This window comes from Rattus norvegicus, chromosome 5 (genome assembly GCF_036323735.1).
Source record: "Rattus norvegicus strain BN/NHsdMcwi chromosome 5, GRCr8, whole genome shotgun sequence".
In the NCBI taxonomy this organism is placed as follows: domain Eukaryota; kingdom Metazoa; phylum Chordata; class Mammalia; order Rodentia; family Muridae; genus Rattus; species Rattus norvegicus.
This window is the reverse complement of record NC_086023.1, coordinates 117188854-117260942: the sequence shown is the minus strand read 5'-3', so window position 1 is coordinate 117260942 and position 72089 is coordinate 117188854.

The window sequence follows — 72089 nt, the reverse complement described above, 5'->3', positions numbered from 1 at the left end:
GAGAGAAACTTGAAGCAATCCCACTAAAATCAGGGACTAAACAAGGCTGCCCACTCTCTCCCTACTTATTCAATATAGTTCTTGAAGTTCTAGCCAGAGCAATCAGACAACAAAAGGAGATCAAGGGGACACAGATCAGAAAAGAAGAGGTCAAAATATCACTATTTGCAGATGATATGATAGTATATTTAAGTGATCCCAAAAGTTCCACCAGAGAACTACTAAAGCTGATAAACAACTTCAGCAAAGTGGCTGTGTATAAAATTAACTCAAATAAATCAGTAGTCTTCCTCTACACAAAAGAGAAACAAGCTGAGAAAGAAATTAGGGAAACGAACCCTTCATAATAGACCCAAATAATATAAAGTACCTCGGTGTGACTTTAACCAAGCAAAGTAAAAGGTCTGTACAATAAGAACTTCTAGACTCTGAAGAAAGAAATTGAAGAAGACCTCAGAAGATGGAAAGATCTCCCATGCTGATGGATTGGCAGGATTAATATAGTAAAAATGGCCATTTTACCAAAAGCGATCTACAGATTCAATGCAATCCCCATCAAAATACCAATCCAATTCTTCAAAGAGTTAGACAGAACAATTTGCAAATTCATCTGGAATAACAAAAAACCCAGGATAGCTAAAACTATTCTCAACAATAAAAGGACTTCAGGGGGAATCACTATCCCTGAACTCAAGCAGTATTACAGAGCAATAGTGATAAAAACTGCATGGTATTGGTACAGAGACAGTCAGATAGACCAATGGAACAGAATTAAAGACCCAGAAATGAACCCACACACCTATGGTCACTTGATTTTTGACAAAGGAGCCAAAACCATTCAATGGAAAAAAGATAGCATTTTGAGCAAATGGTGCTGGTTCAACTGGAGGTCAGCAGGTAGAAGAATGCAGATCTATCCATGCTTATCACCCTGTACAAAGCTTAAGTCCAAGTGGATCAAGGACCTCCACATCAAACCAGATACACTCAAACTAATAGAAGAAAAGCTAGGGCAGCATCTTGAACACATGGGCACTGGAAAAAATTTCCTGAACAAAACACCAATGGCTTATGCTCTAAGATCAAGAATCGACAAATGGGATCTCATAAAACTGCAAAGCTTCTGTAAGGCAAAGGACACTGTGGTTAGGACAAAACAGCAACCAACAGATTGGGAAAAGATCTTTACCAATCCTACAACAGATAGAGGCCTTATATCCAAAATATACAAAGAACTCAAGAAGTTAGACTGCAGGGAGACAAATAACCCTATTAAAAAATGGGGTTCAGAGCTAAACAAAGAATTCACAGCTGAGGAATGCCGAATGGCCGAGAAACACCTAAAGAAATGTTCAACATCTTTAGTCATAAGGGAAATGCAAGTCAAAACAACCCTGAGATTTCACCTCACACCAGTGAGATTGACTAAGATCAAAAACTCAGGTGACAACAAATGCTGGAGAGGATGTGGAGAAAGAGGAACATTCCTCCATTGTTGGTGGGATTGCAGACTGGTAAAACCATTTTGGAAATCAATCTGGAGGTTCCTTAGAAAATTGGACATTGAACTACCTGAGGATCCAGCTATACCTCTCTTGGGCATATACCCACAAGATGCCCCAGCATATAAAAAAGACATGTGCTCCACTATGTTCATAGTAGCCTTATTTATAATAGCCAGAAGCTGGAAAGAACCCAGATGCCCTTCAACAGAGGAATGGATACAGAAAATGTGGTACATCTACACAATGGAATATTACTCAGCTATCAAAAACAATGCCTTTATGAAATTCATAGACAAATGGTTGGAAGTGGAAAATATCATCCTGAGTGAGGTAACCCAATCACAGAAAAACACACATGGTATGCACTCATTGATAAGTGGCTATTAGCCCAAATGCTTGAATTACCCTAGATGCATAGAAAACATGAAACTCAAGACAGATGATCAAAATGTGAATGCTTCACTCCTTCTTTAAAAGGGGAACAAGAATACCCTTGGGAGGGAATAGAGAGGCAAAGATTAAAACAGAGACAGAAGGAACACCCATTCAGAGCCTGCCCCACATGTGCCCCATACATATACAGCCACCCAATTAGACAAGATGGATGAAGCAAAGAATTGCAGGCCTACAGGAGCCAGGTGTAGATCTCTCCTGAGAGACACAGCCAGAATACAGCAAATACAGAGGCGAATGCCAGCAGCAAACCACTGAACTGAGAATAGGACCCCCGTTGAAGGAATCAGAGAAAGAACTGGAAGAGCTTGAAGGGGCTCGAGACTTCTTATGAACAGCAATGGCAAGCAACCAGAGCTTCCAGGGACTAAGCCACTACCTAAAGACTATACATGGACTGACCCTGGGCTCTGACCTCATAGGTAGCAATGAATCCTAATAAGATTATCAGTGGAAGGGGAAACCCTTGGTCCTGCTAAGACTGAACCCCCAGTGAACGTGATTGTTGGAGGGAGGGCAGCAATGGGGGGAGGGTGGGGAGGGGAACACCCAAAAAGAAGGGGAGGGGGAGGGATTAGGGGGATGTTTGCCTGGAAACCGGGAAAGGGAATAACATTCGAAATGTAAATAAGAAATACTCAAGTTAATAAAAAATAAATAAATAAAATCAATTTGCAAAAAAAAGAAGAAAAAAAGAAAAAAGAAAAAGGAGAGGGGGATGTGATGGGGGAAACTGGGAACAGAAAAAAAAAAGAATACAATTTGCTTTTTCCTTATCACCTCTTCCAAATTTATCTCTTGTATCCTAGGACTACCTGCTAAACAAGTTCCTGTCATGTGCCTGGCTCTGTTCTGTTCTGTTCTGTTCTGTTCTGTTCTGTTCTGTTCTGTTCTGTTCTGTTCTGTTCTGTTCTGTTCTGTTCTGTTTCTGTTTTCTGTTCTGCCAGGACCACAGATAAAGGGACTATTGAATTCCTTTCTGAAATATTATCTCTACTTATATATTCATCTGTCTATCTACAGACATATCTGTCTATCTATCTGTCTACCTATGTGTCTACCTATCTGTCTGTTTGTTGGCCTGAACTATCTATCTATCTAATCTATCTTCCTTACCTAACTATACTTTCTCTAGTTTATGTATGTATGTGTGTATATATGTGTTTGCTTCAGAAGCAGGAGAGAGAGAAAGAGAGAGAGAGAGAGAGAGAGAGAGAGAGACAGACAGACAGACAGACAGACAGACAGACAGACAGACAGACATGGAAAAGTTGCACCTAACTAGTAGATCTGATCACCTCCAGAAAATATTTTGCCAGAAATTTATAGTGAAATAAAGAACACACAGATATTACTTTTGTATCTGACATTTAAACAGCCTTGCCTAGTCATTTTAACAATGCTTTAATTCCTGACTTGTCCTATACTATGTAAGTCCCATTAGCAGCTTTACAAACTCCCTTCGAACTTTCTCACAGCTAAGCAATCATATCTCGATTGATGGAAAAATAAGCATACCTTGATTGATTGTGTAATTTTGAATTAATTATGTTACTTCACCGTTGAATGTTATTGAGGAAGATGCTTATTGACACTCTAATTGATGTATCACAACTTTGTAATATACATAAAAGCTTCCAATGTTTTCAATGTCTTTTCTCCCAAGGTGCACTTTATGCACTCAACACACATTTATGGAAGTATTAATGTGCAGAAGGTGCCCAGGGCATTGTTGTGGGGAGGTGGGAAATGCAGAGTATTTGATGCCACAGCTGAAGATGGGATGAAGGGCTCATAGAAAAGCACGGAGATAAATCTCCCTTTCTGTGTCTTCATGTGACCCATTTCAACCAAGAAAAAAACAAAACAAAACAAAACAAAAAAAACAAAAAACCAACAACCCAGCATTCTGGTAGAATTTAATGAGCACAGCTCAGGAAGAACCACCATCTCTTGAAATCTAACAACATCAAAGGGCAAGGGTATTTCTGGAGCCTGAGAGCAGAAATCACTGAGGAAAATGGGCCATGGAAGGTCAATGAGATAGAAGGTGGAGGGCATCAGAGGATGGATAGTGGACATGCCGACCTCTTCCTGCCTCTTCCTCTCTAGCCTCTGTAGATTACCAACTCAGTTGGCACCACTGTCTGTAGAGGTGACCCAGCATCCACCTCAGGGGAGAGTAAGGCATATACATACATACATACATACATACATACATACATACATACATACATACATATATATATATATATGGAGAAAGAGGGAGAGAGAGAGAGAGAGAGAGAGAGAGAGAGAGAGAGAGAGAGAGAGTTAGCTTACTGTACAGAAATCACGTATGAAGTCTGTTGGCTAGGAACATTTTTTTGAACATGCTGTGTATGTCCAGTTTGTATTTCAGGAGCAGGGTAGAAGTGAGTTGGGTCAGAAAAAAAAAGGAAAGCTGAATTTCTTCCAGATGGCGGGTCGCATGCAGATGCTTGGATGTAACCTGTTGCTGTTAAGGAGAGGAAATTGCGAGGTAGAGAAAGGATAAAAACTCAACTGTGTGACTGGGCTGAGGTGAGACTCCATTCAGTTAGAGAGTAAAATGCAGCCACATTCAGAAGTACTTACAGTAATGTTATTTGTGCCCAGATTAAACCAGCATATTAGTATTAAATCCTATATTTGTGCTATGGACCAGGTGTAGAGTCGGGGGCTGATGCTAGTGGTAGTAAGAGCAGACACAGACTTATTCCTGGCGTTTAGATTTTAAAGGCTGGTGAATACAAGAGATGCTTACTGTTTAAATCACAACAGTTGGTGAGTACTAGGTATGGTTAGGGCAGCTCAGGAGGGGTGGAGAGGCTATCATGGTACATTGCAAGGTGGTACTAATCTGACTTGGAGGTCAGCAAGTCACTTGCCAAGTATTATAGTAATAGGGCTGAAAAACGGGAAAGGATGGGGAATCATGTTTCAGGTTGAGAAAGAGGCAAGTGCAGACTCTGGATGAGAGGGACTTCCTAGTGGGACAGGATGTGGTAAAAAAGGAAATCTTTCAGTGGAGTTTTTCAAACAGTTTAATCAACTGTAGTTGAGGGGACTCATATATCACACCTCTCAGTAACCTTCCAACCCTAAAATTATATGATTTACAGCATTTAATTGCTTGCTGACGTTGGGTTCAGTCCAACAAGAGGCGCTTTGTGAGATAAAAGAACAGTACGGGCCAAGGTGCTTTTGGTGGCTAGAACACAGCAAGCTGAGTAACCCTACACGACAGTGTGTGATTAAGTTCTGCAGTGAGGGGTTTACATGACCAGAGGATTGGAGGCTGGGGAGAGAGAGAGTGGAATGTGGCTTCCTGTTGTCATATCTCTTGACCAGACAGCTCTATGTGAGTGGGCTGACTGAAAAGGAACATTCTTGGCAACCAGTGGGTGATCCATATTTCAGCTATCGTGCGGCTGTCAGGAAGGAGCAAGGACACTGGGGATATTGTCCCTGCTTTGTCCCAGGTGCTTTGTATGTATTGTCACTATCTGCAAACGGACTCGTGAAATAGTATTGCGACTTCCGTTTTACAGACAAAAAAACTAAACATTTAGTGATTTAAAGGAAAGAACTATGGTCACACAGGTACTCAAGAGCTGACCTGGGGTTAGAACCTGACTGTAAGCTCCTACCATAGTCCAAGGCTAAAAAGTTTGCCTTTGTGTGTGTGTATGTGTGTGTGTATGTATGTGTATGTGTATGAATGCACGTGTTTTATTCTCTATACTAGGCAATCTTTACTTTAGTATATTTTCCTAATGAAGGCAGGGGATGAAAGATTAGGTATGTAGGAGAGGAAAGTATGTTTAAAAAGAATATGATTATTAAAAATAATAATTGCATTTTATGATAATTCATTTAAAAACAATATGTGTGTTAATTACATAGAGTACTTTAGTTAAGACTCATCATAAACTGAACACTATAATGATTCCATTTTACAGGTTAAGAAACTGAATTAAGTATTGAATCTTAGAATTCAACTGGGGAGAAGAGCTAGATTAGATTACAAGTGAGTGTATAACACAGTCCAAGTTCTTTCTAGTCCTTCGAATCAGTTTCTGTGACCCTGTAAGTCAGCATGGCGTCTTGCATTGTGTCATGTATTTCTTAATGCCCACTAAATATTTGGTCTCAATATACAGATTTAACAAACAGTATTTGTGTTAGAGCAGTGGTGCTCAACCTTCCTAATGCTTTAACCCTTTAATACAGTTCCTCATGCTATGCTGACTCCCAACCACAAAATTATTTTTATGTTACTTCATAACTGTAGTTTTGTTACTTTTCTGAATCATTATGTAAATATCTGAGCTTTCTGATGGTCTTAGGCAATCCCTGTCAAAGGGTCCTTCGACACCCCCAAGGGGTTGAGACCGATAGGTTGAGAGCCACTGTATTAGATGTTGTAATTATCACAGAGAATAAGGAATTATTTTCCTCATTTTTTTCTCTAATTGTCAGTACTAAACTGTGACATTTAATTATCGCCACAATGTCTGTTGGATTTTGTTCAGTGGATAGTAAAAATTAAAGCCATCTTAAAGATCATCCAATGAAGTCAATGCTTCAAGTCTTAAAAGACTCTGTAGTCAAGACTCGAGACTGAGGTATCAGCTCTACGAAAACAGCAATAAACTGAAGAAGCCTCTACCATGATAAAAAGGAGGAATTTTACGAAGATAATAATGAACAAATATACATTCATATATGAATATAGTTCTTTTTTATAATAATCTATTTTTATAATCATTCTCCTATGGAAATAAAAGGCAACTGTTTAATGCAACATTATGTACACAGTGTATGAATAATGTATGCTATATGTATGTACAAGCACTACTGCATACATATGCACATGTGTATAGCACACACATACATTCATGTTCCTGAGATTCTGTGAAAGAAGAGCTGAGTCAATTTACATATGAAGTTCACTGATAGGAAGGCTCAGGCTAAGATAACTGGAAAGGATTTTTTTATTCGTCTTTAAATCACATATAATCCTGATATAACACCAAATGATAGTTTTAAAAATTCTCATGGAAAAATAAATGAGAATAACCAGATTCAGAGAAAGGGAAAGAACTTTTTAAAGGAAATATTAAAATATGTCCTGCGTCTTGAAAAAACAGCAAAACTTTGGCCTAAAAGTAAAACAAAAGACCCAGAGTAGAAAGCCCACCTGTAGAACTTACACATGCGTGGTAATTGATGCACCAGATAAACTGGCCAGCTTCGCAGCACTGTACACGTGTGTGAACTGGGAGATTTGGGGATAGACATTTTTTTACAGCAATTATCAAGTATCCATTTGGACAGTAATTTTGGATTCCTGTTCATACTGTACATCAAAATAAATTCGAAATGGATCAAATAGTAAAAGTGACATCCTAAGGCCAGCAAAATGACTTATCTGGTAAGGAGTCCTGAAGTCAAGCCTAATGATCTGAGTCCAAGTGTAAGACTTGCTTAGTGGTAGATGAGAAACGTCTGTATGCTTGCAAATGCCAGTGCAAGTGTGTGTGTGCCTGTGTGTGTGCATGTGTATGTGCGTGTGTGTGTGTATGTGTGTGTGTAAAAGAAGGAAACTTGAATGTCTATTATTATTTTGTTTTTCTTTTAAAAGGAAATATCCTGAGTGGCTAGGGGATTTGGGCAGAATATTAATTTTTTATTCTGTTAACTCTTCCAAGTTTAAACTATAGATAACACATAATTTATTTCAATTACTTAAAATTTATTAGTGAGGAACCCCTAAAATCTGCTTTATTTTCTGTGTGAGGATTGGGAAGTAGTTTCAGAGGTTAATTAACTTCTTGATGAACTTTGTAACCTGTCCGTGGAATTCTGTTACCACGGTGACAGAAATCAATTTTTAAAATCAGAGCTAGTACATATAGATATCTATAAAAGTCTGGACACTCGGTGATTATCTTGGCAAATGTTAGCTATTAATTTTTGTATTTTGTAAGAGAGAAAATTGAACTGACAGACAGAAACAGTCAATGAGACTGAAGATCTAATTTCAACTAGGGCTTATCAATGACCAGGCACTGCATGGGGCTTCCCAAGCAGGGGGTGATGGATTTGCTTGGTCTGTGGCACCGTCAGTGATTAATCAAGGTAATTTCATTGGTGGAGACCTATAGTGAGGAGGGTAATGGGCAGCAAAATGCAGTTGCTTGTCTTGTTAGGACCTGGGTCTCTTCACCTCTAGAGAGAAGGCTGCTCAGTTGGCAAAGATTTAGTTCTAAATCACACCTAGGCAGGCAGAGATGTAGGATGGGAAGAGTTGGGCATCTAGAGTCTGAGAACTAGTTTAGGTTCAGAGCATAGAGCAGCTGAGGAGTGAGCAGGCCTTCTCTCTCTTCTGCAGACCCTACGACGTAGCCCTGGGCTGGGTGTCCTCTACTCACACACAGTCAGAAAGCTCCAAGAACATGAAGTGTATTGTAAGCACACAATACTGTTGATGTGTGCAGTCGAGTACGTGGCGATCCCTCCATAACATTGAGTTGTTTCTTTACCTCTGCGCAAGTGGTAGTGGATTTGTGGCTGGCGAGGACAGTGTTAAATTTCCAAAGCAGCCCAAGGAGAGACTCACTTGTCAGGAGGGAGCCCAGGACTGATGGTAGGCACTTAACAGCATGTTCCAATTACAGCATTTAAATCTAATTGCATAGTCTGTTAATCTCTGTCAGTGCGGCATCATTTAATATCATCACGGCAGCCTCTAATATCATGAGCAATGTGAGCCGAGCTGAGACTGTTGAAAAAGTTCAGGCCCAGGTCTTCATATCCCCTTTAATTCTCCCTGTCAATTACACTGCAGTGGAGAGTTCAAATAAAGGTCTTCAGATCCGGATCTGAGCTACCTTTGAAGGGAGGCCTCCTGTAAATACACAGATTATACCAGGGCGCCCAATATCTTGCTCTGGGTATTTGTGACAGGTTACTTTGACTCGTCCCTTGGGTCTAACATACTACGGGCTTATTTCAAGCCGATATTGCAAATGCAATCTGTTCTGTAGTTTATAGGTCTGGAAATAATGTGGTATTATTTGCACATGTGTTTTTCCCCTTTATAATCCCTCTGGTTCACGGAAGTTTGATGGAGAAAAGATCAGGGCCTCACTGAGCCCCTTTCCTTGTACATGGTTGGAAAAAAATTGTCCTGACTTGTGGGAATCAAATCCACAGCCTTATAAACACTGGCCTAGTGCTCCATCACTGAGCTAAAATTGAGAGTGGATCCAAACGAAAGATCTGGCCACAGACTAAAGCACTAAAGCATAGTTCTTGAAAAAATGTGTCTATTGGTGCTTGGGGAACTTTAGTGGGAGGAGAAGAAGACAGTGTGAATGGTGTGAGTGGGAGATGCACAGTGTGCGATGTGAAGAGGTCATGAGGAAAGCCATGCCTCTTATACAAAGAGCTACGAAAGAAGCTCTCAAATAATTAAAAATACTTATAATTTCTACAGGCTATTTAAGTCCTATATAAGAGTTTATGAATGACTGGCTTATTTAGGTCTTGTTTAATTATTATGTTCTACCTATGAGACCATGGGCAAGATATTTACTCTTCCTGGAGAAGTTGTATATGAAAATAGTTGTCATTGTGTAATGACCTAACTTTATATCAGTACTTGGCACTCCTCTTGCCACATGGCTGATTTTCAAAGCATTGGAACCACTGACATTTAACAAAAGCCCTGGAACTCTGAACCCAAGTTAAGCTTTGCACTTCACAAGACTATTATCTCAGGCATTTTGCTCTAGTTGCAGAACGCTGACTACCGTAGGTTATTCACTTGAAATAAGTGAGGTTTGTGATTTCCTCCAACATGAAAGGGTCCAAGATGGAGTATAGGGGAGAAAGAGACAGAGAATACTTCACAGTATAGACAGCACGGGGCAGGACTGCATGCGGGGTGGCACAGAAGCAGATGGAATTTAGTGTCCAGCCATCCCCCACAGATGAATCTTGACGTGTTCCCCTTCCTTATTCCTGAGGAGAAAAATACATGCTGGTCAGTGGCACACTGTAGTCTGTGGAGCTAGCCAGGGGCTCCTCTAGGATCCTAGAAAACCTTTCCTACCCATTTCAAACCCATTAAAATATAACTTCAGCTATTATCTGTGTCAATATGAGTATCTATATACCATGACTGTAGGAAAACTGAAAAACATTATATTTATGTACATACTTAAAGCAACACTCATTCATTCATTCATTCATTCTGATGGCCGTTTTTGTTTCTTGATTTAGGGACGTTATTTGCACTTTAATGCATACAGGTCTTGGAGTTGAACTTCCATTTCTGAATGGGCTAAGGAGAGTGACAGTGTTGGGTGGGAAGATACAATTGATTTCATTTAGTCAGAGTAAAACAAGAAAGTGCTTAAGAGATGATTTTGCCGCTCACTAATTTCCTTTCAGAAACATTTCTAGAACTTCCGTAATCTGATTGTCTTGTGAGTGGGGAAAAAACAAAAGTTACAAACTCCCGTGCTGCTTCTTCTCTTCACTTTTCAAAGCGACAGTAACAGTAGCCACCCCTCCCCCTCCCCAGGGCCTATGGCTTCCCTAGCCAATGTGTTGTGTTTACACTCATAGACTAGTGTTGCTTCTCAGATAAGTGTCTTCTCCAGGTAATGGTTAATTCAGAGAATCACAAATGTCCAAAATGCCGGGAATAAGTGATTGTAAATGCTGGGCCACAGACACATCCACACCTGTATTCTACCCCTCACACCTCAAGAGTTATGACAGAAATGGGTGATGTGGAGCCCAGCATGGTCCTGGTGGGGACAGTGACGTGGTTCCTGCCTCTGGGACAGGGCCCAAGTGTGAACCTCCACAAGTTGCCCAGTGGTGATGGCTGCTGTGAGCACAAGACTTGTTTGCATAGTAATGTATGTACGCATTCTCTGGACCCATTAGCAGTGGAGGACTGTTTCCTTCCGAGGCATGTTCTCCCTGTTAATCTGGTAATGCTAATGACTCCATGATAATTAGAAACAGCACCAGTCCCCGGGTGTGACTATGTCTCAGCAAAATGGTAAACACTGGGACCTTCAGGTCAGTCCTTTGGACTACGGGAAAGAGCTCCAAATACATGAGTTTGAAATATATAATTTTTCAACTGTGCAAAAAATGAGGATGCAACATGAATTACATGGGGGGGGGGGCTTCATGAATCTAAAAGAACAAATACAGCTGTGCTGTGAGCCAACTTGTTAGAAAGCCACTAAGGAAGGAGATAAAGATATTTAGGGAGTGGTGATTACAGGAGATCTGACTCAGCTAAGACTTTTTTGTTTTTGTTTTTGTTTTCTTTCTTTCTTTCTTTCTTTCTTTCTTTCTTTCTTTCTTTCTTTTCTTTTCTTTTCTTTTTTCAATGCTAACAAAGGCCATGATCTTGGCTGGGGAGTTACTGGCTGTTTATAGTTGTTGCAGGGAAGGAGAAACATTTTTCTTTGGAGATTTGACAACTGGCAAATTGCACATTGCCCTTGTGGAAGAACCCACACTTATGCATAGATGGAGATACTAATTTAACTTAGTATTTTATAGGTTTATGTATAGTATGATATGGATTTTGGAGATGTGTTTGAAGACTTTGAGGGAGTTGGAAGGAGTGAGTAGGATTTTAATGTGATAAAAATGCATTGTATATATGTCTGACATTTTCAAAGAGTAAATAAAAGTTATCTTTCCTTTAAAAACTTAAATCAAATTGTCTTAGGGTGCCTGTTACTGCAGAGGTGGGATGTGACCTCTGAAATCATTGCTTAGTCAACAGGGATCAAAGATGTTTGGGGAAAGTGCTTTAAATGGTTTCAGGAGGTTGGCGAGCCTGGTGGTCTCTTCAGGATTGAACTACAGCTGCCTGGTATCTGCTTGCTGAGAGGACTGGACTGCAGTGACCAGTTCTTTCCTGGTGTCTGTCTGGAGGACTGGAATGCAGCTGCTAAGTCGTATTTGGTGTTTGCTATGGGGCTGAACTGCTGTCAAAGAAGATCGAGCTCACCCCTAAAGAAATATTGCTGAAAAGGTCCACCTCCCCCATATCCTAATAACTTTTCTCTTCCACTACCTGTGCTGGGTAGTAGGCTAGAGGAGAAGTTAAACTCCTATTAAAAGTAGTTTGCAAAAATCATAGGCCTGCAGGCTTCATGCCACTGAAGCAATGTTTTCCAGCTCCTTTAACATAATGATAGGCAAAAGAAGTGAGAGACTAAAGGTTTGATAGATGCTAGTATATCCACGAATGTCTCCTAGGACATAGAATGCTCTCCTACTCATTCTACTCCTAGCACAAGGCATGGGAGCGAGAGAAGCACCACATGGCTAAAGCTGACCAGCTACCTCCCCATTTGTTTTTGTTTTCCCCCTTAGAGCTACCCAGCAGTAGATGCAGGGATGGGAGGGTTGAATCCCAGAAATTTATCGAGAAGTTTTAATTGAAATGAATTTGAGACAAAAATATTTGAATTAATCCAGATATTGCCAAATGTGGTTGATATTGTTGAATGGATACCTGGTTATTTTAAGATTCCAGAGAATTGTCCCTTCCCTGTCACCCTCCACTCCTCTACTAGGACATCATGGCAGTGCTGATAACCCTGATACTTGAAATAGTTTTAGTTATCAGGAGAAAACAAACTGCCTCTGGCTGGAAGTGTTACTCAAACACAGTGCTTTTGTGTATGTTTGAAGCTCTGGTCCTGATCTAGTACATAAAACAAAAACTCCTTCACTCTGAGTCTGCTTGAGTTAGTGCATCTAGTTATAGGTAAGTCTGGAAAGTACTCAAGGAAAGTACTCATGATTTTATGATAGTTATTGTTTGTCCTTGGGTATTTGAATGTCCGTCCAGAATTTGTCAGAAACTTTCATATCTGCTAGGTGTCTTAGTTTGGGTTTTATTAATGTGAAAAGACAGTATGACTAGTGCAACACTTAGTAAACAAAGTTTAACTGGGGCTGGCTCCACTATCATCATGGTGGAAGGCATATAGGCAGACATGGTGCTCAGAGTTCTACATTTTGATTTGAAGGCAGCAGAAGGAAACTGTCTGTCACACTGGGTGTAGCTTGAGCATAGGAGACCTAAAAACCCACTCCCACTGTGGTGCACTTCCTCTCACAAATCATGCGTACCTACTCCAACAAGGCCACATCCTAACAGTGGCCCTCCCTGTTGGCTCAGCATTCAAACACATGAGTCTATGGGGGTCATTCCTGTTCAGTCTTCCACCCTAGGAGAAGGGGAGCAGGATGGCTTTGGGAGTGAGCACCTCACCATGGTTAGCTAGCGCAAAACAAACAGTGAGGTAGAGCTAAGAAGAGATTGTGGGTATGAAAACTCAGAGTGAGAAATTAAGCCAGTGGGGCTTAGGTAAGCCAGTCTAGGTAAGATGGAAATAGGAGATGAATAATAACTTCCTATTTTTGGAATATTAAGATTCCCATTATAGCTAGCAATAGAATGTGAACAAATGCAGATTTAACGGAGAGAAATGGTCATTAATAGCTTCAGAGAGCCATATCCAGTTACCTGCAGCTCTCAAGTGTGTGGGCACACAACACAGCTCATGGCAGGGCAGGCACAACGGGACACAGCAAAGCAAGGCCAGGAGCTTGTGCATGCCCACAACTCTGAGAGTAGCTGAAGATTCTTTAGGGAATCGAGCCTCAACCTGAGTCTCAAAGGACAGATAAGAATGAACCAGGCCAAGAAGGGTGAGAGGTACTTCTGGGTACAGGAGAACTCAGGATGGAGAGAGAAAAAAGGCCATACTGCTGGTTTGAAGGTGGAGAAAGGGACAGAGGGCCAAGAAATTTTGGCAGGCTCGACAGTCTGGAAAAGAAAAGAAAACAGATTCTCCCCTGGAGTGTTCAGAAGAAACATCTTGATTTTAGTTCAGTGAAACCAATATCTGACTTTTGACCTCCAGACAGCCAGATAACAAGCTCATGTTGTGTTAAGCCATCACGTCTATGAGTCATCGTATGGCTCAATCCAGCAATCATCGCAAACCCTAGTAAGGGCCATTAAAAGAAACAGTGCGCCCAGGGACAAGAACCTTACTGGGGGTCCCAGTGAGGCACTTAGAGTCATGGCCTGCCTGCCTGCTGCTTCGTCATGTCATTGTAGGCACGTCACTAACTACATCAACTCTGTTTTTAAAGTGTGGAGATTTTTATCTACTTCACGGGTTGTGTGGGGACTGGTGAAATTATGCTCGCATTATCCCAAGTACCCACTGAACAGTTTGTAACTGGCTGCTACACTTTCTCTTCAGACTATTGACTTTTACTTCTTACACTCTGATCCAGGTATTCCCGTTTCCCAGCAGTGAATGGAACTGCGTGTGTTAAGGATAAATGAACACGGTTTCTGTTGTGATTTTTATCGGCAAAAAGAATCTCCGGTGCAAAAATCTAGTCCCCAACGAACCTCCGAGATGCGGAACCGGTTTCATCTCCAAGTTCTCAACGTGGCGTAAAAAGAGCCATTGTATTTAACGCAGTCAAGTAAAGAGTTAAGAGTTTTCATCCTTTCTGTCTTCCCTCTACCCCACCCGACCCCCCTCCCGCCCTTTTGAGCACTCTGGCTGTTATTCTCCATGATTTGGAGTCGGCCTGTCTGTCCTCCTCTCAAGCAGGAGCAGCTGAACAGCTGTGAAAACAATGGCTCAGCAGAGGAGTGCTGTGATTAGTGTGGGGCTAGGGGCAGTCTGGGAGCCACCAGGCCCATTTCCCATGTCAGTGAGCAGCCCTGGAATCTGGGGATCACATGACCTGCTTGGCAGCCGCAGGCCGGCTCCCAGGCTCCTGCTCGGCTCCCACCTCTCATCCTGCTCTCAGGCAACCTCCAGAAACAGGTTTTTGTTTTCTTTCTCTTTTTCCCTCCAAGTCTTGAGGACTGCTGCATAAACACAGTGTTGCTAGGCAGCCTTAAAGCCTCCTTTTACTCTGCATCCTTGGAAAGGCAGGGCAGGCAAATTTGCCCCCGCTGTACTTAAAGTGAATTTCCTCCACTGGGCCCAGGTTTGCCTGCCAGTAGCTGAGCATCTGTCCTGTATATTTGATATGCTAGATTTGGGAAATGTATAGGCAGGGTTAGAGATTTCCCCACCCATTATATACCATTCACTCTGGGGCGCGGTGAGCACAAAATACCTAACTTAATTATAGCTTTTGTAAATCAAACCTTTGAAGACTGAAGATTTGGTCATTGCTCCACTCCATGAACTTCATGCATATTCTCACCCTCACCCATCTGGATGTCTATTTAAAATTATTTTGACGTCATAAACTTCTTCCCTGTCCTTGGGCACTCCACTCGAAGTTATGACCACTTTCAAATATTATTGTTTCAAGCGCGCGCGCGCGCGCGCGTACACACACACACACACACACACACACATATACAGACACACACAATATGCATACATGCACGCACCCCCCCAAACACACACCCTTATCCACACAAACGCACACAGCTGGGTCCATTCAGTGTTGGCCATGTGTCTATGTGTTATGGCTAACCACTCGGGATTTGATAACCTACCAGGGGGCTCATACCTGGAGAAAATGGATCCCCCTCTCTGGACAGCTGTTGTTTGCTTCATCTTCATCTAGCAGAGGATCTTGGGAATTTTCGACATCCATGATAGCAGTGGACTGGTGTGTTTATCATGCGGACCTTGTTTAGGCAATCATACTGTTGGTATTTCATGAGGACAACTTTCCTGCCATCTCTAGAAGATACTTCCTCACGGCAGGCATCCTGGCTCTTAAAATTTTGGGGCTCTTTTTTCTTTGGAGTCTCCTATTTTACATTGAGGTAGTAATGTATGAGGCACTAAAGAATGAAGTTCTCAAAGCAAAATAAAAAATTCATTCAATTACGAATGAAATAAAATATGTTCTATTTCTGAGCATTTGGTGCAGTTGAGGAATTATGAGATCATCCTTGGAACATGGCTTTATTTTTTAATATATTAATTATGTACAATAATGAGCTGTTAATGCAAGTGCATAATGTATTTCAATCATATTCACCCCAGCCCTTTATAACCTCTGTTGTCCCCCTCTCACCCTGTTAATCCCCTTTCTCTTCCCAAATACTCCTGTTTCATGTCCTCTAGTGTTTATTACCCATTGAGTTTCATTAGTGGTGTTTCTGGGAGTGTGGGTAGCTCACTAGTGGCTACACTGGAGGAACTCTTTCCCTCTTCCATCAACAATGAACTATGTGTGGATCTTGGAAGTGCAGGGAAGCTCCATGAATCCTTCTCCTCTCCATGGCAAGGTATCGAGGGGCCCAGTTCTGGGAAGATCTTGTGCTGGTAATCCTAAGTGCTGTGAGCTCTAGAGAACAGCTGTCATGACTAGAAGTCAGTGTTCCACACCGCTGCCCTGTCCACCTTTCTCCTGCTTTTACGGTCCGTGAGCCTTAGAGAAGATGAGACCAATGTTCCACTTATGGCCAGGCTTTCAATAGCTCTTCTCAGTTCTCTGCTCAGTCGGAAGTCCCTATAGTCACTGTTGACCACTGCAAAAGAGGCTTCTCTGACTCCTGTTGGCAGCAGTGCTAATCTACGGGCATGAACTACACTCTTCAGAATTTTATGGGCGTATTGTGTTCATTTAGCTAAACAACAGCACCAGCTTTCCAGTGTTTTATTTATTTTTTTATTGAAGTGCATTAACAAGGGTGAGAGAACAGCAGAGGGAGACAGAGGTGAGATGAGTGTGATTGACTTGAATATGAACATGTGGAGTACAATATCATGTCTTGATTGACAGATAAGTTATGGAAGAGCTAATCAAGGCAATGAACATACCCATAACATCACTCATTCGTTCTCCCTTTGTTTATTTGTGATAGTATCTGTGTAGCCCAGAATTAGGTGACCTTACGAGAGGAAAGTGGGTCATCAGGCTCATGAATTATAACTCGGGGCACATCACACCTGTAGGTAACATGGGCCTCATCCCTCACTGAGCAGAGGATCATGGGACAGTCCCTATATAGACTGTCCCTCAATCTTTTTGTTCACAGAGTTGAAAATGCTTACTGCAAGACTCTTACAGATATTATGAGAAGAAAATGACTGCTCCATGACCTTCAGGAGTCAGTTCCACAATCCCCATCTTCCTTGCCCTGTGAGATTCTTCATCTCTGGAAATGTTGTGTCACTAACCTTTGAAACAGAAGAATGACAATTCTGCATTTTAGGATACCTTAGCAGCCATTTTGCACTGCTGAATAGCTCAGATCATGATTCAGAAATATGAGCTCAATCAAAGCTTTGCTGATTAAATTCTGTATAATATTTTATTAATCACAGGCTGGTCTTTACCCCCCAAATAGCCACTGTGCAGTTTCTGAGTGTTGAAATCTATGAGCAGGTACTGGGAATCATTTGCTCAGGGCCACTTGGCTGTAAAATATAATCTGGGAAGGAAACTGAATCTCATAGGTTTTGTTGCATAATGAACCACCGTGGAATATAGTGGCTTCAAAAACCTTTTTCATTACTTTCCATTTTTTCAGGTTCAGTTGGGTGTTTCTGATGACCTGGGCAATGCTTAGCTGAAGTTATTTGTGCTTGCTACTACATCCAGGACCAAATGAGGAGAACTGACCTAATCTGCATGATCCTGAATGGCCTCTAGTTGTTGGCTGACTGTTGACTGAGGCAGTAGCAATGGACCTTTACAGCTAGCAGACAAAAGATCACAAAGGGGTACAGGGAGCATTCTGTGATGAGCAGATTCTGTGTTCAGATACTTGAGGTCCATGACTGATGTTTGTGTAAAGGATGAAGTACATGCTACCCATTGTTAGATGAAGAGCAAAGAAATGTAGACATTTTTGGTATATACTTCATAAACATATGTGTTTGGAAGTCAAACTAATGGTCTTATAGTGCAGGCATTCATTTTTCTTGTTATTTTAAGGGTGAAAAACTGAAGTTCAAAGATGCAGTGAAGCTAACTGGTTTTCTTGCCTATTGGGTAACTGAGGCGTGGCCTCAGTCCATACAAGTATGACTGCAAAGCTTGTATTTTATGCCATGCCTGGTTGGTAGACTCAGATCTCAGAGTGTATGCATGAGAATTAGAGCTTGAGGACAGAAGGGCCATCATAGCTGCTCTGCTCCATGAGGGGGTGGATATAAATGTCATAGGCTTTTGTGACTTTTAAATACACTTTGGCACCAACACCGACTTCCCAGCTGATGTGATTTTGCCATGTCAGAGGCAAACAAAACAAAACAAACAGCAACAACAAAAACCCAAAGAGCAAAGAGAAACAAAACCAAGCACAAAACAAAACAAAGAAAAAGCAAAGTAGAAGAGAGAACTGCCACTAAAGAAACAATTCTGTTCATTCCCATTACTCCAGAATAGGGAAATTTGAAACATCAAAAGCAGAATTTGGGGAGCAAGAAATATGGCTCAGTGGGTAAATACACATGCCACCAAAAAAGCAGAATTTGTTAAGGAGGGGTAACACTTTAAATTGAATTGACCCAGTGCTATGAAAACCCTGCTACTTAGTCTTTAAGTTCCCTTATTTTATTTTTGGTCAATGATAGCTTTACACTGGATTGAGGATCAGCATTTTGGATCCACCCGTCTAGATGTCGCTGCACTTGTTGGAGCATGACTCCTCCATCGTCATTCTTAATGCATGATCTGTCACTCATTGCCTCCATTTTCTCCACACAGAGAGCTTGCTGTTGTTGGAAATAATTCATTCTCTTTTTGGAGAGCTGTCCAAGAGTTTGCTTTAGTATATAAAACCCAAGTCCTCTGAGTGACTGCACATTAGCTGAAGCCTTTCCTTTGGCACTCAGCTGGAAAAGGCGAGCACACTATGGAGTTTAGAAAGAGTCATGTAAAACTTTCTGACATGCATGGTATGTACTCACTTATAAGTGGACATTAGCCATAAAGTACAGGATAATCATGTTTCAGTCTACAGACCCAAAGGAGCTAAGTAACAAGGAGGGGTAAAGGGAGGGTGCTTGAATCTCTCTCAGAGGAGAAATGAGATGGATGGGGGGCAGGGGGAAGTGGGTGAGAGAGAGGGTTAAGGAGGGGAAAGGGGATAGGGTCAGGTGTTGGGAGAGACTTGTGGAAGAGGACTGGGAGTGAGAATAGAAATTGGTGGGGGCATCTCTGACACTATCTGAGACATGGGACTGGGAAGGCACCTGGGAGTCTCTGGGGGTGATCATAGCTGAGACTCCTAACAGCTGGAGATACAGAGATTGAAGTGGCCACCTCCTGTAGCCACTTCCAGTGGAAGGAAGGTAACATCAACTCATCCACAAAACCTTCAACTCGAATTTGTCCTACCTACGATCTATGCAGGCATAAAGATGAAACAGAGACTAAGGGAATGGAAAACCAATGTCCGGTCCAACTTGAGAGTCCCATGCGAAAGTGCCAGCCCTTGACACTAATAATAATGTTCTGCTATGCTTATAGACAGGAGCCTAGCATAACTGTCTCCTGAGAGGTTTCATCCAGAAGTGGATGGAAACAGATGCAGAGACCCAAGGTCAAACACCAGGCAGAGTTTGGGAGTCTTATGAAAGAGTGGAGGGGATAGCATTGACCAAGCTGGATTGGAGTTCAAGGACACCACAAGAAGATATACAGAGTCAACTGACCTCGGCCCATGGGGCCTCACAGAAACTGAACCACCAACCAAAGATCATGCAGGAGCTAGACCTAGGCTTCTTACACATTTGTAGCATTTGTGCAGCTTGGTTTGCATGTGGGTCCCCTAACAATTGGAGTGGGGTTTGTCTCTGACTCTACTGTCTGCCATTAGATCCCTATTCCCCTAGCTGGGCTCCCTGGTTGGGCATCAGTGGGAGAGGATGCTCTTAGTCCTGCTGTAACTTTATGTCCCAAGGTGGGTGGTACATAAGGGGGGCTTTCCCTTCTTTGAGGAGAAGGGGAGAGGATAATGGGGGACAGGAAGGGATTTGTAAGGGTGGGACTGGGAGGAGAGGAAGGAGGACTACAATCCAATCAGGTTGTAGAGTGTATAAATAAATTAATGAAAAAAGAAAAGAAAGAAAGCAAAAGAGCCACATAAAACTTTCTGAACTCTCATCAGTTTTAGTTGCTCTTAACTCCATTCCTATGCTATTGAATCTGAGCATCCCCTGTGCTCCATCACCTGCCTGACTTCCTCCAGTTTGCCTGTTTACCTGTGTGTGAATGTAGAGCTCAGTTGTGTCTAACTTGCCTGGTTCTCTGTGACAGATCAGGATGTTTACTACCTTTTCCTATTCTATTAATGAGATTGGTTTTTATAAGAAATGTTAGCATGTTCTTGACTCAGTTTTCAGGTTTAAGTTTCAATTTCTGTATAGATAAAAGGCGAACATTCTAGAACTGTTTTAATAGTTCAGTAGGCACTTACCAAAATCCACTACAGCTTCAGGGGCATTTAAATGATATCCATGATAGACCAGGTCTAAGGCAAATGCCATGAATATATAGAAGAGAAGATTTTGTGCTTAGATAGAATACAAGGAGTTGTTTCAATTTCTCTGTGTTTGCTAAGATTTTTGTGTGTTTTCCAACATGTGATCTATTTGAGATAAGCTCCCATAGGCTGTAAGAAGAATGTGTATCTTATAGTTCCTGGGGGAACTATTCTGTAACTATTGGTTAGATCCGTGATTATTTTTATTTTTGTCTAGATAAACTGTGCAGTGGTGGAGGTGAAGTATTAAAATTACCTTTTATTATTGTGCTGAAGTTATTGTATAGCTTAATGCCCCCTGGGATGAATCTCACAAAACTGGGAGCACCTGAGCTTGATGGATACATTTAGAATTGTAATTCTCTCTTGATTGCTCCCTTGATCAGAATGTAAAGATCTTCTTTATATCTTCTGATTTGTTTTTGCTTAACAACTAACTTGTCATATATTAGGAAAGTGACACCCACTTGTTTCTTTAGCTTGAAATATTTTTTTCCTATCCTTTTTCTTTAAAAGTGATGTCTATCCAAAAAATAATGAATCTTCCTGTTATAATTTTTAAATATGTTTTACTTCACAGCCACCTTAGTTCCCAACAACAGTGACTCTGAGACTAATTATTTATTATTAAATGTCCAGGCCATAAGCTTTGGCTCATTCCTTGACTACTCCATAACTTATTTAACCCATTTAAACTATTCTTTGTCTAACATTTGGTTAGTTACCTCTTCAGTCCCAGCCTGCTTCTTTCTCCATGTCTCCTCAGTGTCTCCCTCAGCTTCTCTCTGAGTGCATCTACCTGCTGGTTTATGCCTGTCTCCTGGTGGTTCTCTCCCTGGCTTACTCTTGAGTCTCTTTTTTACCTTCTCACTGTTTCTCAGAACCTTCTCTCTTCCTGCTAGTGTTCCACTTCCTATCTCTTGCCTCAGCTCATTGGCCATCAACTTTTTATTCACATGTGGTGCTTATAAGAGATTCTCTCTACATTTTCCCCTTTTTAGTCCAATAAAAAGCTTTCTCTTACATCAATAAATGATATACAATATTAACAATTATGAAAACCATCAGGTAAGAATTACATTCACAATGTCCAATCCATTTGTATTTGGCAATTTTAGAAAAAGTACTCTATTATCTATTCTATCCCAGTGAATTAGAGTTTTGTATTGAAGTCATTTTCTGTCATACTGTGAAATTAGCTAGTTTTCAAACCATCAGAGACCTGACAAGGAAAAAATATTACTCTAGTATGCAGGAAATTCAGAACAAGAAGGTTCTACAACTATTGACATGACAGAGGTTTTTGACTACCTGGACAGTCATCTAGAAACTTTTCTATAACAATGGAGCATCCATATTCAGCCTTCTGTCATAGTATATGACAGACTTTTTGTGAAGCAGGAATTCTGAAAGACTTGCCTACCTTATCATTGCAAGGCTTGGCAGTTGACTTCCTTGCATTTCGTTTGTCCAGTTTGGACACTGGACAGTATTCTGTCTACAGTTAAAGCAATGGCGCTTTCGTGCCCAGTGGCTGGCCTGGCACATTTGGATCAAACTCCATATCAAGGTTATTGGTGCTCATCTTATTCATTGACATGGGATGAGGGTGCTGCCAGGAGCAGACCTTTCTCCTTATCAAAACAGATCTTTTTGTAATAAAACAATTTTAAATGCCATATTCTATAGATATCCAAGGATGTTGAAGACTATCTATCTATCTATCTATCTATCTATCTATCTATCTATCTATCATATCTCTCTCTATCTCATCTCTGAATTGTTTGTTTACAGCATTTTGCTATCTGTTCAATCTTGAAAAAGTATTTCTGTAATAAACTCGACTAGTATATAACATGACCATGAGTTTGATTGACTACTAACTTGCATTTCATTCCTACTGTAAATAGTTTGTAATAGCAGACTTCAAATGGACTAGAATTTAATATTTAAAGAATTACATACGTACAATACCTTAAGCAGACTTGATGCATATATATGTTATAACCAGTATGACCAAATATAACCTTAGTTTTATATAAATATCTAAAGCTCTATATCAATGTAAGATTTTTGGGCTTGTTAATATTCTTTCATCTAAGAGATAACTGAATCTACTATTTTTCTATTATATCTATACTATTCCCGTATCTCCATATTTTTCTTTTTATCTCTTCTCTCCCTTTTCCCCTCATACTAAATAGGAGAGAAAGGATAGAGGAAAGGAAAAGAAAGAGAGAAATCCTTGAGTCTAACCTTTGTATTTTTTTACTTCCCTGATCTAAGACCATTACAATTTGTTACCACCCCCATTAAATAATGACAAACATTCACCATCCATAGAATTACTAAAACCATCTACCACAACTCTTGGGAATGGATCATGGTTCTCTTAAAGTTGCTTCCTGCTGACTCAGGATGTGGTTTCTCTTTTTGGGGAAAATTGGGATTTTAGTCAGTCTTAAGAAACCTAGCTGTAACAGTTGTTGTCTAGTCTCTGCATGCTGAGAAAGTTCAGGCTTAAGTGAAGTCCTGACTGGATCAGCCTATATAGCTGAACAAAGTGAGGTCATCTGGGATCAGCGGATTTCTTTGTAGTTGTCTTGGAAGCAAGTTCTGATGAAACAGCTAACAAGGCAGTCTGAGGTAGGATCAAGCAGGATACTGGAACACTAAGCCTCACTGTCTCAGCTTCGCTGAGGGCGAACCTTTCAGGGATGCCTTTCTGGTTGAATTTTTCCTGTGAACATGTAAGCTTTCAGAGGTAATACACATTTCTGCAAGTTCCTGATAGTAAGAAGATAGACTGTGATTTTCTATCTAATTATATAGCGGTGCATTTTGACTAGGAAGCAAATATGGTTAATATTCTGTTTTTTGAAAGATGTATTGTTACTTATTGTTATTGTATTTCTGTTGTTTAGTTGATTTTTAGTGTTTGTATTCTCTGCTTAACATGTCTTGACATCATTTACTTTTTTCCTGTAGGTTGAATATACCTTTCCTCTAGGAGACAGAAAAGGTAAATTTTAAATTCATATAGAAGCATAAGACCCTAGATGACCGAGGACTCTTAGGCAAAACAGCCAAGATGGTGGTATCAGACACCTGAATTGATTTCAAGTTGCACTTCAGAGTCAGTGTGATACAAACAGCACAGCACTGGCCCCCAAAACCAGACCTATAGATCAGTGGAATAGAATGTGTGACTCATATGTAAGTCCACAAAATTACCCACACCTAATTTTTGACAAAGAATTCTGAAAATACACTTTAAATAAAGGACAGCATCTTCAACACATGAGACCAGGAAAACTGGGTGTCTACAAACAGAAGGATAAAACTATATTTGTTTTTCCCAACCTGCATAAAAATCAACATCAATATGAGACTTTAATCTTGAAATGATAAGAAGCTAAGTCACGAGAGTAATAACATACAGGAATAGGTATGAATACTCTTGTTGCCTTTGAAGTAAGGCAAACAACTGACAAAAAGGGAACTTAAAAGAATTTTTAAAATTTTGTGCAGAAAGAAAAAGGCAAATCAAGTTAAGAATTAGTCGACAGAGTGAAAGGAAACCAGACAGAGGATCAATATCTAGAACCAAAGAATAACAAAAACAAACAAACAAACAAACAAATAAACAAAACATCAAGAAAACAAATGACTCTGCCAAAGTACTACTCCAAAAGATTCAACCAATCACATTTTGAAACTTTTTAAGTCATGTGACTGTCATGTTTGTACTAAAGTCTTGCAAAATTTTTATTGTCATCTTTCCCTAAATACACAATGTAATAAACACTGTCTACACAGAAAAAAAAAGAAAACAAATGACTCACAAAAATGAAATATGCAATTGAACAGAAAGTTCTTAAAAGAAAAAGTACACAGGCCTAAGAAACACTTAAGAAAGCATTCAGCCATCATAGCCTCCAGAAAAACACAAGTTAAACCAGCTTTGGGATGCCTTGACAGATAATTATCAGTCGACTATCATAGCCACCAGAAAAATACAAGTTAAACCTGGTTTGGGATACTTTGACAGGTAATTATTGTTAATAGAAATAATGATAGCAAAATGTGTCTCTGTATGTAAGCTAGCATATCTGTATGATTTAGGGTTTAAAAGACCCCTAAATCCAACCAACCAAAGGAATAAAACTCAGTTCACCTCTAATGCCTGTATCAGAGTTTACCTCTCTTTTCTGTAACTGGCTTACCTGATACATCCACCAGCATATTTGAAAGTGTATTATTCTATGTCTTTCTCTGTTCTGTTACTATAAAAAGTTCATGAACTTGTTTTCCCATTGAAATATGGGAATGTGTGGAAACTTAAATCTGTTCTCCAGTCACTCATAATGCAGCTCCAGAATAAACCATCTCTGCTACTCCTCTGAGGTAAGGGTGGTTCTTTTGCCAAAGTCTGGACTGGAGGAGAGCTAAGAGGAGGTAATATGGCTAGGATTTGAAAATTAGAAACTGTCAAAAGATTAATGAAAAATTTAAAAAATTATACTTTCAAGTAAGTCAGAGTTCAGAAAAAGAAATGAATTATGCAGAAGTAATAGAGCAGCAGGGATGTGTGTGTGTGTGTGTGTGTGTGTGTGTGCGCGCGCGCGTGTGTGTATGTTATGTAATTAGTAAAGCAGCAAGAATATATATTATGTACATGTACGTTTAGTGGTTTTGAAATCTTGAAAAGTTTCCTATGTCTGATCTCAGTTTACATTACCTTTTCTCAACTTTCTTCTATTCCTTGTGCATCCTGAGATTGCTCTATAAGGCCATATCACTTGAGCTGTAGTATGTTAGATGAAGGTTGTGTATGATTTGCCTGTTGGGCCCATTTTACTTACTTCAAGGTGCTAAAATATAGGTGATCTGAATTATGGTTTAAGCTCTCGAGCTCTTAGAGCTTTCAACACCCCGCCTCCCGCCCAGTGCAACTTGTGTCTAAAGAGCATTATTGTGCCCTTCTCAGTGCTGTGAGAGGATCGTTTGAGATAATATGCTCTAAACCCCTTGGCTTAATTATGTATATATGTGCTGGTTATTCCAAGTGACTCAGTGACCAAATATGCCCAGTCAAACCAGGAGCCCTTTTCTTGCTTCTCAGCAGCCAGAATGAGTAGGTCCAGAATACATTGTTTACTAGTCAGAGTCTGATATAATGACTTTGCAAAAACTCTTGGATGGGCCAAGAGCTGCTGTGTTTAAATGTGCTGATACTTACTGGAGCATCTTCTGAGGAAATCAGGTTCCTGATTCTGTTCTGGAATACCACTGAAAAACCCAATATTCAAAACCCCACTTTTAAAAACAATGAACATAACTAAAAAGAAAAATGAAGACAAACCACAAAATAATAATATTGAGGAAAGGATGGCTAGACATAGATACTTGACTCCCTCTGCTTCATTAGCTTCCTCCCCACCATTTGCAAGCATGCTTATGTTATCTTCTTACATAACCATGAAATGGTTATCAGCTTCAGCAAATGGTGATGTCATACTAGAATAGGAGCTGCTATGTTAGTTTTAGTAATTGACCCAATATATCCTTTAAAGCATCTAGTGGTGATTTTTTCCCTGAACTACCCCTATAATGACAGTTACAAATGACTATTTGTCCAAATTTAGAATTCTCTCCATATTTTACCATTTATACTAAAAAAAACACAGATTATCTATCATCTATCACTCTATCACTCCATCCATTCATCCACCCACTCATCTATCTATCTATCTATCTATCTATCTATCTATCTATCTATCTATCTATCTATGTATCTGTCTATCATCTATCATCTATTGCTTTATCTATCTACTTATCTATTTTATCTATCTCCCTCTGTCTCTCATCTTATGTTTATCTGATCTGTCATCTGTTATCACAATAGATCCATGGATTTCTGTTTTTAAATGTTCTCAAATTCCTCACTGTTTTTTTATTAATTGTACAATCATCCCCATGCCTGGTCAGTGGAAGATTCCTCAAGTTGCTCCCCTGTACACATGGTGCCTAATCATTTGTTCAGCATCACCTTAATTTTTGGCATAGCTTGGTTTTCTAGGTTCCCTCTATACATACCTTGTCCTTGCTCTGAAATCAGCCATTTATTTTTCTGTGATGTTCTGTTGTTTTTTTTTTTTTTTATTTTTCAGAAAAGAATGGCACTGGAAACCAATGTTGGGCATAAATCATGTGACAGGACCACCTTTGCTCCTTAGACTAATGTGTTAAAATCCAACTGCATACCAATAACCTTAAGCTCTAACCCAATACAATAGAGTATTATTTCTTCCACCACACACACACATCACAGACATTCTTTTTTCCCACAGTGAAAATCCAACTCCCAACATTGCAACACTTGCTTCATTACCTTAATGTACCTAAAATCGTTTTAGGGTTGTTTCACCCAAGATAAAAAGTAAAGTAAAAGAAGATAAGAATTTACTTTTTCTTTTTGTCTACTCTTCCTAAAATTGAGCATACGCGCAGTTCTATATCGATACATTTGTATCACATTCCGTCTCTCTCTATCTATGTAGTAGAACTCAGTTTTGATTTTACTGGAATCACTCGAAAGTTTTCTCTGAGGTTATGAAAGTCACTTTGACTATATTTGGATGACAGTTACATTTAACTTCAAATTTCCTCCTCTGGGTTGCATTGTCCTTTTTAAATAATTCAAATATAAGCAGATATCACCATGGCTTCACAGTATGTCTGTCCATTTCCCCTTTCTTCCTCACCTCTGAGACATCACCAGCTTAGTTCGTCCTGGCCTTTCCTTTCTTCTTTCTTTTTAATGCAGGAAATAAAGTTAAGGGGGACTTACAAGTTCCCTACTCCTTATTTTATATAAAGGCTGTGAATTATATTTTCTATCTGGCTTATTGTGCTTGCCACAAAACACAGTACCTCTGTAAAACACTACGTTGGTATATAGATACCATCACTATTCTTCATAGCAACATCATACTCTAAAAGTGCATATTTGCCATGGGAACTCATTCCACTTCCATGCTTTGGGTATGTAGATAGTTTCCAATGAAAAAATGTTGCCGCTCTAAATATCTTAATGGATATAATTTCATATCATTAGAGGTATCATCATTAGAGGTATATATTCAGAGTAAATTCTCAGGAGTGATATTGCCAGATTGAAGTGTATATAAACATGATTTAAATATTTTGTTACAGTATCCTTCACAGGATTTGTCTTATGTTATTTTATTTCATTTATTTTTTTTATCACCAGTAAGAGATTGTCTGGGAAAGCTAACATTTTTGCTTTTTTCTTGTGTGATGATAAATGAGACAGGATTCAAGAGCTGTGACACAGTGCCATCCATAGAAGTGGATAGAAGAAATACCGCCCAACAATAATTAATGACAAGCTTTTCACACAAGTCACCATCAGCCAAACACAGACAGGCAGCTTATGAGGGTCAGCATCTCTTAGTAGGCTTCTTAATAAGACATACAGTGAGTAGTTAGCAATCAAGAGATAATCATTGTTTGAATGAGTGAAAACCATGACATTGCTCTTGGAGTAAACAAGCTTGCTGGTAAGTTGTTCTAGAGGGCCAAACCTCACCCCCTTTCTTCCCTTTCTTCCCGGACAAACAATTCCCTGTGCAGCTGCTCCTGGGTACTGAGCAGTTTGAAGTTTCCAAAGAAGAAAACATGTAAACAGTCATTGCAGTAGGAGATGGGCTACACAGAGGCCTATTGTCTACAGAGACACTGAGAGCTCTGTGGCCAGCAGGGAGTGTCCTTATGTCTGCCTGGTGTCTTTAGCCTGAGTACAGCCTTTCCTCTCTGGAATGTAATATTCTATCACGCCCTAAGAGTGGCATTGTGTAGTAACAGGGTCAGGGGCAAGGAGGCACAGATGGGGAAATGATCTCGTATAGGCAACCCAATAAGTCAGAAGCAGTGTGAGAGGAATGGTCAGGACCCAGGCACTGAATGAGTGCTTTGTGCAGCTCCAGGGGGCGGTGGCTGAGAGGCACCTTCCTCTTGCAGTTCACCTGCAAGTGAGTGAACAAAGCAGCCTTTGAGGCTCTGGGACCTGGCCAATGCTGTGCAGGTGACTGACCTGCTTTATTGCCCAGAATTCCTTGGTCATTTTTGTCCGGTATTTCTTATGAGTTACCACTAGGGCTCATTTGGTCTCAGAAGTGTGAGCTGAGGGTGAAAAGAGCAGACCCAACCCATGAAGAATTGGGACACTCCTTTTTGGAGGCTGAATGAATTACTCTTAGGCCCCTTTTCACAAGGGAATAGGCCCAGAAATTTTAGATTTCTAAGATGACATGAACAAACCGTCTGCCCATCCCATTGAACTGATACAATTTTTTTTCCAGGTTTTTAAGGATGTAGTTCACTTGGTAATGTTTTTAAGACACAGCATGAGGACATGAACTGGGAGTCCCACAATCCTGCAAAAAGCCAGGCATTGTGGGAAAATATCTGTAAACCCACGGCAGGGCAGGTGAAGACAGGGAAACCCTTGGTGCCCATCAGTTAGTGAATCTAGCCAATTGTTGGGCTGCAGTTTTAGTCACACACACACACACACACACACACACACACACACACACACCTTACACATTTTCTCATTTAATGGTCTAGCAAGTCCATAGGACAGGATTTCCACATGAAAACTGGGGTCATGATGAGCTGAAGAAGGTTTATGACAGGAGAGCCTGGCCATTCCCTGTTCAAAGTGAGTGTCCACAATATTATAAGGGCTAGCGTGACGAGGAGGGCAAAATAAAGTTACATTACTTGGGAGCACTTGACAGGACAGTTTTTCCTTTACCTTATCACAACAAAGAAGCAGATGCTTCTAAGTTAAAATTGCTTGTTTAAGAATTTGTGACAATTTTTATGTCAGGGCTGAAAATGGAGATTGTCACTCACCTGGATAGAAACACACAATTCTATTCCAGTGTGGGGGAGAGGAGAGTCATCTACTTCAGAGAAATATATAGGGTCTATATGAAGGAAAGGGCTTCTTTTTACATTGGATAATGAGGGCTGTATGTGCTGTCCATATGTCCGTGGCTGGGTCCACAAGTTACCAATTATTAGAAGCTTGTTTGGGAGGATTATGGATTCCTTTGGTTCATACTGGGACATGTGGAGTAGCCATAGGCCTGAGCTGTGTTCATTTTGAACTCATGTTGCCATGAGTGTACTGATGAGCCTCTTACTGTACCATCTACAGATGGTATAAGACCAATATGAGCATTAGCCTCAGATATAGAAAAGATACATTAAGGATGGTGACATACCATCTCTTGAGTGTGGATACCACATGCACTGTTAAATTTGTTTTCAATGGTCTAAGGAGAAATCCATTAAGAGGAACTAAAATTGAGTACTTCCTGCTCTTAACTAATGGGGAAATGAAGGGCTATAGGCCAATTTAATGCATTTAAAGATATAAAAGCAACCACTCATTCATTCATTCAACAATATTTATCCAGTTGTTTCCATGAGTTAGTGTGATCTAAAAGAATAATATTGAATTATTTTTCTGGACATCTTAAAATTTGATTAAAATAGTTCTTTGTGTGTTTGTGCTGTGTGATGGTTCTCTTTTCTTTATCATGCTTCCTCCTCATGGACCATTACTGTGGGTTTGTGTATGTGTGTGTAAACCACACTCTTTCTTTAAAAATTTGCCTTAAACACCATTCTGTTTTGTAGACACTTTGTGCAATCCATACTTAAGGCGAAGCCAGGTATAATTTCAGCACAAGCCATGTCTGCCTGAAAGTTCTGTTTTATATGTTGAACAGTTCAGATTTAGGCTTGATGGAATTTGGTTTGGAGGAAATGTCAAGAATCTTTCTGTGAAAGAAATCTTGATGTTTATTCTCATAGGCTCTAGGGGGATAATCTCCTAAGGGAAAAACATGTGCTCTAGCTGCCATTTTGATTTGCCTTCACACCTGCCTTATACATTTTTTGAAGGGTAGCTCTTAGAGAACAGAGTTGTCGTACATATTTTTTTCAAACTCTGAGGTGACAAGATTGCATTCTGTGCACACCACATTCTGAAGGATTTACCAGAATGGAATAGAGATGATTCTCAATTTTCACTTTTAACACTTTTGAAATCTTTGGTACTCTGAAGCCTCTACCTCATTGGATGTGAGGCTTGGTGGAACAAAGAAAGTTTGAAAAGCAGGTAGATGTAGAAATAAGTGAAGATAACCTTCATATCTTAGGATGTACATCAGAATTTCTTTGTATTTATTTATAAATTGCACTAGAAAGGCTACTGTTTGATTCAGAGACAAATTATTCAATCTTTAACTTCAAGAATGAATGTTATTTTGAAGAGATTGAGAGCGCTTCCAATCCTGGGACTTCTGTTGACTGTCTAAAAAAGTTATTACTTATTGATAATAACCTGTGATATTTCCTGACAACTAATTATGTATTTTTAATAGCTTGCTATATCAACAACAAAAATCTAAGTTTGTTCAAAACAACAATTAATAATTGTCAGAACAGGAAATTCCACTTCACTTCATCAATCACATTTTTAACATTTTAAAAAAATCCAAATTTTTTTCTTAATTTTTTTGAAACAGAGCCTCACTATGTAGCGTTGGCTGGCCTTGAACTCACTAGTAGACTAGACTTGCTTCAAACTCTTAGAGATCTTCCTGCCTTTGGTATTCCTCCTCCAGCCTCAAAGGATGAGATCTAGGGCATGCATTATCATACTTGGGTTCTTTTTACTTTTGATGGAATAATGTTTGTTTTCTATCTGATCCTGGGTCTCCCAAATTGCAAGTGTATTTATTCTGTATGCAAATAAAAGCCATTTTGACCATGAAGCCTGGACCAGGTTTTGATTAGGTGTCATGGAATCATAGTGAGCACCATGATGCCATGGTCAGGATCAAAGTCCTTCAGGAGTGGACCTGTTTAGGAGCAGGCATTCAGCCAAGGAAGTCCAGAAGTTACTTGGAGGAGAAATCTTAAAGGTGGATGAAGTGACATTGTACTTTTGAAAATCCAAGCTAATGTGATCCTAAGCTAACCTATAGGAAGGGAGCGAATGAAGTAACCATGGCAGGCAGAGCAGGGGGAAAGATTCTGGCAAACATACATATCCTACATTTATAATGAAGGTCTGGAGACTGGCGGATTCTTGATTGGAGAGAGGAAGCTTGACATAAGGAGACTGCTGATTGACTTATTGCTCCTTCTCTTTCTAGATTTGCTTCTCACCGCAGGTTATGACCAGCCGAGAAGCAGCTTCTTTGTCTCCCTCAGGACTTTCATCATGGTCTGGCTGTCTGGGAGCAAACTAAAACTTAGCTTTTAGCTTGAGATCTCTATGATAACTCTTTTCTTGTTACTAAAGGGATTTGTTAATGCAGTTTTTCATTTTATGAGTCTTCTTGATAATGTTTTAGTTTTAAGAACCACTTCTAGCTGCATCAGAGGTTTCCAGATGATATAACCATTATCAGAAGGTGGTTAAAAAAGAAGCAAGGAACGAAAGGTAATCCTTTTAGCTGGATTCCCAACTTCCATGTTTCTCCCGAATGTTTGTTCCGTTTTTATCCCCAAATTATTTTAGAGATATTTTGTTTACTTGAAACTTTTCTTTTACCCTCACTTTTTAACAGTACATTAATTAGCTTTCCACTACAGGTAATACACACACACACACACACACACACACACACACACACACACACACACACACAACTTCCTAATCCTCAAGTGCTTGATCCTCTCTCATCAGAAACAGGGGTTCATCAAAGAACAATACAAGGGCTTTAAAGGAGTAAGACATGTAGTTTGAAAAATACAAGTAGAAATCCTGCGATTTCAAAGAAGGCTGAGAATCACTAGCTTTATATGACAAAGATCAACTCATCATTGTATCGTTACACATACTTTCAAGATTCAGCTACAGAAGCCTTCAGACCAGCCATGTGTTCATGTAATTGCTTTCTACCCTCACACAGAAATTCTACACATGCAGCAATAGATGATGCCTTAATTAGAACCAAACACAGGAAGAAACCATAAAGGGGAATCACTGTAACAAATTGATAATTGTTGTTATGTTGTTATGCATTTAAAACACCATTAAGATCATCAAAGGATGCTTTCTCATGGTGCTTGAAGATGAAGGATGGGATGATGAACATAACACAGGGTAGGGGATAAACTGTCTTGGGCAATTATACTAACATAATGAGGAGCTTCCATATAACCAATGTCTGTGTAGTTCTTAGCCATTTTCATGTTTTCATGGGTGACAATCATTTTAAGATATTGAATTCAAATAGAGACATAATATAATATTATTTTAAAAACAATGGAACTCCTTAACATTTTGGTATCTATACTCAGGATCATGATTAATCTAGAAATGTCTAGAACATTCCAGATAAATTATGTGTTGTTCTTTTTAGTATGTGCTTTTGTACCAGAAACATTTAAGTAGTTTTCTTTTTGTACCAGAAAACATGAAAGAAGGTTTTAAAGTAGACTTTAAAGTTAGTTCAACAAAACTATGAAGTGTGTTTTTATTTTTCATATCACAGCTATGCCAAATAGTAAATTAAGTATAGAAAGCTATGAGCATCTATCAGCTAACTTGTAGGTTCAATGTTTAGCTATGCTGTCCCTAGCCAGGATCACATTTGTAAGGAAGTGCTCAGACCTCTCCACAGAGCTTTACATTCTTCGTCTACTGAAAGTCTTATTGCCTCTGAACCAAAGAGTTTTTGGGCAAACCATAATCAATCCTACAGAAAACCAGCCTCTGTCTCGTTTTTATTCACACACACAAAAATGGTTAAAATAGGAAAATGCCATTTTCTTTTACCCCAAATGGTGACTGCCACCTATTAAAATGCTAATTAAAAATACAAAAAACCAAATAGAAGAGCCAAAGACAGCCAGGAAACAAGAGAACTGAAGTCTACTGAGTGATTAATCATTCGATTAGCCAGGTAAGGCTGCAGCACATTACTAATTAGCTCAGTTGCAAAGCCTCCACTGAGCAGCTCTTCCCTGATTAAAAAGGTGCCCAGCCATTCAAACCCTAATGCTCAGGTTTCTTTCATAAAACAAAATGTGACTTCCATGCACAGCTCATCTCTTTAATCCAGCTGTGATTTCTCAGGCCTCTGACACTCATATCTAGGCACATAAATCAAAGAGCAGAAACCTGTCCTCATGAATTGAGTACGCAGTATGTATTTGAGGACTCTTTATTCTAATTGAAAAAGGAGGTTGCCTGTGTTCTGGGCTTGAATCAACTACCCATTGATGGCTAAAGCTGCAGTTTGGCTCGTTTGTGATGACCCGTTTGGTTGTCTGGAGGCACCAGTAAAGGACTCTGACTTCATGAGGGTAGAAATCATCATTCAATCCACTATCTTCTTGTGGTAGGAACTTAAAATATAATGTTTCCTGACATCAGTAGCAAAGATCCTCTCAACTTTATTGCCAAGTTTTCCTTTAAAACGCACTTCAGGCTGTATCTTTTTAGTTAATCTTTGATCCTTGGTCATTTAATACCCTGCCCACAATGGGTATATCCATTCTTTCAGTGGTGGAAATTGAGAGCAGTTTTGATTGCCTAAGCAATGAAAGAGGAATACTAGCTCTTCTTCCTGTAGGTCTTCTTCTGGCCCCCAGACTGTCATCATTAATCCACAAAGGAAAAGGAAAAGTGATAAATTTGGTCTCTAACCTCTCACCCCCTTTCCTTGTATATATCATCTCAACTATGGTATCAGGAGAGCTATCACGAGAGTGTCATAATTCTTCAGCTGTGTACTTTATTGATGAGTTCAGTAGCTCATTTTGGCTTCCCCGTTGCTGTTGCAGGAGTTAAGAAGCTTACAGAAATATTCCTTGAGTCAGGTGAAGTACAGTTACAGTCAAAATAAAAAATTTAGCCTGTGGTACTCCAGGTTAATTATCATCACTGGATAATCCCTCGCTATTGGGGCTACCATATACTGAAGGCATATGACAAGCAAAAGATCACCTAACAGTGACCAAGGATGAGAGAGGTATGGCTAAGGAATTGAAAAGCAACGAGGCTAGTTGTTGCATACAGGAGGAACATAGCACCAGTCTTCAAACCCATGAACGGTTAGTCTAAAATGCAGCTCTGTTTACCAGATCCTGGCACAGCTATAATAAAGAACTAGCATAGGCCATGAGTGATCATAATTTCCTACGTGTCTATCACCATGTTAGTATTCACATGCTTTCTTGAAATTAGCTATCACTCTCAGTTTATAGTTGAGGAAGCTTAGAATTATTAAACTTGATCAAAAACCATATGGTAGATATTGAAGCTAGTAGAGCATAAAAAATTAAGCCTGTATTCAGAAACCAGGTCTTCTCCATGCTGGCCTTCTTTCTTGATGTCAATGAGGGCGATGTCCCACAGGAACTCTGGGCTAAGACTTGGATGAGTATAGCTTCTCAGTGTGTCCTTTTCTTTACATATGAGCTGGTGAAATTGAGTGAAATGAGGTGACATTCTTTATGTGCTTCAGTGGGAGGAATGAAGCCAAAGTCTGTCTGTTGCTAAACACCCACCCTCTCTATCCTCTATTTGTAAACCTTCTGCTGCAAACAAGATATGTGTCTATTTCTAGTTTGGCTGAGATGGAATTCTGTGTGTCACATATGAATATCCCCGAGGTTTGCCTTCTTCTTCTTGACTCCTATCTGGTTCCTATATGACTTTCTGGTTTGCCCTTAATCTAGACTTGGTTTCTTTCTCGAATCTTCCATGTATATTGCAAAAGACTCTGGGCAATGAGGACAAGTATTAGAACAAGTCTCAGTTTATCATGTGATTTGTGTCAGTGTCAAGGCAATCATATGAGCATGACCCAGTATGAGATGCTTAACCCCTTGTTATTTGAATGTGTCCTGTGGGGGGTGGGGGGAATGACCATTTGCAGTCTTCACAGATTAGCAAACAGACATAGAATTTACCTAAGGATGGATAGGTTGATAGTTAACCAGTGGAAAATTTGTTGTTATTGTTGCTGTTGATGATGATGATGATGCATTTCTGCATACATCCATGTTTATTGGATCCTTCTAGTAGTATTTATGATACTCTTCTTTACATATGTGTCCTCTTTGATTGGAAATGTTCTTGTCATCTTATAATCATGAATAATCTCTTTAAAAAGTTATCGTCAACTATCTTCACAATCTTTATGATCAGTTTACAACTCTGTTAAAAAGTCACTTGATTCTTAGAGATCAGAATTAATTACTGTAAATGAATGTTAAATTTTGTGCTGTTCATCTGGTAAGGGAGGTGGCTTTCCGAACCATTTTGGATGGGACACGTTTTTGTTAGAGGAGTAGATGACTGCCCCACATGTTACTGGCTGAGGAATAATACAGGAAGCAGAAATGTTTAGACAGGTTACAAAGGAAATCAAACCTCATAGACTGCCATGGGAGTCTTGAAATGCACAAGCCAAAAATTTTCAGTGATATTAGTGATTCTTTTGTAACTATGTTCTCTTCATTCAGAGACAACTCGATTAAACAGATATTTCTGAGTACAGAAATATAAAGTTTAAAGTGGGTGTGTATGTAGAGGAAGTGCAGCTGCATTGTGTGCACATGGGCTCATTTATATGACTTAACTATAGCTATGCTCCTTTAGCTTTGGTATATGGAGTGTGTAGCATATTCAGGTAGGAAAAGACCAGTGTGTCTCTGACACAAATGATAATATATGCAAACATTGGCTTTTCTTGATGTGAAGATGGGGCATATGGAAGAGAACTTGGGCTGACCAAGTTCATATCGACAAGAAAGGATCCCAAAGAGCAGAGTGACTCCAAGTAGTAATTCCCTTGCAGAAAGAAATTTTATTATTCTTGACTTAACCCTCAGTATCTATTTTCTAAAGTTGACTTATATATGTTCATCAAATAGCTTCCCTCCCAATCCACTTGGATGAAATCATTCACTGACTAACATGCTCATCCAGATGAAAGGGCTAAGACTTGTTTACATCTGGTTCCATGTTTCTACTTAATTCTGCCAGTCAGAATGGTCCCTTATTTCTCATCAGCCATGACAAGTGTGTTCTCACGTTAGGAAATTTGCTCCAGATCTTTCTCCTGTTGTTTGTCCCTTCGAACTTCCTCTCCTCAGCTCTTCACTATGTTTGACTTCTTGCAGGATGTCCACTTACTGTCTAGGTCTAATCCATTACGAAGACTTCTCTCTTGGGGGATAGTAGAGGGTCTTGATCAGATCTCTGCCAGTCTTGGCCTGCAACTCTGGAAAATGGCTGGAGTGTTATTCTTACTAGAGGGTTGAGCTTGGAATTTTCAGTTTACTGTAGATGAGTGAAAATGTGCATTACTAAGTTCCAGAAATTTCTGACAATTCTAGGTTATGTGTTTGCAATTCAGTCCATATTTTGATGAGGTATATTCATACGGTTTAAAATTCAAAAGTAGCAAAAGGTTTAACGAGGTAGCTGCACTCTCCCTGCCTCTAATCACCCCAAATTTCTCTCTGATAGAATCAATACTGTCTGTTCCTCACATTACTTTTGGAGATACTGTGCACATATAAAACTGAGTGTGGATGGACATACATAATATTTCTTTTTCCCACCAAGCACAAAGTATTAGACAGTGAATTGTTCTGCATGTTGCTCATGTATTTCCTTCTAAAATGACAGACACAGTGTATAAGAAGATGAATAAATGTTGTGCAGAGTATGAAGAATTTGTATTTAAGTATGTACCTACAAAAATCTTTCCAGATCAACCTGCGCATTTTCACAATCCAAAGCTATTGTGGTTTGGATGTTAGTCCTCATGGTTCTGTTTCTTTTGATGTTCAATATTATTTAAGTGGCAACACATAGTATGTTCTTTGTGTTTCTATTGAAATGTTTTATTCATTCATTCATTCATTTTTTTGTGGGGGGGTGTAGTACATCAACTTTGTGTCATTGATTTCACTAGGCAAGTGCCATACCACTGGGCTAAATCAGCAACCCTTGATTTCTTTCTTGTTTTGTTTTTTGGAGACATATATAGTTCAGTATGGCTTTAAGTTCAGTGTATAGCCTAGGCCAGTCATCAAAGTGACAATCTCTATTTTCTGACAAAGTTATAAGCCAACAAAACTGGAAAAATTGTACATTTTAATATTAGATTACATCTGTTAAAATTTGTATGTACAACATGTATATTAAAGTACACATTATATTATATATCTTAAGGTAAATGCCATAAATAATAAGCCTTTTTATGACTGCATGGTAGCAATGGTCAATCCTATCAATAAATGCGTTCCCCTACATCCATGATGTGAGTGTGCTTTTAAAACCTGAATTACTGTCAGCTTTTAAGACACAAATGTTATCTCAGTGTATTTTTTCATTATGAGTGATGTTCTAATATGCCTTGCTCTAAAAACACACTTGCATTTCCCCATAAACTATGTACCTGTAATTTCCCACAGAGTTAATGATATTTACTCTCATTGACCACAGAGTGCACTTAATGTGTTGAGAAAAATCCTATTAGGTGAGGTGCATTGAAAATATGGTTTCATGTTTTTGTCTGTGATTATTTTTAACCATTTATAAATGCTTTGTATGGGATCCATCCGTCAATTTGATTAAAGTTTCAGAGTTTGTGTAATTCTTTGAAAATCTTTCCATTCATATAGTGTATTATAATAATAGTCTAGCCCACTATCATTATCAGATGTATATTCATACAGTATTTTCATGTAAAAGACTTCCATATACTAAATTGAGCAAATCTGCAATGATTGTAGAACTATCAAGTGCTTTAATAAAGTAAAGCTAAGAAATTGTGGAATGCATATTATTTTAACAAACACAAAAGTTGGAAATCCAGCTGAGGGAAGCAGACATATTTGCTCTAGTATTGAGGAACAGAAAATGGTAGATAGAGAAGAAAATAAAACATTGAGAATAAAACATTGAGAAGGCTCTTTGACTAAGATTCCAAATTATATTTCTGCTGTCCTTTGCTCTTCTCTAGAATATGTACACCATACACGTTCCCCTCCCTTCGTCCTCCCCCCCAACCTACACAGGTATGCACACACATGTGCACACAAGCACACACACACTAATATACACATAGATAGCTGATATTTCTGGTATGTGCAATACAGTTTGCCAGATGAAGTCATTTGAAACTGACAGGCAAGAGGATTGTAGGGAGATCTTCTTTACCTACTTTCAGTCTGTAAAGTCATGCAATGAATAACAGATGTTTAAACTCTGATTTTTAATTACTTAAAATTTTATTTCGATTTAATTTCTGATTTTAGAAATTTATATATATTTATATATATTCTATGCCACATTTTAGAATGTCCAAGATTCAAAACAATACCAAATAATTGTTTAAATGTGCTGAAATGGAAACTCTTTCAGCAACAAATGGTAGAGCTACCATGGAAGACAGCGAGGCAGCGTCCTATAAAACAGAACACCTTCTTAATTCCTGATCCATCACTGTGCCTGCTGATTCTCAAATGAGTCGAAAGTTATTAACTTCACAAAAGCCTGCACAAATGTTTACATCTGTTTTATCCACAATTGCATAAATTTGCAGCAACTAAGATGCTACTAACGAAGTGAGTGCAAACATACACTGTGGTAAAGGCGCAGTAGTGCACACATATCTTGATGATAATGACCAGCTCTCTAACTGGACTTGAGACCCAGGAAGGAAACCATGCCAGGTACCCAGAGATAGTGAAGTAATGGGTCTTGAAAAAGAACCTACAACCACCACTTTACCACACCAGCGTTATCCCCACCTAACTCTAAATGTGTGTCCTAATTCTCACAGAAAAGTGACGTTCTCTCCTTTCTTCAAGAGACTTTCCAGATGGAAACTGAATTTGTTGTTACTCTTGTACCAAGGAATTTTATAGTGTTAAATGTTTTCAATTAACAATTTTGCATCCGAGATCTTCCTGGCTGCTGCCGCCGCGGAGAGCTCATAGGCAGCACCCCACGAGCAAACTTGAGCCTTGGACCACAGGTAAGACCAACTTTTCTGCTGCAAGAGACCTGCCTGGTGAACTCAGGACACACAGAGGCAAAATTCCTCTAGGACCGGGCACTTCCTGTGTTTACCGGGAGTCCCAAACCTGTGGATCCCAGCCCGCAGCATCTCTCTGCTCCCAAACCCCGTGGGAGGGAGACCTCACCGCCTAGTCAGGTGGGCACTCCTGAGGCTGCAGAGCAGAAGAGACCACCAACACTGCCCACCCCTGCCCACATCCCTGGCCCAAGAGGAAACTGTATACGGCCACTGGGTTCCCGTGGGGGAGGGCCCAGGAGCGGCAGGACCCCTGCGGCTGAGACACTGCCAGAACCTGAAGGGACAGACCAGATAAACAGTTCTCTGCACCCAAATCCCGTGGGAGGGAGAGCTAAACTTACAGAGAGGCAGACATGCCTGGGAAACCAGAAGAGACTGCACTCTGCACACATCTCTGACGCCAGAGGAAAACACCAAACGCCAGCCATCTGGAACCCTGGTGCACGGAGGCTCCCGGAAACGGCGGCGCAGATCTTCCTGGTTGCTGCCGCCACAGAGAGCTCATAAGCAACACCCCAGGAGCAAACTTGAGCCTCGGGACCACAGGTAAGACCAACTTTCCTGCTGCAAGTGACCTGCCTGGTGAACACCAGACACAGGCCTACAGGAACAGCTGAAGTCCTGTAGATAGGAAAAACTACACACCCGAAAGCAGAACACTCTGTCCCCATAACCGGCTGAAAGAAAACAGGAAAATAGGTCTACAGCACCCCTGACACACAGGCTTATAGGACAGTCTAGCCACTGTCAGAAATAGCAGAAAAAAGTAACACTAGAGATAATCTGATTGCGAGAGGCAAGCGCAGGACCCAAGCAACAGAAACCAAGACTACATGGCAACATCGGAGCCCAATTCTCCCACCAAAGCAAACACGGAATATACAAAAACACCAGAAAAGCAAGATCTAGTTTTAAAACCATATTTGATCAGGATGCTGGAGGACTTCAAGAAAGACGTGAAGAACTCCCTTAGAGAACAAGTAGAAGCCTACAGAGAGGAATCGCAAAAATCCCTGAAAGAATTCCAGGAGATCATAAATAAACACGTAGAAGCCCATAGAGAGGAGTCACAAAAATCCCTGAAAGAATTCCAGGAAAAAACAATCAAACAGTTGAAGGAATTAAAAATGGAAATAGAAGCAATCAAGAAAGAACACATGGAAACAACCCTGGATATAGAAAACCAAAAGAAGAGACAAGGAGCTGTAGATACAAGCTTCACCAACAGAATACAAGAGATGGAAGAGAGAATCTCAGGAGCAGAAGATTCCATAGAAATCATTGACTCAACTGTCAAAGATAATGTAAAGCAGAAAAAGCTACTGGTCCAAAACATACAGGAAATCCAGGACTCAATGAGAAGATCAAACCTAAGGATAATAGGTATAGAAGAGAGTGAAGACTCCCAGCTCAAAGGACCAGTAAATATCTTCAACAAAATCATAGAAGAAAACTTCCCTAACCTAAAAAAAGAGATACACATAGGCATACAAGAAGCCTACAGAACTCCAAATAGATTGGACCAGAAAAGAAACACCTCACGTCATATAATTGTCAAAACACCAAATGCACAAAATAAAGAAAGAATATTAAAAGCAGTAAGGGAAAAAGGTCAAGTAACATATAAAGGCAGACCTATCAGAATCACAACAGACTTCTCGCCAGAAACTATGAAGGCCAGAAGATCCTGGACAGATGTCATACAGACCCTAAGAGAACACAAATGCCAGCCCAGGTTACTGTATCCTGCAAAACTCTCAATTAAGATAGATGTAGAAACCAAGATATTCCATGACAAAACCAAATTTACACAATATCTTTCTACAAATCCAGCACTACAAAGGATAATAAATGGTAAAGCCCAACATAAGGAGGCAAGCTATACCCTAGAAGAAGCAGGAAACTAATCGTCTTGGCAACAAAACAAAGAGAATGAAAGCACACAAACATAACCTCACATCCAAATATGAATATAACAGGAAGCAATAATCACTATTCCTTAATATCTCTCAACATCAATGGCCTCAACTCCCCAATAAAAAGACATAGATTAACAAACTGGATACGCAACGAGGACCCTGCATTCTGCTGCCTACAGGAAACACACCTCAGAGACAAAGACAGAGACTACCTCAGAGTGAAAGGCTGGAAAACAACTTTCCAAGCAAATGGTCAGAAGAAGCAAGCTGGAGTAGCCATTCTATTATCAAATAAAATCAATTTTCAACTAAAAGTCATCAAAAAAGATAAGGAAGGACACTTCATATTCATCAAAGGAAAAATCCACCAAGATGAACTCTCAATCCTGAATATCTATGCCCCAAATACAAGGGCACCTACATACGTAAAAGAAACCTTACTAAAGCTCAAAACACACATTGCACCTCACACAATAATAGTAGGAGATTTCAACACCCCACTCTCATCAATGGTCAGATCATGGAAACAGAAATTAAACAGAGATGTAGACAGACTAAGAGAAGTCATGAGCCAAATGGACTTAATAGATATTTATAGAACATTCTATCCTAAAGCAAAAGGACATACCTTCTTCTCAGCTCCTCATGGTACTTTCTCCAAAATTGACCATATAATTGGTCAAAAAACGGGTCTCAACAGGTACAGAAAGATAGAAATAATCCCATGCGTGCTATCGAACCACCACGGCCTAAAACTGGTCTTCAATAACAATAAGGGAAGAATGCCCACATATACGTGGAAATTGAGCAATGCTCTACTCAATGATAACCTGGTCAAGGAAGAAATAAAGAAAGAAATTAAAGACTTTTTAGAATTTAATGAAAATGAAGGTACAACATACCCAAACTTATGGGACACAATGAAAGCTGTGCTAAGAGGAAAACTCATAGCGCTGAGTGCCTGCAGAAAGAAACAGGAAAGAGCATATGTCAGCAGCTTGACAGCACACCTAAAAGCTCTAGAACAAAAAGAAGCAAATACACCCAGGAGGAGTAGAAGGCAGGAAATAATCAAACTCAGAGCTGAAATCAACCAAGTAGAAACAAAAAGGACCATAGAAAGAATCAACAGAACCAAAAGTTGGTTCTTTGAGAAAATCAACAAGATAGATAAACCCTTAGCCAGACTAACGAGAGGACACAGAGAGTGTGTCCAAATGAACAAAATCAGAAATGAAAAGGGAGACATAACTACAGATTCAGAGGAAATTCAAAAAATCATCAGATCTTACTATAAAACCTATATTCAACAAAATTTGAAAATCTTCAGGAAATGGACAATTTCCTAGACAGATACCAGGTATCGAAGTTAAATCAGGAACAGATAAACCAGTTAAACAACCCCATAACTCCTAAGGAAATAGAAGCAGTCATTAAAGGTCTCCCAACCAAAAAGAGCCCAGGTCCAGACGGGTTTAGTGCAGAATTCTATCAAACCTTCATAGAAGACCTCATACCAATATTATCCAAACTATTCCACAAAATTGAAACTGATGGAGCCCTACCGAATTCCTTCTACGAAGCCACAATTACTCTTATACCTAAACCACACAAAGACACAACAAAGAAAGAGAACTTCAGACCAATTTCCCTTATGAATATCGACGCAAAAATACTCAATAAAATTCTGGCAAACCGAATTCAAGAGCACATCAAAACAATCATCCACCATGATCAAGTAGGCTTCATCCCAGGCATGCAGGGATGGTTTAATATACGGAAAACCATCAACGTGATCCATTATATAAACAAACTGAAAGAACAGAACCACATGATCATTTCATTAGATGCTGAGAAAGCATTTGACAAAATTCAACACCCCTTCATGATAAAAGTCCTGGAAAGAATAGGAATTCAAGGCCCATACCTAAACATAGTAAAAGCCATATACAGCAAACCAGTTGCTAACATTAAACTAAATGGAGAGAAACTTGAAGCAATCCCACTAAAATCCGGGACTAGACAAGGCTGCCCACTCTCTCCCTACTTATTCAATATAGTTCTTGAAGTTCTAGCCAGAGCAATCAGACAACAAAAGGAGATCAAGGGGATACAGATCGGAAAAGAAGAGGTCAAAATATCACTATTTGCAGATGATATGATATATGTCTTTATATTGGGGAGTTGAGGCCATTGATATTGAGAGATATTAAGGAATAGTGATTATTGCTTCTTGTTATATTCATATTTGGATGTGAGGTTATGTTTGTGTGCTTTCATTCTCTTTGTTTTGTTGCCAAGACGATTAGTTTCCTGCTTCTTCTAGGGTATAGCTTGCCTCCTTATGTTGGGCTTTACCATTTATTATCCTTTGTAGTGCTGGATTTGTAGAAAGATATTGTGTAAATTTGGTTTTGTCATGGAATATCTTGGTTTCTCCATCAATGTTAATTGAGAGTTTTGCTGGATACAGTAACCTGGGCTGGCATTTGTGTTCTCTTAGGGTCTGTATGACATCAGTCCAGGATCTTCTGGCCTTCATAGTTTCTGGCGAGAAGTCTGGTGTGATTCTGATAGGTCTCCCTTTATATGTTACTTGACCTTTTTCCCTTACTGCTTTTAATATTCTTTCTTTATTTTGTGCGTTTGGTGTTTTGACAATTATGTGACGGGAGGTGTTTCTTTTCTGGTCCAATCTATTTGGAGTTCTGTAGGCTTCTTGTATGCCTATGGGTATCTCTTTTTTTAGGTTAGGGAAGTTTTCTTCTATGATTTTGTTGAAGATATTTACTGGTCCTTTGAGCTGGGAGTCTTCACTCTCTTCTATACCTATTATCCTTAGGTTTGATCTTCTCACTGAGTCCTGGATTTCCTGTATGTTTTGGACCAGTAGCTTTTTCTGCTTTACATTATCTTTGACAGTTGAGTCAATGATTTCTATGGAATCTTCTGCTCCTGAGATTCTCTCTTCCATCTCTTGTATTCTGTTGGTGAAGCTTGTATCTACAGCTCCTTGTCTCTTCTTTTGGTTTTCTATATCCAGGGTTGTTTCCACGTGTTCTTTCTTGATTGCTTCTATTTCCATTTTTAATTCCTTCAACTGTTTGATTGTGTTTTCCTGGAATTCTTTCAGGGATTTTTGTGATTCCTCTCTGTAGGCTTCTACTTGTTTATTAATGTTTTCCTGTGTTTCCCTAAGTGTGTTCATGTCTTTCTTGAAGTCCTCCAGCATCATGATCAAATATGATTTTGAAACTAGATCTTGCTTTTCTGGTGTGTTTGGATATTCCATGTTTGTTTTGGTGGGAGAATTGGGCTCCGATGATGGCATGTAGTCTTGGTTTCTGTTGCTTGGGTTCCTGCGCTTGCCTCTCGCCATCAGATTATCTCTAGTGTTACTTTGTTCTGCTATTTCTGACAGTGGCTAGACTGTCCTATAAGCCTGTGTGTCAGGAGTGCTGTAGACCTGTTTTCCTCTCTTTCAGTCAGTTATGGGGACAGAGTATTCTGCTTTCGGGCGTGTAGTTTTTCCTCTCTACAGGTCTTCAGCTGTTCCTGTGGGCCTGTGTCTTGAGTTCACCAGGCAGCTTTCTTGCAGCAGAAAATTTGGTCTTACCTGTGGTCCCGAGGCTCAGGTTCGCTCGTGGGGTGCTGCCCACGGGCTCTCTGCAGCGGCAGCAACCAGGAAGACCTGTGCCGCCCCTTCCGGGAGCTTCAGTGCACCAGGGTTCCAGATGGTCTTTGGCTTTTTCCTCTGGCGTCCGAGATGTGTGTGCAGAGAGCAGTCTCTTCTGGTTTTCCAGGCTTGTCTGCCTCTCTGAAGGTTTAGCTCTCCCTCCCACGGGATTTGGGTGCAGAGAACTGTTTATCCGGTCTGTTTCCTTCAGGGTCCGGCGGTGTCTCTGGCAGGGGTCCTGCCGCTCCTGGGCCCTCCCCCACGGGAGCCCAGAGGCCTTATACAGTTTCCTCTTGGGCCAGGGATGTGGGCAGGGGTGAGCAGTGTTGGTGGTCTCTTCCGCTCTGCAGCCTCAGGAGTGCCCACCTGACCAGGCGGTTGGGTCTCTCTCTCACCGGGTCTATATTATGTCTTTTATGCTCCCTCCAATTCTTCCTTTGTCCCAAGCTCCTGATTCATTTCAAATTCACGGTCACTTGTTTTTAAATTATTGTCGTATACATATATGTCTGTATATAGAGGAATAAATACAGCACAGTAATTCCAATCTGTGTTGTTCACCTATATATGATTTTAGGACTGACAATTTGGTGTTCAATAACCAATTTAGGGGCTTGTCTAACCAATTTAGGTTGCTTCTCTTTCTCTCGGCAGTCTTTAATAAAACTCTTCATCTAGGGGTAAGGCCTTGTGAGATTTTCCCAAGCACATTGGCATATCATCAGATTTTAGGTATTTCCATTTCTTTCAGGACATTTACTACATCTTTTTTCTCTATTTTTCCCCATCCATTTGTAATGTCTGGGCATTTGTTCAATTCCTTCACCTGTTTGGTTGATTTTTGTGTTTCCTCTTTTAAGGGCTTCTATCTGTTTACCTGTGTTGTCCTGTATTTTTTTTAAGGGAGTTATTTATGTCCTTCTTAAAGTCCTCTACCATCAACATGAGTTGTGATTTTTAAATAAAAATCTTGCTTTTCCGCTGTGTTGGGGTATCCAGGGTCTGCTGTGGTAGGGAAACTGGGTTCTGATGATGCCAAGTGGCCTTGGTTTCTGTGGCTTAGGTTCTTGCATTTGCCTCTTGCCATCTGCTTATCTCTGGTGTTAACTGGTCTTGCTGTCTCTGACAGTGGCTTGGCCCTTCTGTAAGCCTGTGTGTCAGCACTACTGGAGACCAGCTCTCTCCCAGTGGGATCTGGGTACAGAGAAATGGGGCCAGGGTCAGCTCTGGGTGCAGGCAGAAACTGGAAGGATCCTGTCCCAGACTGCTCCTCAATTCCTGTGGCCTGAGGGCTCCTGTCCGGTTCCTCTTGGGTCAGGAATGTGAGCAGAAATGGTGGTCTCATCTGTGCTCTCAAGTGTGTCAGCACTTCTGAGAATCCAGCTCTCTCTCAGCAGAATCTGTGTACAGAGAGCTGTGGCACAGGGCCATGTCTGGGCATTTAAGAAAGAAGCTTTTGCTAAAGAGCTTTCTGTTTCTGTTTTTGTTTTTTATCTTAAATGGTCCTACAACAGTTTACACTGCCTGTCATTCTAGGCAAGTGTTTTTATGTAGAACATGTGCTTATGATTGTTGCGTGTGTTGCAATTCCAGAGAATTAATTAGGAATAGTACACCATGGTAGATGCTACCACGAGCTAGAGTCATCTAGCTGTTAAATCTGTGGACATCTTCCTATCACTGTAAGTTGTCCTTGTTCCAATTCCGCTGTATTCAGTAGTGTGATACAGGTCAGAATTTGCGTTCATCTCCTAGTGGACTCTTGTGTGGTATTGGGACAGGTCAAGAGATTCAGCCTGTGGATCTTTTCTATAAGAAAGGGTCGTGGTGTCCAGCTGGTGTTGTGCTTCTTTTGGTGAACTGGCATGGGGTTCTAGGCTGTGTTCTAAGCTCACTTACTTCCATTTTTCTTCTTGGATAGAGCCTCTCCCTGTGTTTTTCTGCCATCTGACTAGTGGTTTTCTGATGTTGGAAATATAAAAATGTCTTTTATATCTTTTTCAGTGCATCATTTTTATTATTATGCAAATCACTAGACATGGTGGCCTCTCACCTGTTTTTTTTTTTGTTTTTGTTTTTTTTACTGAAGTGAAACTATTTTCCCAGATGAATAGTTGTTCAAATTGATGTTTCTGTTGACAATTACTAAAGAGTCACATTGCATGAACTGTGCCTTCCCCAGGGGTTGAGGTTAAATGACAAACAAAACATGGTTATTTGCTGCTCTCCTGACAATTGTGATCACCAGACTAGGATTTAAGTAATATCTAGTCAGAGTTTTACATTTTTAGAGGGGGATTTTGAGTGTGAAAATGTATTTATTTATTTATTTTCCCAGAGCTGAGGACTGAACCCAGGGCCTTGTGCTTGCTAAGCAAGTGCTCTACAACTGAGCTAAATTCCCAACCCCTTGAAAATTTAAAGTCAGGTACACACACACACACACACACACACACACACACACACACATCCAAATATCAAATATATTCTTATTTTAGGCTTAAAAGAATGACTTTGAGCATAATCTTGAGACATATTTGCTTAATAGCTAGACAAAAGTAAGCAATTTCCTGGGTAATATTATTGGAAGAAATGAGTAATAATGTGTTTGTGGGGACTTCTGGCACAGAGCAAGCACATAGCTGGCGTTTACCAGGCAATGTGTGTTTTCTGTTGCTTTTATGAGCCATTTCTTTTGGGCAAACCAAAGGGCAACCTAATTCAGAAAAATGCTGGATAATGCTTTTTAAATATGTAGCTGCCTTCCTTCATTGAGGCCTTGTCTAATGTTGGCAGTTTTACTGAAAAATCTCTCCAGAACACAAATTCTTTGTAGACTACTAGAACAGCATTAAGATTCATCCCCTTCTTCTACTCACCTGTTCCTCCTTCTCCTTATGTTCATCTTTTTGTCCCAAATCTTCCTTTTATAGGAGATTTCCTATATGAAATGCTCTTTTGAAAAATGTATTCCTTAGGAATTGCATATGTGCACATGATATATTTTGATTATGAGTTCCTACTACTGTCTCCTTTTTTCTCCCTTGCTGAAACTCTTTTCCTTTCCAACAAATTCTCGTTGAATGTAATAGGGGTTACTTACATGAACATGCATTTGGGGAGGTGTTATTTAGTGGGACAATGTAAACCAACCAGTTGGATACACCATTAAGGATAATGACTAATCATTCTCCAATAACCATTAACTACAAATGCACCTTACAGAGGGGTGGAGGTCTCCTAAGCTCCACTCCATACCATTTTTGTCAGTTTTCTGAGGTCTAATTGGCCAAGACCATGGCAAGCTGATAGCATCAGCTTGTAGCCTTTATGCACAGCTCTGCTCTGGGGCAGGCACTTGAGACCACACCTGAAAACTTTCTTTAGTATTTATCCAAAAGTGAAACAGAACTACTTTGTCCTATCAGGAAATGAGTGTCATTCTCTGACATGTAGATTGAATCCAATGCTCTCCTGCTCGTTGCCGCAGGTCTTATACTTACATTTGCAATAGTAAGATTGAGTAGCAATTAGATCCAGTGGATTCTGGAAGGTAACTGCTTATCTCACAGCCAAGTGCCACCTTAAAGCAGTAGAGGGTCTGCTAGCTAGCTTTGTTACTCTGTACAGTGGTCTTCTTGTCTGTAAAATAAGTTGAATCATAGCACTTGTTTTGCCTGTTGGATGTGAGGGTTGAACAAATTACATTGTAAAAGCACTTATGTTGGGCACTGTTGTTAAAGGTTGGGTTCTCTTAATGGTCAGTATATAGCACTCCGAACCGCCCTGCTATATTTCTAGCCCATACTCTCTGTTTCTTTAAGTTGAACCTCATTTATATTCCATAGATGTGATCATACTATACTTATGTTTCTTTGGTCTGACTTACGTCTCTTAGAATACTCTTATCAGAGTTCATTTACATACTCTCACCTAGAAATATTGCTTTCTTGTAAAAAGCCAAATACTGTTTCTTTAGACATAATTTTTTTTTTACTCATTTATATATCAGAGGGCACTTAAGCTTTTTTCCATATTTTGATGACTGCGAGTCCAACTGTAATGAATATGGAGAGTAGAGATGTTTCTTAAAGACACTGCTTTCCTTTCCTTTGGATATAAATCTGGAACAGTTTTGCTAGGTGAATCATAGCATTCTTGTTAATATACTAATTCACTTCCATATTGTTTACCATAATGGCTACACTTGATATTCCCACTGAAAGTGTACAAGAGGTGCCTTCTCTCCACAACTTTACCAACACGTATTCACAATAGCTGTCACAATAGGTGTAAAAGGAGATTCTCCATGGCTTTGATTTGCACCTTCCCCAAGTTTTATTGGTGTTAAGGACACTTTACTTTTCCATATGAATTTCCACTTTAGAACCTGTCTGCTAATGTCTTTTGCACATTTTAAAATTGGGTTATTTGAGTTGAGTTTTATCTTTATCATATATGTGGCTTACAGATATTTCCTCCTGCTTTGTAGGATTTATTTCCTTTTTGTTGATTAACTTGTTATACAAAAACAAGTTTGTATTGTGTAGTTCTACATATTTAGGACAAATACAACAAAAAATCCTGAAATTTACAAGAAATCTGAAATGACCCTAAACAGTTTAGCCTAGAAATGAACACAGGTAGTGGTACCACATTTCCAGATTTCCAAATATATTATTGAATGACAGAAATCAAAAGAGTACAGTACTAACTAAAAACAGACATTAATCAATGCATCACAAGGCAGCTATACATGTATATAATCTTTCATCATAACTAATCATTTCATCATAACTGCGAATGGACAGTGGAGAATCATTTCTTGAACAGTGGTACTAGGAAAACTTGATATTCAGGTGCTGAAGAATGAAATGGGACCTTTGTCATGTATCATATCCAATAAGAAGCTTAAAATATACTAAAAACTTATCTAAAAGACCAGGTATTATAAAAAACCTACGGAAAGAGAGAAAGAAAGAAAGAAAGAAAGAAAGAAAGAAAGAGACAAAGGAAGAAAGGAGAAACTCATTTATGATTAGACATGTATGGTTAGACAGTATTTTTATTTGAAAACAAAAGCACAAGGAGATTTTGATGAAGAGAAGTCTACTTTCTGGAAGACTAGCTTTCTGCATACCTAGAATGGATGAGTGGGCTTGCAATAAAAACACGCTTAACATTTATTCTAAAATAAGCTAACACATTAGGATTCATGGTATTCAGGTGTGGAGTCTGAGGCAGTATGGTGTGAATAGGCAGAAAAATGTTCCTCTAGAGACCATCTAGACTATGTACTAAACAGGCCCCGTGGGAACTACTCACGCAGAACAGTAGCTCGGAGAGAGACTTTCTTAGCGACTGTGATAACTAACATTTTGCATGAATAACCGTGACTGTGCTGACGTCAATGACTACAATCACTAAGGTTTTTAAAAATTGGGGCCGGCCTGTTTTTCTTCCCTCCCTCCACTCCCCCCTTCCTCTTTTCTTCTCTCCCTCTCTCCTTCCATCAATTTCCCCTCCTTCCTTCTTTTCCTTCTTTTTAAAACATGAAGAAAGCCATAGCTCGGATAGGAGATACATCCAGTGTTTCTTTTCTTCCTGTACTTATGTAAACTTTCAGATGGCACTCAGGGATGTCTGTGAGAGGCTAACCTCACTGATCTCCAGGCTCCTTTCTCTGCCTGACCTCTGTACCTTCTTCATGAAATGGTTAGATAAGACTTGTCCTTATGACTTTTGAACAATAAGGCTGGAATTTGGAAGACTTGATGGCCAATTTACCATCAGATTTGAGGAAAGTCACTTGACCCTTGTGTAGTTCTGCTCTTGACCTCAAGGGCTACTGTGACGTTCAAGTGAAGTGATGAATGTTAAAGTACTTTCAGAACTACAGAAGATATTTGAATACTCAGCTTTATTCTAAAGTGTATTTGTATAATATAAATTAGTGCGGTTTGCCTCCAATGTTTCTGCTTTTGTCTGCAGGGAAGTTGTAGTCTATCATATCTTTTTTATTCTTCTGAAATCCCACAGTGTTTAGAGTAAAGGAACATTTTCTTTTTTAATTTACATTTAGTATTTTAGCATATTATAACTGAGTACTGTGTTTACATATTTTTCTTCCTGCCTCTAACTCTTCCCATGTTTCCACTATGTTCTCTTAAATTATTGCCCTCTCAATATATTATATATCCATTTATTATATTTATTATATGATATATTTAGGGCTCACCATATAGGATTGAATAACCTATCAGGGGTCTTTTTTTTTCTGGAGAAGAGTGATTTTCCCTTTCAAAGTAGTCTATAGCTCCTCATCCCTTCATGTAGGCACATTTTCTAAGGTACTTGTCTACGGTCCTAGTGGGATGGACTTGGTGCTTTGCATTTTTTGCTGTTTTATAGCCATAATTTTCTCTTGGGGCCTGAAAATGGATAGCATTCTCTTTCATTGTCTTGATGTGACTGCCCATATTATACATTGGTCCAAAATGTAAGGAGAAAAAATTGAAGAGGACGGGGAGTATTCACCTTCTAGCCTCAGCCATGGGCTTCATTTCAGCTTATTAGCGTAACTATAAGTTTGACAATTAGGTACTTGGTAATTTTTCTTTTTATGAATAGCTTCATTGATTAGAATATTTAAAGATGAAGAGAGATTAAGATTTAAGAAAATCCTACCTCAATTCACTACTGTCATTATCCTTGAAGTTTTTATGAAAAGCTGCATGTTGTGACCGACCTAGGCCAAGATTCCAGATTTTGAAAGACTCAGATTGAGTCCTTGTTTAATTATTCCACAACTTGGAAATGTGGCTTAACCTTATGACCTGAATTTCTTCACTGTGGAAAGGGAAGCAGAATTGTAACTACAAAATGTCTTATCATGTAGGCTCTATCTGTTCATTTCTTGCTGCTTTACACTCTGTGTATTTGTAGTCCTTATTGTGAATATAACATGTTTGCTCATAACTCATATCTCATTAAGACAGTTCTCTTGCTTGGGAAACATTTCTGTTTTTCTGCTATTCTTCCCTCTCCAATTTCCAGGAAGTCATCCAGCATCTCCTCTTGTATTTCAACCTGGCTTTTACAGTATTTACCATGTGTTGACAACTGCAAACTTATTTGTTTGTTTCATGGTTAGTGAGAAGCATGATGCTTGTTTGCTTTTAAATGAAATAAACTGTTCCAAGTATGGGAATTAGTGTGAGTGTTTGGAGTAGAAAACACTCCTTTCTTCTTGGAGCTTCTTTTAACACCTCAACAGCCGTAACTAGAGCACAGCCATGCTTCCTTGAGTTTATATTAGGCCACAGCCTCTTGATGAACTACTATCTTAAAGAATAACTATTTCTCTTTGCTCTGACTAGTTTGAGAAACGTGTCAAACCCTAATTCTATAATCCAAAATATTTAATTATAAAAACATATATTCTTTGTGGATGAAAATGTTCATTGAGTCAGATGAATTTTTATGGAATAAGGAATCCTAAGGAGCAGGGAAGGGAGAACACTGAGGCCATAGAGGCAGGAGCAACACATCCAGCCCATGGTTTTCTAGCTGAAGAGTTCTGCTATTTACAGAAATGTGAACACTTATGGTTTGGTCTTGTGGCAGACTCCATGTGTATAAAAAGAGGGAAGCAGTAAAAGTGGATCCAAGAACAGTAAGACAAATTCATGCGTGTTGTGGATTAGATTTGAACGGAATAAAGAGCTTCCCATCAATGAGAAACTGTGAGTCCGAAGATTTTCTGTGTAGTTGGGAGACGATTTTAGACTTACAGATAAAATAGGAGAATGAAGACTGGGCTACATTTTCTTATTCAAAAGTGTTGGGAATTAGACAACAATATTAAAACTATGGTCAAAGATGAGTGTAATTCTTGCTTTCCTAGAGTCAGAAATTCAAAGCTGAGGAGGTATAACGGGAGGGTGGATACCAAGTATGTCATATTTTGATTTTCACAAAGTAGAGGATTTAGCTAAAGGTAGAAATCAAAAGTGAACTGGAAAGGTAAATTCCAATTGATGGTAAAGGATCTGGCTAGGACATACACCGCCCATAGGAGAGCAAAAAGCAAAGGATTTTGGGACTCATGGGTCACAGGTTTAAATGGGGCTAAGAAGAAAGTGCTCCTGTAAATGAGTATCTGGCTAGTACCTGACATTAGTTAGGACACACAAAGTCTTGCTCACAATTAAGAACATATTTTTTTAATAGAAGTAAAAGGAGTCACTGGGGAGTTTTAACTAAGAAAGGAGGTGTGAGAAAATGGCTTCTTTAGATGAAACATCCTAATGATAGTTTGAAGAATGGGTAGAGAAAGAGAGGAGGCAATAACACCTCATGGGAATTTATTAGAGTGACGTTGCCAAGAGGTATTGATGGCTCACAAAGACCTGGTACTGCAAGACACGGAGGACAGCAGGTGGATTCCAGACATAGTTTAGATATTTAGTATCTGTGCCTCCATAATTTATAGACTGCAAAAGTTAAGAAAGAGGTGGTATTTTCAGGTTTAAACAAATGGGCGATGTGTCTACATTTAAGGTAAGAGGAAAGGGGCATATTTTTGAAAAAGCATATAAACAGTTTGGATATTACTGAAGTCAAGGGAAGGAGGCTTCTTTGAAAGCAGCCAATGAGAAATGCTGGAAATGCAGCTAAGGAGTCAAATACAACCAAAATAGCAGATCCAGGAAAGGAGGCAAAATTATCAAACAGCACAAAGATGAAAGTGATTGAGAGTTCCATGCATGGTTTCCGGGGCTGAGAAGAGTGGTGTGGAGAGCTTTTCAGGCTACTTCTAGAAGCAAGGCAGGAATTTGACCTTGGGCCAGGACAAGGAAGTAGGCTTCAAGCAAGAATCTGATAATGGGTCAAGACAGGGAAGTAAGCTCAGGCAGGAATCTGATTTGGGACTAGAACAAAAAAGTAGGTTTCAGGCAAGAGTTTGGCTTTGTACTAGGACAGAGAAATAGGCTCGGATATCTTGGTCATCCTGACAAGTCCATAGAAACAGTGATCATAGGACTTTGTTTATTGCCTTGCTTGTTCCTTGACCTAGAATTGACCTTATTATTTGCATGTAATTAAAATGGTATGAAAGCAGATTGGGATAAAAAATAAACCCGCCTGGGCCTCAGAACTGATAAGGGTCATGCTACAGTGTTGTCTAATTGTCATTTTTCTTTTCTTTTTTTTTTTTTTTTTATTAACTTGAGTATTTCTTATATACATTTCGAGTGTTATTCCCTTTCCCGGTTTCCGGGCAAACATCCCCCTCCCCCCTCCCCTTCCTTATGGGTGTTCCCCTCCCAACCCTCCCACCATTGCCGCCCTCCCCCCATAGACTAGTTCACTGGGGGTTCAGTCTTAGCAGGACCCAGGGCTTCCCCTTCCACTGGTGCTCTTACTAGTATAGTCATTGCTACCTATGGGGTCAGAGTCCAGGGTCAGTCCATGTATAGTCTTTAGGTAGTGGCTTAGTCCCTGGAAGCTCTGGTTGCTTGGCATTGTTGTATTTTTGGGGTCTCGAGCCCCTTCAAGCTCTTCCAGTTCTTTCTCTGATTCCTTCAATAGGGGACCTATTCTCAGTTCAGTGGTTTGCTGCTGGCATTCGCCTCTGTATTTGCTGTATTCTGGCTGTGTCTCTCAGGAGCGATCTACATCCGGCTCCTGTCGGTCTGCACTTCTTTGCTTCATCCATCTAGTCCAATTGGGTGGCTGTATATGTATGGGCCAAATGTGGGACAGGCTCTGAATGGGTGTTCCTTCAGTCTCTGTTTTAATCTTTGCCTCTCCCTTCCCTGCCAAGGGTATTCTTTTTCCTCATTTAAAGAAGGAGTGAAGCATTCACATTTTGATCATCCGTCTTGAGTTTCGTTTGTTCTAGCGATCTAGGGTAATTCAAGCATTTGGGCTAATAGCCACTTATCAATGAGTGCATACCATGTATGTCTTTCTGTGATTGGGTTAGTTCACTCAGGATGATATTTTCCAGTTCCAACCATTTGCCTACGAATTTCATAAACTCGTTGTTTTTGATAGCTGAGTAATATTCCATTGTGTAGATGTACCACATTTTCTGTATCCATTCCTCTGTTGAAGGGCATCTGGGTTCTTTCCATTTTCTGGCTATTATAAATAAGGCTGCGATGAACATAGTGGAGCACGTGTCTCTTTTATATGTTGAGGCATCTTTTGGGTATATGCCCAAGAGAGGTATAGCTGGATCCTCAGGCAGTTCAATGTCCAATTTTCTGAGGAACCTCCAGACTGATTTCCAGAATGGTTTTACCAGTCTGCAATCCCACCAACAATGGAGGAGTGTTCCTCTTTCTCCACATCCTCGCCAGCATCTGCTGTCACCTGAGTTTTTGATCTTAGCCAATCGCACTGGTGAGAGGTGAAATCTCAGGGTTGTTTTGATTTGCATTTCCCTTATGACTAAAGATGTTGAACATTTCTTTAGGTGTTTCTCAGCCATTCGGCATTCCTCAGCTGTGAATTCTTTGTTTAGCTCTGAACCCCATTTTTTAATAGGGTTGTTTGTTTCCCTGCGGTCTAACTTCTTGAGTTCTTTGTATATTTTGGATATAAGGCCTCTATCTGTTGTAGGGTTGGTAAAGATCTTTTCCCAATCTGTTGGTTGCCGTTTTGTCCTAACCACAGTGTCCTTTGCCTTACAGAAGCTTTGCAGTTTTATGAGATCCCATTTGTCAATTCTTGATCTTAGAGCATAAGCCATTGGTGTTTTGTTCAGGAAATTTTTTTCAGTGCCCATGTGTTCCAGATGCTTCCCTAGTTTTTCTTCTATTAGTTTGAGTGTGTCTGGTTTGATGTGGAGGTCCTTGATCCACTTGGACTTAAGCTTTGTACAGGGTGATAAGCATGGATCGATCTGCATTCTTCTACATGTTGCCCTCCAGTTGAACCAGCACCATTTGCTGAAAATGCTATCTTTTTTCCAATGGATGGTTTTGGCTCCTTTGTCAAAAATCAAGTGACCATAGGTGTGTGGGTTCATTTCTGGGTCTTCAATTCTATTCCATTGGTCTATCTGTCTGTCTCTGTACCAATACCATGCAGTTTTTATCACTATTGCTCTGTAATACTGCTTGAGTTCAGGGATAGTGATTCCCCCTGAAGTCCTTTTATTGTTGAGGATAGCTTTAGCTATCCTGGGTTTTTTGTTATTCCAGATGAATTTGCAAATTGTTCTGTCTAACTCTTTGAAGAATTGGATTGGTATTTTGATGGGGATTGCATTGAATCTGTAGATTGCTTTTGGTAAAATGGCCATTTTTACTATATTAATCCTGCCAATCCATCAGCATGGGAGATCTTTCCATCTTCTGAGGTCTTCTTCAATTTCTTTCTTCAGTGTCTTGAAGTTCTTATTGTACAGATCTTTTACTTGCTTGGTTAAAGTCACACCGAGGTACTTTATATTATTTGGGTCTATTATGAAGGGTGTCGTTTCCCTAATTTCTTTCTCGGCTTGTTTCTCTTTTGTATAGAGGAAGGCAACTGATTTATTTGAGTTAATTTTATACCCAGCCACTTTGCTGAAGTTGTTTATCAGCTTTAGTAGTTCTCTGGTGGAACTTTTGGGATCACTTAAATATACTATCATATCATCTGCAAATAGTGATATTTTGACCTCTTCTTTTCCGATCTGTATCCCTTTGATCTCCTTTTGTTGTCTGATTGCTCTGGCTAGAACTTCAAGAACTATATTGAATAAGTAGGGAGAGAGTGGGCAGCCTTGTCTAGTCCCTGATTTTAGTGGGATTGCTTCAAGTTTCTCTCCATTTAGTTTAATGTTAGCAACTGGTTTGCTGTATATGGCTTTTACTATGTTTAGGTATGGGCCTTGAATTCCTATTCTTTCCAGGACTTTTATCATGAAGGGGTGTTGAATTTTGTCAAATGCTTTCTCAGCATCTAATGAAATGATCATGTGGTTCTGTTCTTTCAGTTTGTTTATATAATGGATCACGTTGATGGTTTTCCGTATATTAAACCATCCCTGCATGCCTGGGATGAAGCCTACTTGATCATGGTGGATGATTGTTTTGATGTGCTCTTGAATTCGGTTTGCCAGAATTTTATTGAGTATTTTTGCGTCGATATTCATAAGGGAAATTGGTCTGAAGTTCTCTTTCTTTGTTGTGTCTTTGTGTGGTTTAGGTATAAGAGTAATTGTAGCTTCGTAGAAGGAATTCGGTAGGGCTCCATCTGTTTCAATTTTGTGGAATAGTTTGGATAATATTGGTATGAGGTCTTCTATGAAGGTTTGATAGAATTCTGCACTAAACCCATCTGGACCTGGGCTCTTTTTGGTTGGGAGACCTTTAATGACTGCTTCTATTTCCTTAGGAGTTATGGGGTTGTTTAACTGGTTTATCTGTTCCTGATTTAACTTTGATACCTGGTATCTGTCTAGGAAATTGTCCATTTCCTGAAGATTTTCAAATTTTGTTGAATATAGGTTTTTATAGTAAGATCTGATGATTTTTTGAATTTCCTCCGAATCTGTAGTTATGTCTCCCGTTTCATTTCTGATTTTGTTAATTTGGACGCACTCTCTGTGTCCTCTCATTAGTCTGGCTAAGGGTTTATCTATCTTGTTGATTTTCTCAAAGAACCAACTTTTGGTCCTGTTGATTCTTTCTATGGTCCTTTTTGTTTCTACTTGGTTGATTTCAGCTCTGAGTTTGATTATTTCCTGCCTTCTACTCCTCCTGGGTGTATTTGCTTCTTTTTGTTCTAGAGCTTTTAGGTGTGCTGTCAAGCTGCTGACATATGCTCTTTCCTGTTTCTTTCTGCAGGCACTCAGCGCTATGAGTTTTCCTCTTAGCACAGCTTTCATTGTGTCCCATAAGTTTGAGTATGTTGTATCTTCATTTTCATTAAATTCTAAAAAGTTTTTAATTTCTTTCTTTATTTCTTCCTTGACCAGGTTATCATTGAGTAGAGCATTGTTCAATTTCCACGTATATGTGGGCATTCTTCCCTTATTGTTATTGAAGACCAGTTTTAGGCCGTGGTGGTCCGATAGCACGCATGGGATTATTTCTATCTTTTTGTACCTGTTGAGGCCCGTTTTTTGACCAATTATATGGTCAATTTTGGAGAAAGTACCATGAGGAGCTGAGAAGAAGGTATATCCTTTTGCTTTAGGATAGAATGTTCTATAAATATCCGTTAAGTCCATTTGGCTCATGACTTCTCTTAGTCTGTCGACATCACTGTTTAATTTCTGTTTCCGTGATCTGTCCATTGATGAGAGTGGGGTGTTAAAATCTCCCACTATTATTGTGTGAGGTGCAATGTGTGTTTTGAGCTTTAGTAAGGTTTCTTTTACGTATGTAGGTGCCCTTGTATTTGGGGCATAGATATTTAGGATTGAGAGTTCATCTTGGTGGATTTTTCCTTTGATGAATATGAAGTGTCCTTCCTTATCTTTTTTGATGACTTTTAGTTGGAAATTGATTTTATTTGATATTAGAATGGCTACTCCAGCTTGCTTCTTCTGACCATTTGCTTGGAAAGTTGTTTTCCAGCCTTTCACTCTGAGGTAGTGTCTGTCTTTGTCTCTGAGGTGTGTTTCCTGTAGGCAGCAGAATGCAGGGTCCTCGTTGCGTATCCAGTTTGTTAATCTATGTCTTTTTATTGGGGAGTTGAGGCCATTGATATTGAGAGATATTAAGGAATAGTGATTATTGTTTCCCTTTATATTCATATTTGGATGTGAGGTTATGTTTGTGTGCTTTCATTCTCTTTGTTTTGTTGCCAAGACGATTAGTTTCTTGCTTCTTCTAGGGTATAGCTTGCCTCCTTATGTTGGGTTTTACCATTTATTATCCTTTTTAGTGCTGGATTTGTAGAAAGATATTGTGTAAATTTGGTTTTGTCATGGAATATTTTGGTTTCTCCATCAATGTTAATTGAGAGTTTTGCTGGATACAGTAACCTGGGCTGGCATTTGTGTTCTCTTAGGGTCTGTATGACATCAGTCCAGGATCTTCTGGCCTTCATAGTTTCTGGCGAGAAGTCTGGTGTGATTCTGATAGGTCTCCCTTTATATGTTACTTGACCTTTTTCCCTTACTGCTTTTAATATTCTTTCTTTATTTTGTGCGTTTGGTGTTTTGACAATTATGTGACGGGAGGTGTTTCTTTTCTGGTCCAATCTATTTGGAGTTCTGTAGGCTTCTTGTATGCCTATGGGTATCTCTTTTTTTAGGTTAGGGAAGTTTTCTTCTATGATTTTGTTGAAAATATTTACTGGTCCTTTGAGCTGGGAGTCTTCACTCTCTTCTATACCTATTATCCTTAGGTTTGATCTTCTCATTGAGTCCTGGATTTCCTGTATGTTTTGGACCAGTAGCTTTTTCCGCTTTACATTATCTTTGACAGTTGAGTCAATGATTTCTATGGAATCTTCTGCTCCTGAGATTCTCTCTTCCATCTCTTGTATTCTGTTGGTGAGGCTTGTATCTACAGCTCCTTGTCTCTTCTTTTGGTTTTCTATATCCAGGGTTGTTTCCATGTGTTCTTTCTTGATTGCTTCTATTTCCATTTTTAATTCCTTCATCTGTTTGATTGTGTTTTCCTGGAATTCTTTCAGGGATTTTTGCCATTCCTCTCTGTAGGCTTCTACTTGTTTATTAATGATTTCCTGTGTTTCCCTAAGTGTGTTCATGTCTTTCTTGAAGTCCTCCAGCATCATGATCAAATATGATTTTGAAACTAGATCTTGCTTTTCTGGTGTGTTTGGATATTCCATGTTTGTTTTGGTGGGAGAATTGGGCTCCGATGATGGCATGCAGTCTTGGTTTCTGTTGCTTGGGTTCCTGCGCTTGCCTCTCGCCATCAGATTATCTCTAGTGTTACTTTGTTCTGCTATTTCTGACAGTGGGTAGACTGACCTATAAGCCTGTGTGTCAGGAGTGCTGTAGACCTGTTTTCCTCTCTTTCAGTCAGTTATGGGGACAGTGTGTTCTGCTTTCGGGCGTGTAGTTTTTCCTCTCTACAGGTCTTCAGCTGTTCCTGTGGGCCTGTGTCTTTGGCTTTTTCCTCTGGCGTCCGAGATGTGTGTGCAGGGAGCAGTCTCTTCTGGTTTCCCAGGCTTGTCTGCCTCTCTGAAGGTTTAGCTCTCCCTCCCACGGGATTTGGGTGCAGAGAACTGTTTATCCGGTCTGTTTCTTTCAGGATCCGGCGGTGTCTCAGGCGCAGAAGTCCTGCCGCTCCTGGGCCCTCCCCCATGGGAGCCCAGAGGCCTTATACAGTTTCCTCTTGGGCCAGGGATGTGGGCAGGGGTGAGCAGTGTTGGTGGTCTCTTCCGCTCTGCAGCCTCTGGAGTGCCCACCTGACCAGGCGGTTGGGTCTCTCTCTCACCGGGTCTGGGAGCAGAGAGCTGCTGCGGGCCGTCATTTTTCTTTTTAATCCTTGTGAGGGATCCTAATTCTTACTGAAGTGTAAGAGCTATTAAGAGGCTTGGCCTGGTAGAAAGTAGGTAGGCTACGAGGATCCTGAGGGCTTTTGCCAGCTTTACACCCACCGCCTCAGTTCAAGATTAGGCCTAGTACCAACTTCTGACCTCGGGTCAAGGCTAGGCCAAGTTCCATTTTCCACCCACACTTCTTGGAAGGAGCAAGGACATTCTTCAAAATCCACAGAACGTATTGACATAATCACCTGACCCCCTGGTCCCAGATTCGAATGCATGCCGCATGCTTGCTAAACAATAGATTTAAAGATCAATATGCTTAGCCAATAACTTTAAACTGTAACCTGTACCCATAAAAAGTATAAAAACTGCTTGTTATAACCATTTGGGGTCACCTTCTAGTTACTCAGCATGAGGGGCTGACTGAAGGTTGACCCAGAAGTGCTGGAAAATAAACCTCTTGCATTTACATTGAACTCTGTTCTCGTGTCTCACTTGGGGTTCTCCTGGTAGTTAAGACTCACTTCAAGCCTTACACTTGCTCCTGCCATAGAGAACTTGACTGACTGAACTGGCTTGGTCAGAGTGGGATGCAGTAACCGGAGGGTTCCAGGAAATGATCGCTTTTGTTATGGAGTGCTCGCCTTGGGAGGTGCTGTTCTGAAATCCCTGCTTTGGATAGACACCAGCTTCTGGAATTGACTTCTTAAGGTCTTTTCCCAGATGAAAAGACTGAGCTTCTGGAAGGCACAATCATCAAGATTGCACAGCTAGGAAGTAACAGATCTGAAGATGACCTTGGTTGTCTCACATGCCTAATGGAAATCAGTCATGGACCATTAGAAAACATTGAATAATAGGAAGTAAAAGATGACCAGCACATGCAGCTTTGAGGTTTTAATTCTGTGAATTGCTTCATTCCTGTCCCTTGCTGCCTTTTCTGAGTGGATTCCATCAATCGAAGATGGTGGGTAGAAGTTGGAAATCTGTGTTTCTGTGTATCTGGTATTGGCTGCTTTCCTCTGGCTGACCTCTCCTCCTGCAAGGTTCCAGTAGTTTTCGAACTCTGATACCCTGGTACAAATGCTGGCCTCTTAGAAACTCTTCATCCTCTGCCCTTGCCAATTGCCTTAAACCAGTGATTCTGAACCTATTGGTCATGACCTCCTCAGCAAACCCTTTTCTCCCAAAATATTTGCACTGTGATTCATAACAGTAGAAAAAATATGGTATGACTTAGCAAAATAATTTTTGGTTGGAGGTTACTACAGTATGCAGAACTGTATTAAAGGGTTGCAGCATTAGAGGGACTGAGAACCACTGCTAAAGAAGTCCACATAGATCTAACTAGGAGCTTACTAACATCTCCCTATTTGAATCATGAGGAGGTTGGTGAATTGTGTATCCTGTAGGACACAGAGAGTAGCTAAGGGATGATGGTAACACACAGGGATTAACTGGCAGCAAGGCTCATATCCTGTATCACTGTAATTAATGGTGACTAGTGTTTTAACATTCACAGTTGCTGGTACTTTACAATTCTTGAAGTGCTTTCACTTAAGTTGTCACCTAGGGTGAAAAATAATAACAAATATGTGGCCCCATTATATCCATTTTAGACAAGCAGACTAAGGCTCAGTAGAGCTGTGCCAAATGCCTCTCAGGTGACAGGGCTGAGCTCCAAACCTAGGCCAACACCAATATTCTTTCCATCCCAATCCATATTCCTGAGACTTTACTAGTTGCTTATGATTGATAGCCATGCAGTTTTAATAGAAGCAGCTGAGGACCCACCCAGACTGCTTTGAAAAAGATTAGGGGAAAACCTGACAATTTTCTTGTGTTAGAAAAGATTGAAGAGTTTTCTATGCACTTAGAGAGTTTGCAGATAGGTGTAGACATGGTTCAAAGCAAAATCTCAGTGGGAGAACAGAGTTTAGGCTCGGTATCTGAGACCAGAAATTTACTACTTGATGAAGAGGGGGAACAAACTAAGTTTGCTAGGTTTGGAAAGGTTATATTCTTTCCAAACATGATGTGTCCTTTCAAGTATGTGCTCCAGCAAAATATCAAATGCTCTTTCACCAGGCAGCTTCCATAAAAACACCATGTGTTTGTTCTCAGCAAAACATGCTCTCATTTGTCTGCCTCAACAAAATATTGTCTCATAAGACAGTTTTCTTGAAACTGAAAAACTAATGTGAAGCAAAGTACACTGTCAATCGGACCAAGTGGCAGCCTACAAATTAGAAAAAAGATCTTTACTAACCCAACATCTGATAGGGGGCTAATATCCAAAATATATAAAGAACTCAAGAAGTTAGACTCCAAAGGGGGTAAAAAAAATTGCCACAGATATCCCAAATAAAGAATGAGGTGCAGAGATGGTGACTCCTCCAGCCAGCTCTTCTATTGTTAACAATTGTTTTGGCTATCCTGTTTTGCTTTTTGTTTTTGTTTTTTTTTTCCCAATGTGACGTTGAGAATTGCTGTTTTCATGTCTGTGAAGAATTGTTTTGGGATTTTGATGGGGATTACATTGAATCTGTAGATTGCTTTTGGTAAGATGGCCATTTTCACTGTTAGTTCTACCAATCTATGAGTATGGGAGATTTCTCCATTTTGTGAAGTCTTCTCCCATTTCTTTCTTCAGGAGTTTGAAATTCTTATCACATAGGTCTCTCACTTGCTCAGGAAGAGTCACATTAAGATATTTTATATTATTTGTGACTATTGTGAAGGGTGTTGCTTCCCTAATTTCTTTCTCAGCCTATTATTTGTATAAAGGAAGGCTTTGTTTGAGTTAATTTTATATTTCATCACTTTGCTGAAGTTGTTTATCAGCTGTAGGAGTTCTCTGGTGAAATTTTGGGGTCGCTTATGTATACTAAAATATCCACAAATAGTGATATTTTGATATCTTCCTTTCAAATTTGTATACCCTTGATCTCTTTTTGTTATCTAATTGTTCTGGCTAGAGCTTCAAGTACTATATTGAATAGATAGGGAGAGAGTGGGTTTTCTTGTCTTTTCCCTGATTTTACTGGATTGCTTCTAGTTCCTCTCCATTTAATTTGATGTTGATCATTAGTTTGCTATACATTTCTTTTGTTGTTTATGTATATATAGTGAATTCCTGATCTCTCTAAGACTTTTAAAATGAAGGGGTGTTGCATTTTGTCAAAAGCTTTTTCAGCATCTAATGAGTTGACCATGTGACTTTTTTCCTTGAGTTTGATTATGTAGTGTATTACATAGATGGATTTCCATATATTGAACCATCCCTGCATCTCTATGATGAAGTTTACTTGATCTTGGTGAATGATGGTTTTGATGTGTTCTTGAATTCAGTTTGTAAGAAACACTTTTTAAAAAATTTATTATTATTCTTTATTTTTTTTACAGTCCAGTTGTTATTCCCACTCCCTTTATGCCCTCTGACTGTATCTCATCCCATTCCTCTTCCCACATCTCCCAGAGGCTGTCCCCACCCACACCAGACCTCTTCACTCCCTGGGTTCTCAACTCTCTCAAGGGTTAGGTGCATCTTTAGTATTTTTGCATCTATATTCGTAAGTGAAACTGGCCTGAAGCTCTCTTTCTTGATTGGGTCTTGTGTGGTTTAGGTATCAGAGTGACTGTGGCTTTATAGAATTAGTTAGGTTGAGTTCCTTCTGCTTTTAGTTTGTGAAATAGTTTGAGGAGTATTGGTATTAGCTCTTCTTTGAACATCTGGTAGAATTCTGTACTAAAACCATCTGGCCCTGGGCTCTTTTTGTTTTGGAATATTTTTAATGACTACTTCTATTCCCTTAGGGGTTATGGAAATGTTTAGATAGTCTACCTGAGTTTGATTTAAGTCTGGTAAGTGACTAGAAAATCATCCATTTCATCTAGATTTTCCAGTTTTGCTGAGTATAGGCTTTTGTAGTAAGTTCTGATAACTTTTCGAATTTCCTGTTTCTATTGTTATGTCTTCCTTTTCATTTACTATAAAGCAATAGTGATAAAGACCACATGGTATTGGAACAGAAACAGATGGGTTGATCAAAGAAATAGAATTGAAGACTGAGAAATAAAGACACACACACTTATAGACATTTGAACTTTGACAAAGAAGCCAAAATCATACAGTGGAAAAAAAGAGAAAGAATCTTCAACAAATGGTGCAGGTCTAACTGGCAGTCTGGGTGTAGAAAAATGAAAATAGATCTATATTTGCTACCTTGCACAAAGCTCAAGTCCAAGGGTTTATCAAGGACCTCAACATAAAACCAGATACACTGAGTCTAATAGAAGAGAAAGTAGGAAAGAGCCTGGAACACACTGGCACAGGGGAAATTCCCTGAAAGGAACAGCAATGGCTTAGGCTCTAATATCAACAATTGACAAATGGGACCTCATGAAACAGAAAAGGTTCTGTAAGACAAATGACATAGTCAATAGGACAAATCAGCGACCTACAGATTGGGGAAAAAAAACCCTCTTTCCTAACTCTACATCTGATAGAGGGGTAATATCCAAGATATATAAAAAACTCAAGAAGTTAACCTTCAAAAAACAAATAATCCAATTAATAATGGGGTACAGAGTCAAGCAGAATTCTCAGCAGAGGAATTTCAAATGGCCAAGAAGCATTTAAAGAAATATCCAACATTTATAGTCATCAAGGAAATGCCAATCAAAATGACCCCAAGATTCCACCTCACACCAATCAGAATGGCTGAGATAAAAAACTCAAGTGACAGCACATGCTTGCCAGGATGTAGAGAAAAAGAAACACTCCTCCACTGCTGGTGGGATTGTAAACTGGTACAACCCTTCTGGAAATCAATCTGTGCTTCCTCAGAAAACTGGAAATAGCTCTAACTGAACATCCAGCTCTACCATTCCTGGTCATATACCCAAAAGATGCTCTACCATACCACAAGGACATGTGCTCCACTATGTAAATAACAGCCTTTTTGCAATAGCTAAAAGTTGTAAACAATTCACATGTCCCTCAAACAAAGAATAGATACAGAAAATTTGGTTCATTTACACAATGGAATACTATTAAAATCAAGGACACTGAATTTCACAGGCAAATGGATGGAACTAGAAAATATCCTGAATGAGGTAACCGAGACCCAAAAGGACATATTATTCAGCTATGAAAAATGAGGACATCATGAATTTTGCAGGCAAATGGATGGAACTAGAAAATATCATCCTGAATGAGGTAACCCAGACCCAAAGGATATGCATGGTAAGTACTCACGATAAGTGGAAATTAGCCAAAAAGTACAGAATACCCAGGATAAAAGCCATAGACAATAAGAAGTTTTAACAAGCAGGAGGAACCAAAAGAGGATGCTTTAATCCCACTTAGAAGGGGAAAGAAATAATCATGGGAGAGGGGAGTGGGAGGGGAAAAGGCAAACAGGATCAGGTGTTGGGTTGAGGAACAGGAGAGAAACCCAGAAGACCAGGAAAAGGCATAGAAATGTGTAGCTATTGACGTGGGGGTGGGGAACCCTCTAGAAAGTCCTAGAAACCTTGGAGGTGAGAGACTCTCAGAACTCAATGGAGGTGACCTTAGCAAAAATGCCTAACATTGGGGACAGGGGCCTCGAAGAATGCAACTTCAGTAGATAGACAGGGCCACAAGTGGAGGGGTGTGGTTAGCAACTCACTGTCAAAATTTCTGACCCAGAATTTTTCATATCTAAAAGGACATCAGGGACAAAAATGGAGAAGAGTTTGAAGGAAAGGCTGTCCAGTGACCAGCCCAATTTGGGATCCATCTCATGGAGAATGGGGAAAGAACCCAAGGCCTAAAATGATCACTGATACTATGATTTGTTTATAGACACGTGCTTGGAATAGCTGTCCTCTGAGACGCCCTTCCAGCTAGTCACTGGGACAGATGCAGATATTTACATCCAACCATTGGACTGTGGGTGAATTAGGAGAAGAATTGGAGAAGCAGAAGATTAGGGCAACCCCATAGGAAGACCAGCAGTCTCAACTAACGTGGACTCCCAGGAGAGTCCAGAGTAGGAGCTACTAACCAGCTACTAACATATATAGCAGAGGACTGTCTGGTCTGGCTTCAGTGGGAGAAGATGAACCTAATTCTCAGAGACTTGAGGCTCCAGAGAAGGCAGATATGGGGGTTAGAGAGCACCCTCTCAGAGGCAAGGGGAAAAGGAGATGGGGTGAGGAATTGTGGAGAGGCAGGATGGGGGCAAAAGGTAAAATGTAAATAAATAAAATAATTAATTTTAAAAAATAGGGTACGGAGCTTACCCGAGAATGTTCAACAGAAGAAACTTGAGTGGCTGAGAAACACTTAAACAAATGTCAATATCCTCAGTCATCAGGGAAATCCAAATCAAAATGACCCTGAGATTCTACTTACACCAATAAGATTGGCTAAGGTCAAAAACTCAAGTGACAGTACATGCTGGCCAGGATGTGGAGAAAGGAGAACACACCTCCATTGCTGGTGGGATTGCAAACCAGTACAAACCCTCTGGAAATCAGTCTGGAGGTTCCTCAGAAAATTAGACATTGCACTATCTGAGAACCCAGATATACCACTCCTGGGCATATACCCAAAAGATGCTCCACCATACCACAAGGACCTATGTTCCACTACGTTCATAGCAGTCTTATTTGTAATAGTCAGGAACTGAAAGCAACCCAGATGTCCCTCAAAGAATGCATATAGGAAATGTGGTACATTTACATAATGGAATACTATTAAAATCAAGGACATTGTGAATCTCACAGGCAAATGGATGGAACTAGGAACTATCCTTAATGAGGTAACCAAGAGCCAAAAGAATATACATGGTATGTACTCACTGAGAAGTGGATACTATCCCCAAAACACAGAATATTGATGATACACCTCACAGACCCTAAGAAGTTAAAGAAGAAGGAAGGGCTAAGTGAGGATATTTAAAGTCCTATGGAATGTCAGATTCCTGATTATACTCTCCAGGTTAGGACTTGGTTCCTGCAACTATTTGTTTCTCTTCATTTTCCTTATCTCTGCCTTTTGGTAACCTAAGGAGAAAGGAATCCTGCTCCCTGGGTATGTGGGCACTTGTGAAAAGATTTCATATAAGCTGCTTATAAGGCAAAAGGCTTGCACACTTTTCCCTTGCCATCAATACATATTGACCATTTAAAATTTTTTTCCTAAATGTTGAGATTAGCATGCATTGTCAGGTGTATATCCTCCTGATCGATGAGCCTCCGATATTCCTGTGTTGTGATGATTACCAAAAATGGCAATGGAGATGAATAGCTGTAGCCCAGGTTAGAGCCCAGGGCTTCATACCTACCCAACTTATTCTCTTGTCTTGTAACCTACTTCAGACCCACAATTTGCTTAAATACTATAAGCACAAGATAGCTCCCCACATCCTGGGGTCTACTTGCAGTTCTTGCCAACAGCTCTTCATTAAGCAATGTCTCTCTCTGTCATCATATTAAGTTAAATGCCCTTTCTTTTCTAGAATCATCTCTGGAACTCTCTCTTCAAACCTGGCTACAAATAATTCTTCTTCTCTGCTTGTTCAAAATAACTCCCAACTTTGGACATAAGGATTATCCCAGAGTGTGTGACATGTGGGTTCCTAAACCTCTGTAAACCTAATTTAAGGGGATCAAGTGTTTTGAAGTGGGCACTTGGTAAAATTAACGCCCGTGTACAGAATTGAATTCTTGCTCTCTTAGTGGAGGGACTCTACAATTTGATCACTCTCTGATCCTCACCAGTATGCCAGACTGTAGCTACACAATGGCAATTTATATCTCTGCTCTCAGATGAAGACAGAGCTTTGGCTGGATGCCTAACAATAGGGTGGACATAAATTAGCAGTAGAGCAATTTACAGTCTGCCATGTCTTATTGCTTAATGAATTTGTCAAAAATCATATTACTCTGAGAATTATGGCAGGCAGAGACCATGGGACTTCTGTCTTTAGGATGGAGATTGTGTTACTTCACTTAAGGAAAGCTGCCTGTCCCCATTTCTTTTTCTAATGCAGACAGCAAAGTCTCCAAGCTTGTCTGTTTATTTATCAGATATCTGTGCAGCTTCATTTTCTTTAGGACTAGCAGGGATGACCTTGGCCAGTTTGCAAACCCCAATCTCAGGCTTCACCTGCTGCCAGAACCAAATAGGATTGGGGAGCCCATCTTAAACTCCTGATTCTGTGCTAATATGACATCATGGATTTCTGGTTTATGTTCAACCTGGATTTTGTTACTCTTTTTTTTTTTCAAATAAAACTAAAGCCTCGTTCTTCCTAGGCACAACTGCTTTAGCTCTGTCCTTATTTCTCCTTAGTCTTCCTTCCTTCTATTCTCTTTTTTCTCTATCCATTTGCTGCTCAGACCTGTCCCAGTCGTTGGTGTGTTCTATTTCTGAGGCTGAATGGCACCTTTAAAGGATGCTGTTTTCCAATATTAATCCTGCCAATCCATGAGCATGGGAGAACTTTCCATCTTCTGAGATCCTCTTCAATTGCTTTCTTTAGAGACTTGAAGTTCTTGTCCTCCAAATCTTGCTCTGTTAGAGTCACACCAAGGTATTTTATGTTATTTGTGACTATTACAAACAGTGTCATTTCTGTAATTTCTTTCTCAGTCTGTTTATCCTTTGAGTAGAGGAAGGCTACTGATTTGTTTGAGTTAAATTTTTATCTATCCACTTTGCAGAAGTTTATCAGCTGTAGGAGTTGTCTGGTGGAATTTTTGGGGTCACTTAAGTATACTATGTTATCTGCTAATAGAGATATTTTGTCTCCTTCCGTTTCAATTTGTATCCCTTTGACCTCCTTTTGTTGTCTGACTGCTCTGGCTAGGACCTATAGCAGTATATTGAATAAGTAGGGAGAGAGTGTGCAGCCTTGTCTAGTCCCTGATTTTAGTGGGATTGCTGTAAGTTTCTCTCCATTTAGTTTGATGTTGGCTACTGGTTTGCTGTATATTGCTTTTACTGTGTTTAGGCATGGGCTTTGAATTCCTGATCTCACCAATACTTTTTACATGGAGGAGTGTGGAATTTTGTCAAATGCTTTCTCAGCATCTATTGAGATGATCTTGTGGTTTTGTTCTTTGAGTTTGTTTATGTAGTGGATTATGTTGATGGATTTCCATATATTGAACCATCCCTGCATCCCTGGGATGAAGCCTACTTGATTATGATAGATGATTGTTTTGATGGGTTCTTGGATTTGGTTTGTGAGAATTTTGTTGAATATTTTTTGTATTCATAAGGAAACTGGTCTGAAGTACTCTTTCTCTGTTGGGTCTCTGTGTGGTTTAGATATAAGCATAATTGTGGCTTCAGAGAAGGAATTGGGTAGTGTTCTTTCTGTTTCTATTTTATGAAATAGTTTGGACAGTATTGGTATTAGGTCTTCTATGAAGGTCTGATACTGTACTAAACCCATCTGGTCTTGGGCTTTTTTTGGTTAGGAGACTTTTAATGTCTGCTTCTATTTCTTTAGTAGTTATGGGACTGTTTAGATGGTTTATCTGATCCTGATTTAACTTTGGCACCTGATATCTGTCTAGGAAATTGTCCATTTCTTCCTGATTTTCCAATTTTGTTGAGTATAGGCTTTTGTAGTAGAATCTGATGATTTCTTTGAATTGCCTCGGTTTCTGTTGTTATGTCTCCCTTTTTATTTCTGATTTTGTTAATTTGGATACTGTTTCTGTGCCCTCTGGTTAATCTGGTTAAGGGTTCATCTATCTTCTTGATTTTCTTTGCCCTACCAGGGGATCTAGCCCATATACATACAGCCAACAAACCCAGACAATATTGCTGATGCCAAAAAGTATATCTTGACAGGAGCCTGATATAGATATCTCCTGAGACACCCAGCCAGAGCATGATAAACACAGAGGTGGACATTCACAGCCAACCATTGAATGGAGAACTGGGTCCCCATTGGAGGAGTTAGAGAAAGAATTGAAGGAGCTGAAAGGGTTTGCAACCCCATAAGAACAACAATACCAACCAACCAGAGCTCCCAGGGACTAAATCGCCATCTAAAAAGTACACAGGGATGGACCTATGGCTCCAGCTGCATATGTAGCAAAGGATGGCCTTGTTGGGCACCAGTGGGAGGAGAAGCCCTTGGTTCTGGCAAGGCTGGACCCTCCCAGGTAATGTTGGGGTGGGGAGGTGGAAAGTGGTGGGTGGATGGATAGGGGAACACCTTCATAGAAAAAAAGGGAGGGGGATGGGATAGAGGTTCATGGAGCAGAAACTGGGAAAGGAGGTAACATTTGAAATGTAAATAAAAAAGTATCCAATAAAAAACAAACAAAACAAAAAATGCTGTTTTACAAGGTAAGATGCCAGATAGTTTTTTTTCTTTGAACATTTCTTTCTTCACTTGAGAAATGAAACTAATAAGCACCAACTCTTATAACAAGTACGAAAAGTCACATGCCTAGCTTTCATCCATCCTTCTGTCTATCCAAAACCCATTCAGTCATTTGCAAACATTGCTGGAATAGCTCACATGGACCAGGACCAACTGTTGGCCTTTGGAATCTACCACTGAACTCTAGACACTGTTGTTGAAGATTTCAGATTCTACTGGGATGGGAAAAAAAAAAAAAGACAACTGAAAATGAATATGCAAGTATGGTGATCAAGAGAGACATTTGTCTGACAATGTCTGACAGTTTCGCAGCCACTTCTGCAGTACTTATGAATGTGTGGAAAGGGGCTGGAGAGATGGCTCAGCGATTAAGAGCACTGATTGCTCTTCCAGAGGTCCTGAGTTCAATTCCCAGTAACCACATGGTGGCTCACAACCATCTGTAATGGGATCTGATGCCCTCTTCTGGTGTGTCCAAAGACACCTACAGTGTACTCATAAAATAAAATGAATGTGTGGAGAGCCACTGGGACTCTACTCTTGGGTAGACAGCTGCTTTAGGACTTGAAGAGAAACTGATGATGGGCTACAGGTGGGAGTAGCAGAACGGTAGCAGGGCATTAAGCAGCTATGGCTGCTATTGTTTCTGTCACTATCTTCTCATTCAATTTTTCTCTCATTCCCTCTCATATTAGTTTTTTCCTTCAAACCTTTATTTTGTACCTTGTTTGTCTTACAATTTTAGGAGGGTGGGGCTTGTAACTAGAGATTAGCTGGTAGTCACTTAAAACATTGTAGGTTTTTTGTTTGATGTTTTCAGTTGCACTGGAGATCAAACCCAGGGCTGGCATATGTGAGACAAGTACACTACCACTGAGCTATTATCTTAAACCCCAGTTGG